This window comes from Choloepus didactylus, chromosome 4 (genome assembly GCF_015220235.1).
Source record: "Choloepus didactylus isolate mChoDid1 chromosome 4, mChoDid1.pri, whole genome shotgun sequence".
Classification (NCBI taxonomy): Eukaryota; Metazoa; Chordata; class Mammalia; order Pilosa; family Megalonychidae; genus Choloepus; species Choloepus didactylus.
In genome coordinates, this window is record NC_051310.1 from 86,712,421 (window position 1) to 86,784,509 (window position 72,089).

At 40.8% G+C, this 72,089-nt stretch overlaps 2 protein-coding genes across 2 annotated transcripts; one reads left to right on the forward strand and one right to left on the reverse strand.

The window, feature by feature from the left end:
- Positions 1–21,976: 21,976 nt before the first annotated feature.
- On the forward strand, positions 21,977–22,454 carry LOC119531585 (peptidyl-prolyl cis-trans isomerase A-like). Its single transcript, XM_037832963.1, has one exon. The coding sequence runs from the start codon at positions 22,047–22,049 to the stop codon at positions 22,452–22,454; it is 408 nt and encodes a 135-aa protein (XP_037688891.1). The 5' UTR covers positions 21,977–22,046.
- Positions 22,455–41,889: 19,435 nt separating this feature from the next.
- LOC119532721 (histone H3.3A-like) lies at positions 41,890–47,590 on the reverse strand. Its single transcript, XM_037835064.1, has 3 exons — positions 47,543–47,590; positions 45,185–45,437; positions 41,890–42,337 (listed from the first exon to the last, which is right to left on the reverse strand). The coding sequence occupies exons 1-3, from the start codon at positions 47,588–47,590 to the stop codon at positions 41,913–41,915; spliced, it is 726 nt and encodes a 241-aa protein (XP_037690992.1). The 3' UTR covers positions 41,890–41,912.
- Between the last annotated feature and the right edge of the window lie 24,499 nt (positions 47,591–72,089).

The following is a 72,089-nucleotide window of genomic DNA, read 5'->3' on the forward strand; positions in this document are numbered from 1 at the left end:
CCTGTGCAGGTATGTGTTGTGTGTTTGTGACCCTTATTAGGTGTTTTCGCTATTTCTTGCCAGGGTTGTAGCACCCGTTTCCTCCCGGGTTTCATGCAGGCTCTCCAGGAGCCAGAGCCTTCCCAACAGCCAGGCTAGGTGGTCTAACGTCGTCATCGTCCTTTTTTTTTTTTTAAGTTATTTTTGTGGAACATATATACAGCATAACATTTCCCATTTAACCTATTGTCAGGTATTATTATTGTCAGGTAGTATTAATTGCATTCACAATGATTGGATCTATTCAGGACTCTGGGATTGACCAAAACATACTCCATTCAAATGAGTTTAAGGACAAAAGCCTCAACATTATACACTTTTCTCTTAGCAGCTGCTGAAATGCAGGCATGTGAGTGCTACTTTCTAAGCAAGGAAAACTGTTTTAATAAGATGAGTCTGATAGTCTTGTCCTCATAAATGTTTACATCTGGATCCAAAGGGGCAAATGTCTCCATCTCAGGATTGATGGAGAGGACTTCCTGCTGAATGAATGTTTGATGATTATTAAAATATCTCTTTGAGTTAATCATCATCATTCGTATTATGGCCTCATTGGTGCATGAGCAGCAAAGGACTATCTGCCTGTCAGTCAGCTGGTTTTCACCCTATCAAAAGCTGAGATTATCAAATTACCCTTTCTCCTCTCTCTCAGATGGCTATAAATATGCTGGAACATCTACACCATGACAGATGGGCATGTGAGTCATATGTACCCTGGACATCTGTTATCAATGACAATTTTTCTGTTTCAAATATTCCAATTTAATAAAAAGGTAATATAAAAAGTAAAATTTTTGTTTCTTGAGAAAAGCTGCTTGGAAATTCTACTACATAATTAATTCTACTGCCTAGAATAATCCAGAGCTAGCTTCAAACTCCCACACCTTTCACGGTAACATAGCCAGCTTCCTAAATAACTATTTTTCTGAGCACATTGTAATCTCTCTCTTTTTTTTATCAAAGAAGTTGTAAGTTTTCAGAAAAATCATGTATAAAATAGAGTTCCCATATATCATCCTATTATTAACACCTTGTATTAGTGCGGTACATTTGTTACAATTCATGAAAGAACATTTTTATAATTGTATTATTAACTGTAGTCCATCATTTACAATATGATTCAATGTTTGTATTGTACAGTCCTATGTCTTTTATTTTTATTTAATTTTTATTCTAGTAACATACATGCAACCTAAAATTTCCACTTTTAACCACATTCAAATATATAATTCAGTGCTGTTAATTAAATTCACAATGTTGTGTTGCCATCACTACCATCCATTAGCAAAATTTTCCATCAACCCAAAATAGAATTTCTGTACAATTTAAGCGTTGACTCTCCATTCCCTACCCCCATCCCAGCTCCTGTAACCTATATTCTAGTTTCTGCCTGTATGAATTTGCTTATTCTAATTATTTCATATCAGTGAGATCATGCAAATTTGTCCTTTTGTGTCTGGTTTATTTCATTCAACTTGATGTCTTTAAGGTTCATCCATGTTGTCACATGTATTGGGAATTCATTCTTTTTGTGGCTGAATAATATTCCTTCGTAGGTATATATCACATTTTATTTATCCATTCATCAGTTGGAGTGCCTCCATCTTTTGGCAGTTGTGGACAATATTCCTATGAACATCAGTGTGCAAATATCTGTTTGATTCCCTTCTTTCAGTTCTTTTGGGTATACACTTAGTGTTCTGGTTTGCTAATGCTGCCAGAACGCAAAACACCACAAATGGACTGGCTTTTATAAAAGGGGTTTATCTGGTTACAAAGTTACAGTCTTAAGGCCATAAAGTGTCCATCAATAAAGGTTACCTTCACTGGAGAAAGGCCACTGGCATCCAGAAAACCTTTGTTAGCTGGGAAGGCATGTGGCTGGTATCTGCTTGCTTCCGGTTGTGTTTCAAAATGGCGTTCTCCAAAATGTCTGCATCAGCTTCCAATGACTGTCTTCAAAATGTCTCTCAGCTCCAGCTTGCTGTGAGCTCCTTCTGTCTGAGCTTATACAGTGCTCCAGTAAGCTAAACAAGGCCCATGCTGAATGGGTGGGGCCACACCTCCATGGAAATTATCCAGTCAGAGTTATCACCTACTGTTGGGTGGGTCACACCTCCATGGACACTGAACCAATAGGTTCCAACTCAATCCACACTAATACTTCTGCCCCCACAAGAATGCATTAAAGAATATGGCTTTTTCTGGGGGACATAAATATACAAACCAGCACACCTAGTAATGGGATTGCGGGGTCATATGGTAATTCTATACTTAACTTTCTGAGGAACTGCCTGTCTTCCACAGCAGCTGCACCATTTTACAATCCCACCAACAATGAATGAGTGTCCCTATTTCTCCACATCCTCTCCAACACTTGTAGTTTTCTGTTTCTTTAATAGTGGCCATTCTAGTGTGTGTGACTAGATGTCTCGTTGAGGTTTGGATTTGCATTTCCCTAATGGCTAATGATGTTGAGCATCTTTTTTTTTCATGTGCTTTTTTGGTCATTTGTATATCTTCTTTGGAGAAATGTCTATTCAAGTATTTTGCCCATTTTATAATTGGGTTGCCTTTTTGTTGTTGTGTTGTGGGATTTCTTTATAGATTCTGGATTTTAAACCCTTAATGGACATATGGTTTCCAAATATTTTCTCCCATTGAGTAGGTTGTCTTCATGATAAAGTCTTTTGATGCACAAAGGTTTTAAATTTTGATGAAGTCCCATTTATCTATATTTTCTTTTGTTGCTAGTGCTTTGGGTGTAAAGTCTAAGAAACCATTGCTTAACCCAAGTCCTGAAGATGCTACCTTATGTTTTCTTCCAGGAGTTGTTTGGTCCTGGTTGTGATGTTTAGCTCTCTGATCCATTTTGAGTTGATTTTTGTATATGGTATGAAATAGGCTCCACCTTCATTCTTTTGCAAATGGAGGTCCAGTTTCCCAGCACTATTTGTTGAAGACTCTATTCTTTCCCAGTTGTAGATTTGGCTCCCTTGTAAAAAATCATTTGGCCGTGAATGTGAGGGTTGATTTCTGAACTGTCTCTCCAACCTTGTGAAAGTTTCATGCTGTTTTGATTATCTCTTCAATACAAATTTTATGATTGGATTTTCCACTCCTGCAAAGAAGGCTGTTGGAATTTTGATTGGGATTGCATTGAATCTATAAATTGCATTGGGTAGAATTGACATTTTAACTATATTTAGCTTTCTAATTGATAAACACGGTATGTCCTTCCATTTATTTAAGTCTTTGATATCTTTTAGCAATGTTTTGTAGTTTTCTATGTACAAATCCTTTCCATCCTTGGTTAGATTTACTCCTAGATATTTGATTCTTTTAGTTGCTATTGTAAATGAAATTTTTTTCTTGATTTCCCCCTTAGATTGCTCCTTACAAGTGTATAGAGACACTACTGATTTTTGTGTGTTGATCTTTGTATCCTGCCACTGTGTTGAATTTGTTTATTAGTTCCAGAAGCTTTTGTTGTGGATTTTCAGGATTTTCTGAATATAGTATCATGTCATTTAATGATTTACAATATTCCTTTAGGGGACACACTCCCCCTTTAAAAAGGTTTGGAGACCACTGCTTCAGTTCACCGTTCTCCCCCAGCCCTCCTCCATATTCTATTGCTGCCCATGATTTCAGTTCTAAATATCTGTTGAGGTCAAAGATCATAGTGCTTCTTCTGGTGGCTGGATCTGAGTCCTCAAAGAAGATGGCTGTGTAAAATCCCTAGAAAGGTTGGTTGTGCACCCTCTTCTTGCCAACCTACTAGAGAGCCCATGCACAAGTGTGGGATAAAGTGTGGGGGATAGTATGATAGGAGGCCCAGTCATGTCTGAATTTCTGGCCAACCCAAATGGATAGCATTGAGAGACAGATATAAATTCAATAAACAAAAAATAAAGAATTGCTAAATTTCTTACATACCTGAGTTTGTGGTCACAAATTCACATCCACTATGCATGCCACATTTTGCATTCACTTTCATTGGGTTCAGTGATGACTGGAAGTCCACTTGAAGGTAAATGGATTGAGTCCAGATTAAGAACCTTTGCCTGAAGAATGAAGGATGCCTGAGTTGAACATTTTCAGGGCACGTTTTTACCTGCCATGAAGGACTGGTTGTTGCAAATGAAACCATATGAGGTGGAATGTATGTGGGGCTTGCCTGTGGCTTTTCTGGCTCATCCTGTTTCCTTCTGAAGACAAAAAGCTGGTTGCCTGGGACTCACACATGTAGAACAAGCTGTGCCTAACAGCAGTGGGAAGCTATACCCCACACCCCACTGTTCTCCTCACCCATCCCCACTCTTGCTATTGCAGCTGCCCCCACATCCCTGAAAGCTCAAAAGGTGCTGCAAACCTCCTCCTTGGGGCAGGAGTGTGGGCAGGCTGGCAGAGCAGTCAGTGCTTCTTCCAAGCACCAAAGGGTTTCTTCCCTGGGCTTCCTTCCTGTAACTGTATTTTGTTGACAGGTTATCAGAATGGATCACCTTTAAGAGGGTCCATGGCATAGTCATGGAATAATGTGAGACAGGGAGAGCTAATGATGCAGTCTGTGTGGGTGGGCGCCACCTAACCACCCAGGTCAGGGGTTAGGGGTTTGTATGACTCCCCAGGAGCATGTCACCAACAGGGTGGAGACTTGGCTGCTAGGACCAGCCACTTCTTACTGCCCATTGGCTACTAGATGCTATTAGAGGTTGAACTTGTCCCCCCCAAAGACAAGTTCAAGTCTTAACCCTCATTAAGATGAGGCCAAACTGGATTAGGGTGAGTCCTAATCCAGTATGGTTGGTGTCCTTATAAGGAGAGAGAATTGGATGCAGTGAAACAGAGGGGAGAAAGCTATGACTTGCTGGCCAGCCATTGCCGAAAACCAGGAAAGGCATGGCACAGATTCTTCCCTATAGACTAGTGGAAGCACTTCCATGTGGACACCTTGATTTTGGACTTCTAGGCTCCAGTACTGTGAAAAAATAAAGTTCTGTCATTTTCAGCCACTCGGAAACCAAGACAGATGCAGAAGCACTCGTTCTTTTCACTTATGCATGAAGACAACATGAAACTCCATGTCACCTTCCAAACAACACAAAGAACATTTTCATCCCTGGTGCCTGAGGATAGAAGGCAAAATGGAGGAAGTGGAAGAAGCTCTGAGTTATGGTGCCATCACTTTCCAGGGGAGAGACTCTGGGCAGTCTAAACTTGTAAAGTGGGGCTAGTTGTATAGGACTGTGAGTTTTCCAGGGTTCTATCAATTCAGAAAGCTTTGTTTTGTTTACTGGGCCTTCCAGGTCTGTTCCTACTACTTGTAATAGTTGGGGAGGGAAGGAAAGTAAAGAAGGGAACTGTCCATCTCAGGTTGGAAGACGTAGGTCTTTGGCTATCCTGCAGCCTTTGTTGGCAGTAGTACCAGGGAACCCACCCCTCAATTGCACCAGGCACATAATTCACTAGGTTTGCCCTGTCTTGATGGAAGAGTATGTAAATCTGTCTCAATTCACAGCCACTCTTAACAGTTCAATTGAAATTGCATCCAATTTAGGATCATTCATAATCCTCTTTGATGTAAATGACTGCAAATGTGGAGGAGCCCAGCTCAAAGCCACATAATTACCTCACAATGAAAACCCAACTGGAGGAGCATCACTGTTGCTATGACAACCATGAGAGAAGCCCTGTTGCCCGCAGTTACCCACATTACCAGATGTCAGTGGTGCTTGAGTCTTAGTGTTGAAGGAGCCTCAGAAGCATAATGGGGAAAATCAATGGGAACTGTGAATGAGGGTCTGAATGACAGATTCTCCCTGTGCCCACAGGCAGCTCTGATGTCCCTTTTGTTTTGTTTTTTTTAGCCTTAATGATTTCATGAAGAGTCTATTTCATTACAGGACCATTGAGTTTTCACCTTGCACCCACAGAGTCCCAAAGTGCCCCCATCTTCATAAAGAGACTTTCCTTGCCTTTTCTTTTTTTAATCTTTGCTAAAAATTAAAAATAAATATAATACATACACATGGTTCAAACCTCAAAAAATGTGAAAGTTATGGAAAATTCTCCTTTCTCTTTTTGCTCCCATCTGCTTACTTCTTTCCCTGTCCAAAAGGTATTTTTTAAATTCCTGTATGAGTCAATATAAAAATATATTCCTGATACCAATCAAAGACAGTGGGTTCTTTGCCTGAAGCATTCAAATGACCAATTCCTGAGACACCGGCATTTCAGAGAAAGAGTTTATTGCTAGGCGCAAAGGAGGAGATCAGACAGCCTATTGGCCTAAAAGTCTGTTTTCCTGAGTCTAAGGAGCTCAAGCATTTTATGGATTCAAACAAGGGGGAATGGAGTTGTTACCATTACAATAAGAAGTATAAGCAGATACAATTTACAAATGTAAAGGAGTGGAGCTATGCTAGACCTAAGCTAACCGTTACAAGAACAAGTCAGTGGTTAGTTCTGAGCTGACTCAAGTTCCTTCATTAACATTAGGTGGTTGCCTTTATGATTATAAGACTCTAATGTTGAAAAACAGGATAAACGGTATGTCAGTCACAAGGTTTTTACAATCATAAGGTCACAAGATAAAGGCTATAAAGTTATGCAATCATTATCAAAGATCAAGGCAACTGGATTACAGTTCAGCAATTTCAGGTATTTCCTTCTGGCTATTTGAATACACTAGAAAGTAAAAAGAAATATCTATTTAATTATTTAGTAGACATAATGATTTGTCAAATCCAAACTTCTCATTACAACTCCTCCCTCTCCTTTGATCATTCTCTCAATCTTGAGGGATATCTGGGCAACCACCATTCTATCTTCTTCATGCTGAAAAGGGGTGTCAACATTGTGGGGTAGAGGAATGAAACTGGTTGTTGTTCTGAGAGAGACTGGTACCTCTGCTTATCTGGCATAGGAACAATCAGAGGCTTTAAGCTTCTGAAAAATAAACTTACTAAGTAAAACTTTTATGGAGTCTTAGATAGAGCCCATGGTATTATTTAGGGTATTCAGGAATACTGTTGGTTGTGACTTGGCATATTGTGGCTATTTGCAGTATCTGGCTGAAGCTCACATAAGACTAACCCCCAGAATGACCTATTGACTCTATTTGAAATCTGTTAGCCACTGAAACATTTTTTTGTGTTTTATTTCTTTCCCCCCTTTTGGTCAAGAAAGCACTGCCAATTACATGATGACAGGACAAGGCTCATCCCTGGTAATCAAGTCCCATGTTGCCTGGGAGGGTTACACCCCTGGAAGTCATGTCCCACAGAGGAGGGGAAGGTAGTGAGTTTATTAGCAGAGTTTGGTTTAGAAAGAGAGGCCACATCTGAGCAACAAAAGAGGTTCTCTGCGGGTGACTCTTAGGTATAAATTATAAGTAGGCTTAGATTTGCCATTACAGAAATAAGTTTCATAAGGGCAAGGTTCAGGATAGAGGGCTTGGCTTATTAAATTGGGAACCCCTATTGCTTAAGAGAGTAGCAGAAATTCCCCAGGTGGAGAAGTTTAATAGTTCCACATTTTTTCTCCAGTCCCTCAAGGGACTTTGAAAATACTTTTTCATTTTCTGCCTGAAATACTGTGAAGTGCATCAAGTTTTTACATTAACCTCTACAGAATATCAAGATCTTATTCCTACTTCAGGTTCTATGTAATTAGGTTGTTTAAATAAACTGACCAGACAGGTTTAATTAGATAGTGTGCTACAGAAAAATTTTTAAAGTTTGGACAACATAAACATTTTCTCCTTTGGTCTCACACAGAAGTAAAGTTTTAAAATATAGACAATATGATCTTTTACCCTGTATTCTGATTTACTCTAGACCTAAAAAGATCAGCTTTGTTCATATCTCTGACTGAAGTATGATATCTTTTCCTGCTTCTTGAAGAATTGCTGTATGGAGTAATGCTGACTTTCAGAGCTGTAGAACTCTAGCTCTGAGTCTCAGGTGTCACACAGATCCCCAAAGTTACAGGGAACCAATGGGTTATACACAAAGAACAAAGCATCTCAGAATTTAGAAATAACAGTTAAAGCTCAGAAATAAATGTGACCACTGTAAGAGCTTACAGTCTAGGCCCTAATTTTCTTATAAGCATTTTCTAAATGAAGCTGTTTTCAGAAATAAAAACATTGGACAGTTGACTTATATTGGGGTCATCATCCACAACCCATAGCAGAAGTTTTGTCTTGTCTTACCTTTACACATTTACCAGGGTTATGTTAATTAATAGGTAGAGTATAATTTATATTCTTGCCTTGCTTCTCTCTTTTTTTAAAATATGGTTTTATTAAGGTATATTCACATACCCTACAATCATCCATTGTGTACAGTCAGTCACAGTACCATCATATAGTTGTGCATTCATCACCACAATCAATTTTTGAACATTCTCCTTATTCCAAAAGAAATAAAAATAAAAGTAAAAAAGAATACTTAAAACATTCTATCCGCCTCCCCCCCCCGATTCAAGCCTATTTTACATTTAATTTTTGTCCCCATTTTTCTAATCATCTGTCCATACACTGGATAAAGGGAGGGTGAGCCACCAGGTTTTCACAATCACACTGTCACACTATGCAATCTGCATAGTTATACAATCGCCTTCAAAAATCAAGGCTACCGGGTTACAGTTCAACAGTTTCAGGTATTTCTTTCTAGTGATTCCAATACACTAAAAACTAAAGAGGGATATCTATATAGTGCATAAGAATACCCTCCAGAGTGACGTCTCGACTCCGTTTGAAATCTCTCAGCCACTGAAACTTTATTTTGTTTCATTTCTCTTCCTCCTTTTGGTCAACAAGTGTTCTCAATCATGTGATGCCAGGCTTATCCTTTGGAGTCATGTCCCACGTTGCTGGGGAGATTTTCACACCTGGGAGTCATGTCTCACATAGGGAGCCTTGCTTCTCTTTTAAAATCCCTTTTTGTTGAAGATGAAGTTCTGACTTATAACTGACCACATATATTTTTAGAGCAGTATTTTTAGAGCAGCATTAGAGCAAAGCAGTGTAACTGACAAGTAAATTTGGTTGTTTCCATGATCTGTAACCTTTTTGTAAGAATAACTAAAACTATCACTAACAACATCGTACTGTTGTCTAATATGCAGATCAGTATCAGGATATAACATGGACAGTGAGAACATTATCAAGTCTTCAGGAATTTTATAAAATCTCTAAATATATGAATAACATTTCACTCATTCATTTCACAATTTAGCTAACAGAAGGATAGAAAAATCCCTTTTAATTATTGTAATACTTCCCAAACACTTCCTATGTAATATATTAAACCATTTTAACACCTCACTTTTGCAAGTTGAAAGAACAAATCCTTTGCAACAGCTTTCCTTTAACAGTGAGAAGATGTCTTCTGAAATAAAGGATGATAAGGTCAATGTAAGCATTAACAAGGGTGTCATTCTGATATAAAATCATTGTCTTCTGGACAGAGTATTCAGATGGTTAAGAAAAACTTTTCATAAACTCTCATTAAGAGCGGACCAACAGTAAGGAAAAGGTTCAGAAATTGATTGTGGTGATGAATGTGACAACTATAAGATGGAACTGTAAACAAATGATCATACACTGTGGATGATTGTATGGTATGTGAATATATCTCAATAAAATGGAATTAAAAAAAAAAGATTTATGGTCCTCCGAGGTAATGAAATCTAACTAAATATGACAGTGGAGGAAATAAACCCCACTGCTGGGAGGGGGAAAAGAAAAAAAAAAAAAGAACAGACTGACAATCCACATTATTTTAACAGAGAGAAAACTGAACTCCAGTTTTGTATCAACACATGGTATGAAACAAAGGTTCTTAAAAATACTATAAATAGGTCTATGAAATTTTTGGTCAGACAGGATTTGCTTTCACAAACCTGCTACTTTCCACATCCATTCAGGTCATATTAAAACTAGCCATTTTACTTTAGGACAAACCACACCCTCAGGCAAGCTTATCAAATTTTAGTCAGCAATGACTACAACAAATAAATATCACTTTCACAAACCTACTACTTTCCATATTCACTCAGGCTGTGTCCTACACATTCTCAAGGATAAAACTACACACTTTCCTTTAACAAAACACGTCTTGTATATTTTACATACCCACATACTTTGCTTTCAAAAAGATCTTTGATACTGTCTTTAAACATCTTAGAAAGCATAATTATTTTTAAAATAAAGCTTGTCAGAATAACTTCCTTTCATTAAACACACATTTTTTTACCCTAATAAAGATCTAATAGTTATAATGCTAGCTTATGTTATCAGTAAAGTTGAGAACATACTTAAGTAGAATAAAATTGTATTTGTTTGATTCAAAAAGTCATCATAAAAATGGGAAGAGAACCAGCCTCTGTCACTGTATTTTTTCGCAGCTGTATTTGCTTTTTTAAAAAATTCCTTCTATTGGAGGTTAAAAAAAATCTCTTTGTTTTCATAATATCCTAAAATTATGAACAGCCTTAAAATTATATTGACTTACCAAGCTCTGGAAAATATACTATAATTGTTTAATTTGTCCCAAGCATAAATCTAGGAAAACTTTCCCATAGCTCTCAAGGACATTTTCTTTTACTTACTCAAATTTGGCAATTAGATCTTATTCAATTACTCCTATCCCAAGGCTATTTATATTTTAATTATGATTTGTTTACTATGGTTACTGTTGCAAAGGTATTATTGGAAAAAAATAATTTTAAATGGGGAATTCTTTCAAACATGGCCTATTCTGCAGCATTTCTTCTGTACCTACCATTTCCAATCTCCAGGCCCAGAAGAAAGAATCTTAAACCAAGCCTATTCTCCCCATGTTTCTGCATCCAACCTTTCCCCCATAGCTGCCTTAGCCGGTTAGACCCTGAGGGCAGGGATAGGTGAGATAGAAAGATTGAAGTCTGGTCTGTTGAACTTGGTTGTAAAAATTTTAAATGAAGGTTGTGGGATTTATTTACTTATTTTTACAGTGAATAAAGAACTCTTTTATTTACAGTATTGTGAAATGTTTTTCAATTTTAGAATTTTGTACCAATATAATTCCTAACACTTTTTTTTAAATGCAATTTTATTGATATATTCACATACCATCTAACCCATCCAATCAATGACTCATAATAGCATCATATCATTGTGCATTCACCTCCACAATCAATTTTAGAAGATTTTCATTATTCCAAAAAAAAGAAATAAAAATGAAAGAGAAAACCCAAAACATCCCATACCCCTAATCCCCCTCTATTATTATTTTTTTTTGTCTTTATTTTATTGCTCATCTACCCATACTAAAGGGAATGTCAGTCACAAGGTTTTTGCAGTCACACAGTCACATGATAAAAGCTATATAGCTATACAATCATTATCAAAGATCAAGGCTATTGGATTATAGTTCAACAATTTCAAGTATTTCCTTCTGGTCACTCCAAATACACCAGAAACCAAAAAGATATATCTATACAATGAAATAGTAGTCACAATCATTTGTTAAATCCTAATTTCTCAGTTAAACTTCCTCCCTCTCATTTTATCATTCTCTCAATCTTCAGGGATATCTAGGCAATGAACATTTGAACTTCTTCATGCTGTAAAGGGTTTAAACTTATGGGGTAGAGGAATGAAACTGATTTTCTTGGAGAGACTGGAACCTCTGGGTTTTAGGGCTTATCTGGCCTAGGAACAATCTGGAGGTTTTAAGTTTCTGAGAAAATAAACTTACTGAATAAAACTTTTATAGAGTCTTAGATAGAGCCCATGATATTTTTTAGGGTTTTCAGGAATACTGTTGGTTGGGGCTTGGCATACCTTGGCAACTTGCAATATCTGGCTGGAGCTTGCATAAGAGTAACCTCCAGAATGACCTCTTGACTCTATTTGAAATCTCTTAGCCACTGAAACTTTATTTCATTTCATTTCTTTTCCCTCTTTTGGTCAAGAGTGCATTGTCAATCCCATGATGCCAGCCCAGGCTGTGCCGGTTTGAATGTATTATGTCCCCCAAAACGCCATTATCTTTGATGCAATCTTGTGTGGGCAGATGTATTAGTGTTGATTAGATTGTAATTCTTTGATTGAGTGTCTCCATGGAGATGTGACCCACCCAACTGTAGGTGATAACTCTGATTAGATAATGTCCACGGAAGTGTGGTCCTGCCCATTCAGCATGGGCCTTGATTAGTTTACTAGAGCACTAGATAACTCAGACAGAAGGAGTGAACTTGCTACCCACAAGAGGGACACTTTGAAGAACACACGGGAGCTGAGAGAGGAGCTGCAGCTTACAGAGACATTTTGGAGATGGCCTTTGTAAGCAGACTTTTGCTCTGGAGACGCTAAGAGAGGGCGAATGTCCTGAGAGCAACTGAAAGTGACATTTTGAAGAGGAGCTGCAGCCTAGAGAGGAACGTCCTGGGAGAAAGCCATTTTGAAACCAGAACTCTGGAGCAGATGCCAGCCACGTGCCTTCCCAGCTAACAGAGGTTTTCCGGATGCCACTGGCCATCCTTCAGTGAAGGTACCCTTTTATCTTGGACACTTTATGGCCTTAAGACTGTAACTGTGTAACCAAATAAACCCCCTTTATAAAAGTCAATCCATTTCTGTATTTTGCTTAACAGCATCATTAGCAAACTGGAACACAGGCTCATTCCTGTGAGTCATGTCCCATGTTGGGGGGTGGTAATGAATTTATTTGCAGAGTTTAGCTTAGAGAGAGGGGCCACATCTGAGCAACAAAAGAGGTTCTCTGAAGGTGGGATTGTGGGATTTAAGGCCCCTAAGGTGGCTGTAGCATTGATGAGACTTCCTATGTCCTTCTTCTAATTGTTTTCAATTACTAGGTCTCTTTCACCTAAAGCTGTGACCTGGGCAATTGGAAAAGGTCTTTACTATTCCCCAGAGGCAGCCCACTGCTGCCTTTGGGAAATTTCAGAGGGCGGTTTCCTTCCAATGTCCAGGTTTGTTTACAGTAATTACAAAAACTAAGACTTTGAACCCTAGTGCCTAGAGGGATTGTTCCCCCCTCTGGGACTCCAGGATTATAATATATATATGCACTTATTTTTCTATAAGCAATTTAACAGAGCTCTTTAAGAATTTTTTATTAATTTGCTTTACCATCCAGAGGTATGAAAATATACATTTAACAAGCAGACAGACACAAATAGAAAGTCACACACAAGAAAACAAACACAGAAATATGCTTTTGAGAGAGAAAAATGATTGAATGAACAGTATCCCTTCCATATCATGGGGGTTAGGGGTGTTGGTGCCCCCCCCCCCACAGTGATCTGGAAAATTAGAGTAAAATTTTTTGGCTTTCCCAGAGTTTGCTTTGAGGGAAGAGAAGCCACTTTCAGACAGCAGGGACAGTTTGAGAAACAATTAAGCTGAAATACCCTGGGCCAAAAGAGTGGCTGCATCATGTCACTCAAAAGAACAATGGGGGTGGGGGTGGGGGGTCTGTTCCAAAGGGAGTGGAAGAGGCATTCACTCAAATCCCTGAGGACTGTACATGGGGAATCCCTGGTTCCTTTAGGGAGCACAGACCCAGGAGAAGAAGCAGGCTTTCGGGCTGTGCCTAATGCAGGCTCAGCTAAGACAGAGGCTCCTGCTTTTCCCATTTGCCTTGGGCTGCTCTGACTGATAAACTCTGGAGGAGACCACTGGCCAAAGTGGGGCCAATTTGCAAAGAGAGTGAGAGGTACTCTTTGCCTTGGAAAATATTTTGGAAAAATATACATTTTGTGCATTTTTGAGTTACTAAACTTTTTAAAAATACATTTTCTACTGTGAAATCCAACATATATACACAACAATGATAACTTTCAAAGCACAATCCAACAAGTAGTTAGCAAATTTCAAAGAATGCCACAGGTCACAGTTCCACAATTGCAGCCACTTCCACGCTGTGAAACATAACAAACTTTTAAAGATATCTCTACATTTCTACCCTTTGTGTTGCCTGCTGGTTTTTGTGTTCTTTTTGCAAACTTTAACTTCTTGCTTATTTTAACTTTAAAAAAGAAATTATGTACCGTGAACAATTGATTGTACACTGTGGATGATTGTATGGTATGTGAATATATCTCAATAAAACTAAATTTAAAAAGAAATTATGTTTATGTATGATATTAAAAGAAAATATGTTGATCTTATACATTACTATACATATATTTTATACATTTCTGAGTCTCTAAACTTTTTCTGTGTAGCCTGCTGGTCCTTGCATATTGTCTGCAGCTTCTGCAAAATTCCACCAAAATTCCCATTTAATTTCTTATGCTGACCCATGATATATATTGAAATAGTGATGGGAAAGTTTTGATGTGGAAGGGATAACTGTACAGCATCTCAACCCATTTCTGTTCTCTTTTACAGAACAACTCTAACTGTAATATAGTGCCCTTTTCTATAAAACAATTTTCAGGCAATTTCTTTCCTGATTCTAAGTTATACTGCGGCTAGACTGTGTTACAGAAATAAACTATTTTTTGTTTTTCATAAGTTCATAATTAAATCTTTCCAATTTTTCAAAATACAGCCCAACTATATTCAGGAATGCTATTGAAATTAGAATTTCCTATTTTAATGAATTTCATTAATCAGTAACCAGTTAGGAACACTTGAACAGTACAAATGCAATAACATAACAACTAACAATTTAAAGAGACACTTAACATTTACTTATCTAAGTAACACACCAATTAATAACTAGACTGAACACACCAATTAATAATTCAATAGGCATTAAAACACTCTGTCTAAGTAACATACCAGTTAACAGTTAAACAGGCATACTTAGTTTCATTAAATACCCATTAATTGTTGGTTACTTATTTTCTAGGAGTATAATTAACAGACAAACTCAGGGCTGGGCCTCAAACCCGGTACAGAATGGTACCCAGAAAACAGAAAGGTGTAGAGCTCAGAGCAAGGGGGATTGTTCTGGAAGTGGGGCCCAGGGCCTCAAGCCCAGGTCCAGTGGGCTTGAACCGCTGTACAAACTTCCCGATCCACTTCTACTTTGATGACCCACACACCCAGTCAGATGTCCGGACTTGGAACTGGAAACAGTTTCTCTCTTTGAAGATTTTCAAGGTGCCAAAAGGTTCTGGTGCTGGCAGAACAGAGAAAAACCCAGTTGCCAAGCCTCTAGACTAAAAAGAGTCTAGTGGCCGCAAAAGGCTTGATTGTTGCATTTACCCGTTCTTCTGGGGCTCCAGAACTTTGGGCAGTAGGACTCCTTTTTTATTAGGACCTTTTGTTGCTTCATGGTCGCCATATTGATACTGATTAAAGGCAGTGGATTCTCTGCCCAATATACTCAAATGACCAATTCCTGAGACACTGGGGTTTCATTTATTGCTAGGCACAAAGCAGGAGATCAGATGGCCTGTCACCTAAAAATCTGTCTTCCTGAGTCTAAGGAGCTCAAGGTTTTTATGGACTCAAACAAGGGGGATTGGAGTTGTTACCCTTACAATAACAAGTACAAGCAGCTGTGATTTATGAGTGTAAAGGAGTGGAGCTATGCTAGAACTAAGCTAACCGTTACAAGAACAAGTCAGTGGTTAGTTCTGAGCTGACTCAATTTCCTTCTTTAACTTTAGGGGGTTGCCTTTGTGATTATAAGACTCTAAAGTTAAAAAAACAGATAAAGGGGCTATCAGTCACAAAGTTTTATAGTCACAGGGTCACAAGATAAAGGCTATATAGTTATACAATCATTATCAGAGATCAAGGCAACTGGACTACAGTTCAGCAATTTCAGATATTTCCTTCTGGCTATTCTAATTCACTAGAAAATATAAAGAAATATCTATCAACCCCCTGAGAACTTCTTTTGTTGCTCTAATGTGGCCTCTCTGTCTCTAAGCCAACACTGCAGGTGAACTCACTGCCCTCCCCTTTATGTGGGACATAACTCCCGGGGATGAGCCTGGACCCAGCACTGTGGGATTGAGAAAGACTTCCTGACCAAAAGGGGGAAGAGAAATGAAACAATATAAAGTTTCAGTGGCTGAGAGATTTCAATTAGAGCTCAGAGGTCATTCTGGAGGCTATTCTTAGGCATTATATAGATAACCCTTTTTAGTTTTTAGTGTATTAGAATAGCTAGAAGGAAATATCCGAAACTGTTGAACAGTAATCCAGTAGCCTTGATTCTTGAAGATGACTGTATAACTATATAGCTTTTATGGCAGGACTGTGTAATTGTGAAAACTTTGTGACTGACACTCCCTTTATTCAGTGAATGGACAGATGAGTAAGAAAAGAAAGACAATAAATAAATAAATAATAGGGGGGATAAGGGTATGGGATGTTTTAGGTGTTCTTTTTAATTTTTATTCTTATTTTTATTATTATTTTTTAGAGTAATGAAAATGTTCAAAAGTTGTGAATGCACAGCTATTTGACAATACTGTGAACCATTGGTTGTACCTTTTGGATGATTATATGTAAATATATCTCAATAAAATTGCATAAAAAATATCCATATAATGATTCAGTAGTCATAATCATTTGTTAAATCCTAACTTCTTGGTTACATTCCTTTCCTCTTCTTTTTACCTAAATGGTAATATATCATATACACTTTCTGCATCTTGCTCTTTTCTCTTAATTTATCTTGAAGATTGTCTCATATCAATCCATAAGAGCTGCCTCAACTTTTTTACAGGGGCAAAGTCTTCCAATATTTGGGTGTAACCAAATTTATTCAGCCATTCCCTACTGAGGGAATTTATGTTGTTTCCAGCACTTTGCTGTCACAAAGAAGGCTGCAAACACCAGCCTTATATTAAGGCCATTTTGCAGGTGTGACTTATCTGAAGAATAAATTTCTGGATGTAAAATTGCCTTCCGTAGATTTGGTAAACATTTGCATTCCCAACAGCAAGGTATATGAGGCCATTTCCCCATAGCTTCAGGCAAAGAATGTTTTGCCACACTTTTTTTTTTGCCAGTTTGGTAGGTGAGAAATGATATCTCAGTTGGGTCAAAATTTGTATTTTTCTTTTTATGTATTTAACTATAGTGAACTATCTATTCATTTGTTTTGCTTATTTTTCTATTAGGTTGTTGGCCTTTTTCTTAGCGAGAGCTCTTAATTAGATTAGCCCTTTATGATATGAGTTGCAAAAATTTTTTTAAATTCTGATTTGTCATTTACATTTGATTTTGACAATATACCATAATAGATCAGAGTACAGTCTCTGGAGCCAAGCTGTCTGGGTTCAAGTTCCAGCTCTGCCATTTTTGGCTGTGTGACTTAGGAAATTTAATTTACTGGTCTGTGCTTCATTTTCCTCATCTATAAATGAGATGATGGTACCAACCACATAAGTTTTTTGCGAAGATTAAATGCTTAATATATTTAAAGTGTTCAGAACAGTGGCTTATGTATAGAACACAGTAAACCCTGTATTTGATAGTTCTTGCTATTTTAATTCTATTTTTTTATGGCTCCTAGATTTTATGTCAGAGTTAGAAAGGCCTTAAGAAACTTTTCCTGCATGCTCCTTTCCATAGCCTATGAATCTTTTCACGTGTTTCTATCAAGCATGGAGTGTGGTTCAAGTGGTTGAGTGCTAGTTTTCGAGTCAGGTGGACTTGGGTTTTGATGTCAGCTACTTCACCTCCCTAAATGAGGTTTACAATGGCAGTTATTACAAGGTGGCCATAGAGATGGGGACTGTGACAGAAATATGGCGAGTGTGGATGCAAAATAAATGGCTGCCATTGTTTTTATTATCATGGTACCAGCCACATTTTAGTGCATTTCATTTTTACTTCTCTGTCTTTCTAGTAGGCTATGAGTTCCCCCAGAGCAGGGACTGCCTTGTCTTCATCTCAAGATGAGTGAGGTCAAACCCTGGCTGCCATGACCCTGGAGAAGAGCCTGAACCAGGCCCTTTTGGATCTGACTGCTCTGGGTTCTGCAACACGGACCTGCATCTCTGAGACTGCCTGGAGTGCCATTTCCTAGACGAGGAGGTGAAACTCATCAAGAAGATGGACGGCCACCTGACTAACTTCCGCAGCCAGACTGGACCTACAGACTGGGCTGGGCGAGTATCTCTTTGAAAGGCTCACCCTCAAGCACTGCTAGGAGCCTCCAGAACCCAGAGGGCTTTGCTTCCCACCCCCCTCCCATTCATTCCCCTGGCATCCAGGCTTCTGCCTGAGCCTCCAGCCAGGAGGCGTCTTTTTTTTTTTTTTTTCCCAAATTAAATTCAGTTTTATTGAGATATATTCACATACCATAAATCATCTATGGTGTACAATCAGCTGTTCTCAGTGCCATCATATAATTGTGCATTCATCACCCCAATCTATTTTTGAATATTTTCCTTACACCAGAAAGAATAAGAATAAAAAATAAAAGTAAAAAAGAACACCCAAATCACCCCCCACCTTCCACCCTATTTTTCATTTAGTTTTTGTCCCCATTTTTCTACTCATCCATCCATACACTGGATAAAGGGAATGTGATCCACAAGTTTTTCACAATCACATTGTCACCCCTTATAAGCTACATTGTTATACAATCGTCTTCAAGAGTCAAGGCTACTGGGTTGCAGTTTGATAGTTTCAGGTATTTGCTTCTAGCTGTTCCAATACATTAAAACTTAAAAAGGGTTATCTATTTAGTGCATAAGAATGCCCACCAGAGTGACCTCTCGATTCCATTTGAAATCTCTGAGCCACTGAAGCTTTATTTTGTTTCATTTTGCATCCCCCTTTTGGTCAAGAAGGTGTTCTCCATCCATGATGTCAGGTCCAAATTCATCCCTGGGAGTCATATCCTGTGTTGCCAGGGAGATTTACACCCCTGGGAGTCAGGTCCCACATAGCGGGGAGGGCAGTGAGATCATCTGCTGGGTGGCTTAGTGAGAGAGAGAGAGAGAGAGGGCCACATCTGAGCAACAAAGTATTGAGGGGGAGACTCTTAGGCACAATTATAAGTAGGTTTTGCCCAGGAGGCATCTTTTTAACTAACCACCTTGCAGACCTCTAACAAGCTGTGAACCAAGTGTAAACACTAAAGCTTTTCGCAGGGTAGGAAAAGTAAGTGTGGGGCACGTCATAAAAACTAAGGAGCCAACCAGAAAGAGCTCCCAATGGCCAAAGCTGGAACAATTTGAGCAAGAAAAGAAAATAAATAACAATAGTATTAAATTATAACCCAAGGAATACAATAAATATTGATGAGCCCATAAAGATATAAAAAATGATTGAATAAATAAATGGAGAGAAGAGATAAATCTTCCCTACAGAATAATTTCAAATAATATATGCAGATACTGCCCCCTCCAGGAGGTGAAGCTTAATTTCCTTCCCCTAGGGTGTTTGATGTGAGTTGGACTTAGTGGCTCACTATCAAAGAAGAGCATATGGAAAAAAAAATAGTAACTTTCCAGTGAAGAAACTTGGCAGATACCACCTTAACCAAGTGATCAAGTTCACAGCCCAGTAATAAATCCTGTTGATATCATGCACCCCATGACATGATGTGATGAGAAGAGCTCTATATCTATAGTCTTGTCTCCACAAACCCTTAGCCCTAGTCTAATCATGAGAAAACATCAGATAAATTCAAATTGAAGGGCACGCCACAAAATACTTGACCAGTATTCTTCAAAAGGTCAAGGTCATGAAAAGAAAGGAAAGACTGAGAAACTCCCCCAAGTCAGAGGAGACTGAATACTACATGGAATCCTGGGTTGGCTCCTGGAACACAAAGAAGACATTAGTGGAAAAGCTGGTGAAATCCAAATAGAGTCTGTAGTTTGGTTAGTAGTAATTACCAGTGTGTGTTTCTTGTACTACGGTAACGTAATATGCTAACATTAGGAGAAATTGGGACAAGGGTGTATGGGAACTTACTGTTTTATTTTTGCCACTTTTCTGAAATTGAAAATGATTCCAAAGTAAAAAGTAAAACAAACAAACAAAAATTAAGGTGGTTAAATACGTAAGGATTTATTTTCTTTCACGTAAAAGAAGTTCAGAGGTAAACAGTCCAGTACTAGGATGTGGCACCACAGTCACTGGGGATCTGGGCTTCTTTTATATTTCTCTTCTGCCATTGTTAGCCCCTCACCCCATGGTCCAAGATGTGACCAGAACTCTAAACATCCTGCCTACATTCCAGGCAGCAGGAAAGAGGGAGGACAAATTGGGAGGGGAAACCTTTAGTCAAGTCATTTCCCTGTAAAGTGACTTTCCAGAAATCCCAGACAACACTTTCACCTATACCTCATTAGCCCTGGCATATCTAGCTGCAAAGGAACCAGGAAATGCAAACCTTTTCTGGGTGCATTGCTGCACTGACTAAAATTGGGGATCTGTTAGTGAGGAGGAAACACCTACTGGCTGTCAGCTGGTAGTCTCTGACCTTTTTGTTCCCATGCCTGTGGATTTGTCAGCTCAGTGTGGGTTTCTCAACTCAGTATGGGTTTCTCAGCTCAGTAGTACCTCCAAAGAAGAATGCTAGGCTACCTGGAAGGCACCTGCATCTCTATTATGGTTCTCTTGGCCTGAAGAAAAGGGAAAGTCACAATACCTTCCACCAAATTGACAGCTGACTTTACAGCTCTCTCCATAACAAATTTCAGTTTCTTCTTCTATTGGCTGGATGGAGGGATGGAGTTGAGCATTGAGTGACAATTTGCCTACCTTTTAATAAACCCTAAGGGTAACATGGAAGTCCTTTGATTTGGGACTGTAGGTAAAATTCTGAGACAGCAGGAAAGCCTTACTGGATATCGTCTTACATAGGCTTTCACTGAGAAAAGAAGGTTGAAGAGAGAGGCCAGCAGGGCATGTATTTTATATGCTCTGGCAGTAGGACAGATTTTCCCCTCCTCCCCCAGAATGCAATTTGGCAAACCCATCCAAAGACTTCAAAACCTTCAACCTCTGTAATAAAACCTAGAAATTGGTATTGATCTCGAGATGATCTGAATACAACAAACAAACAAAAACTGCTCAAAGACATTTATTTCAATATTATTTATCATGTGAAAAAATAGGAACCAATTTAAGTAAATGATAGACCTTTTACTGGTTGGAATTTTAGGGAGCTGATAAAAATAATACTTTATGATTCAAAAATAACATGGAGAGATGTCTACATTATGAAGTTAGGTGGGAAAAAAACTGGCTTCCTTTTGCCTATGAAGTATGATCAGCTTAAGAAATGTGGAGAGAAGATATAATATGCTGACTATCTCTGGGTGTTTTGGTTTGGCTAAAGCTGCTGAAATGCAAAATACCAGAAATGAATTGGCTTTTATAATTTATTAGTTCACAAATGTTCAGTTCTAAGGCCATGAAAATGTCCCAATTAGGGCATCAATAGGATGATACCTTCTCTGAAGAAAGGCCGATGGCTTCTGGGGTTTCTCTGTCACATGGGAAGGCACTTGGCCAGAGTCTGCAGGTCGTCTCCCATGTTTAGCTTCTGGTTTCTGTGGCTTTCTCCAAAAAGTCTCTGGGCTTCTGCCTTAGCTTCTCTCTCTTAGCTTCTCTCTTAGCTTCTCCAGAGGATAAACTCTGGATTACATATTTTAGCTTCTCTGAGCTCTCTTCAGAATGTCTCTGCCATTTATCCTCTCATAGGGGACTCCAGCAAGGCTATGAAGACCCACTCTGAATGGGCGGGGTCACACCTCCATGGAAATATTCTAATCAAAAGGTCCCACCCACCAATGGGTGGGTCACATCTCCATGGAAACAACCTAATCAAGTGGTTCCACCCCCACAAGACTGGATTAAAAGAACATGGCTTTTCTGGAGTACATAATAGATTCAAACCAGCACACTGAGTAATAGGGATTTTCACTTACTTGAAATTAAAAAAATTCTAGGTAAGTGCAGAAATGTATAAGGAAGAAAAAGCATATGGATGAAATTTCTTCTTAGAATCAATGCAAGTTGCTAACTGAGAGTCAGAAGGTACCAGAGGCAGATGCTGCCGCTCACAGCCATGGTCAACCCCACTGTGTTCTTAGACATCACCGTAGATGGCGAGATTTTGGGCCGCGCCTCCTTCGAGCTGTTTGCAGATGACGTTCCAAAGACTGCAGAAAATGTTCATGCTCTGAGCACTGGGGAGAAAGGATTTGGTTATAATGGTTCCTGCTTTCATAGAATTATTCCTGGGTTTATGTGCCAGGGTGGTGACTTTGCATACTATGGTGGCACTGGTGGCAAATCCATCTACGGGGAGAAGTTTGATGATGAGAACTTCATCCTGAAGCATACGGGTCCTGGCATCTTGTCCATGGCCAATGCTGGACCCAACACAAATGGTTCCCAGTTCTTCATCTGCACTGCTAAAACTCAGAGGTTGGATGGCAAGCAAGTGACAAGGTGAAGAGGGCGTGAATATTGTGGAAGCCATGAAGCTCTTTGGGTCCAGGAATGGCAAGACGAGCAAGAAGATCAGCATTGCCAACTCTGGATAAGTCTAATAAATTTGATTTGTGTTTTGTCTTAACCACCAGACCACTCCTTCTGTGCCCACCTCCCCTGGTCTGCTTGTGGTATCCTATCTTTGTGCTTTTGTTGCAGTTCTTTGGGTTCTAAATTATCCTCCCCTTCCAAGTTTAGCTGGATGGCAAAGTTAAGTTTATGATTATGAACTAAAAACTTCAGCAGCAACAACAAAAGGTACTAGAAGGTACAAATATGAAAAAGATCCACACCTCTCTGCCTTCTAGGGGAACCCTGTTTAAGTCTTTAATTTTTTATCCCTAGGTCAAAATAACATGCTTATGTTACCATTTCTTGACCTATCACTTTTAGGTGTTATATTATATATTGGCTTCCTGGTAAGGAAGATGAGGATTTAGCTCTCTTACCACTCCTCCCCCATCTCTCTCCACCTATTCCCCATGTGCACGTTATGGCATCTTTTATTTATTTATTTTTTTTCAAACTTTCCAAGGATGAGGATGTATTACATTTATAATGGGAGAAAATAAACTTTGTTAATAAAGAGGATGAGAATGTGAAAAGGCAGAGACTGGGGAAGGGCCAGGCCACTCAGAGTCTTCTGTGTATGTGTGAGTGTGATTGTACATTTTGATGGTTGAGAACTCCTGCATTCATGTGGCTTGAAACCAAAACCCCCTGTCAACACAATGACTCTTTATTCCAGAAAATTCTTGCCTGGGATGAGAAAATTGTAAACCATTAAACACTTCACTGTTTGCATTGGAAATTCCTGAAAACCAATGTATTCAAACAAGAGATTGCTTTTTTGGGAAAATGGTCCCCTTTTGAGGACAACAGGCTGCTCACCTGGGCAAAAAGTTCACTTACTAAACAACCATTTACTAATCAAGACTAATCTAAGGCTTTTGTCTTGCTGTGTCCACAAATGCTTAATTATTGCATCATGAACTTTGTGCAATCCTAACCAGAACCTCACATTGAAAGACCCACCTTAAATCACTTGAACCCAGCTGCCCAAATCCAGTAAATGTCTGCCCCTAGCCTCCCTCTTCTGAGATACTATTGAGGCTTGGTCAGGTGGAGTGCTGCCTCTGACTGCAGTTAGGAAAAAAATATAGCTTTGTTTGATGCATAGGCTGTTCTGGTGGTATTTCTGAGTGGCCATTGTTGAGCAGCATGTATGTGTTTGAGTGTGGGTATGTGTGTGCAAGCTTGTGTGAGGGTCTGTGTGCTTGTGTGAGGGAGGTATGTGTGCACGTGCATGAGCAAAGTGGCCTGAGGTCAGGCTGGAGAGTTAGAGGGCAGTGATTTGTGAAAAGCCTTGAATGCCGAGCTGGAGAACTTGAATTCTCTTCTATAGGCAATGGGAACTCTTGAGGGCTTTAACAGAGAGAAGATGATATGTTCAGGAATTTTGGGGTTTTGCAACAGTACCTATGATCTCAGTCTTGAGAGAACTCTTGGGGTCATAGCTAAAGATTTGGAAAACTACCAAATACAAAGTATGGAAGGGCATGAGATTATTTAACGACGGTGTGCTGGATTTAAGATGGCTGCAAATTCTGCCATTCTTCCATGGAGCAATGGAAACTATTTCTCGCACATTGAATCTGAGCTACACTTGACACTTGTTTTGACCAACAGAATGTAATGAAGTGACACCATGTAACTTTTGAGGCCAGGCCTGAAGAGATTGACAGCTTCTGCCTTTGTCTTTTGGAAGGCTTTCTCTTGGAAGCCAGTCACTATGTAATAAGTCTGAGGACCAAGAGACCATCATGCTGTGAGGAAGTCCAGGATGGCTACGTGCAAAGTGAGAGACCACGTGGAGAAGCCCAGAGGTACTGCAAACATGAGTGACAATTCCCTCCAGCCCAGCCACCAACTGAACACAGCTGAGAGAATGACCCAGCTGATGCCACGTGGAGCAGAAAAGCCACCTAGCTGAGCCCTACTTGAATTCCTGATCTACAGGATCATGAGCAAACAAAGTGGTATTTTAAGCCACTAAATCATGGGGTAGCTTGTTGCGAGGCAATAGACAATCCAAACAGCTAACACTTACTGGTTATTCTATGCTTGTCAAGTACAGAGCTAAAACCCCTCCCATTTAATCCATGAGGTAGATGCCATTGTTAGCTCCATTTTACAGAGGAGGAAGCTGAGGATGAGGGAAAGAGCGTGAGGGAACAGAAGGATGGAATTGAAGGAAAAGTGGATTTGGAGAGATGGGATTCTGATAAGGAAACTGAGACAGAACCAGCAGAGGGGAGAGGTGAGTAGCGGGGAGAGAGAGGCTAGTGCTGATCCTTTAAATTGATTAGTTCAAATTATATGCCTCCTTGGATTTTAGCAGTCTGGAGAAATCTACCCCTTAATGAGGATTTTCCCCAGATAGGGATTGATATGCAAATCTATGCAAATAACGTGCAACTCCTCGTGGGTCTCTCGAGCCAGCTTTTTGTTTTAACAGGATTAGTTCACTGGACCAATTCAATCGGGTAGGAAAAGTCCTTTGCAAATGGGATTTTCCTGTTAATAGGCGCTGGATGGAGTATCAGGCACTTGATATATCTATTTATAACCCTCCCAGCACAGAACAGAGCAAGCTCTGGGTGAGCAAACTGCAGACTGGACCTTGTACATAGCTGGAACCCAGTTTTGCCGATAAACTAGAGAAACACAGAAGCTGCGATCTTAATGGTCTCTCTCTACCCTTTGGCCTAGGCATTTCACCCTAAGAGCCAACTTCAAATGCTAAAATAGTAACATCAGTTTCTTAATTTCAACTGTAGGTAACTTACAGGTACATGGTAAGAGTTTTAAAGGAATATTTTCCCCCATGATTATAAGATAATAATTACTGAAAAGAGAGTGGGGAGGCGGGGAGGACTTACAGCTCTTTTATCCAAAGAGAAGCAGGTAAGAATGGAGGTTATGTGTGCACACTCTGGGGTCACCTCTTCCCAGCCCTGAAGACTGGGCCAAGTGGCTTCTAATCTCTCTCTGTATTTCAGTTTCCCCATCTGTAGTATGGATATAATGGTGTGTCAACCGAGAAATAACAAACTAAGCTGCGAGGCAACAAAGATGTTTATTTGGGGTCTTAGAGTTGCACTTTGGGAGCACAGATTCAGGTAGCAAGGGTTTTTTTTTTTTTTTTTTTTTTTTAATCATCATTTTATTGAGATATATTCACATACCACGCAGTCATACAAAACAAATTGTACTTTCGATTGTTTACAGTACCATTACATAGTTGTACATTCATCACCTAAATCAATCCCTGACACCTTCATTAGCACACACACAAAAATAACAAGAATAATAATTAGAGTGAAAAAGAGCAATTGAAGTAAAAAAGAACACTAGGTACCTTTGTCTGTTTGTTTGCTTCCCCTACTTTTCTACACATCAATCCATAAACTAGACAAAGTGGAGTTTGGTCCTTATGGCATTCCCAATCCCACTGTCACCCCTCATAAGCTACATTTTTATACAACTGTCTTCGAGATTCATGGGTTCTGGGTTGTAGTTTAATAGTTTCAGGTATCCACCACCAGCTACCCCAATTCTTTAGAACCTAAAAAGGGTTGTCTAAAGTGTGCGTAAGAGTGCCCACCAGAGTGATCTCTCGGCTCGTTTTGGAATCTCTCTGCCACTGAAGCTTATTTCATTTCCTTTCACATCCCCCTTTTGGTCAAGAAGATGTTCTCCATCCCACGATGCCGGGTCTACATTCCTCCCCGGGAGTCATATTCCACGTTGCCAGGGAGATTCACTTCCCTGGGTGTCTGATCCCACGTAGGGGGGAGGGCAGTGATTTCACCTTTCAAGTTGGCTTAGCTAGAGAGAGAGGGCCACATCTGAGCAACAAAGAGGCATTCAGGAGGAGACTCTTAGGCACAAATACAGGGAGGCCTAGCCTCTCCTTAGTAGCAAGGGTTTTTAAAGAAAAAAAGATTATGTAAGTTGTTTGTGATTGGTAGGTTTCAGGGTACTTCAGATGTCTTCAAGGTTAGATAATTGACTGAGTCCTTTTCTTGTGGTTTGTTTCTGGTGTCTGGGATGCCTTAGGGTTTTGAGGAACACTGGTGGTTGTGGCTGTGCATTTTTGGGCAGTTTGTGCTATCTGGCTGAGCTTTGTCTAAGAGTAACCTCCAGAATGACCTCCCGATGCCATTCTAAATCTCTTAGCCATAGTAACTCTATTTTGTTTTATTTCTTTTTACAGGTGGTACCAACTGTTCTAGTTTGCTAATGCTGCCAGAATGCAAAACACCAGAAATGGATTGGCTTTTACAAAAAGGGGGTTTATTTGGTTACACAGTTACAGTCTTAAGGCCATAAAGTGTCCAAGGTAACACATCAGTAATCGGGTACCTTCACTGGAGGATGGCCAATGGCGTCCAGAAAACCTCTGTTAGCTGGGAAGGCACGTGGCTAGTGTCTGCTCCAAAGTTCTGGTTTCAAAATGGCTTTCTCCCAAGACGTTCCTCTCTAGGCTGCAGTTCCTCAAAAATGTCACTCTTAGTTGCACTTGGAATATTTGTCCTCTCTCAGCTTCTCCTGAGCAAGAGTTTGCTTTCAACGGCCATCTTCAAACTGTCTCTCATTTGCAGCTCCTGTGCTTTCTTCAAAGTGTCCCTCTTAGCTGTAGCTCCTCTTCAAAACATCACTCACAGCTGCACTGAGTTCCCTCTGCCTGTCAGCTCATTTATATAGCTCCACTGATCAAGGCCCATCCTGAATGGGTGGGGCCACGCCTCCATGGAAATATCTGATCAGAGTTATCACCTACAATTGGGTGGGGCACATCTCCATGGAAATGCTCAAAGAATTCCAATCTAATCAGCACTAAAATGTCTGCCCCACAAGATTGCATCAAAGATAGTGGTGTTTGGGGGACATAATACATTCAAACCGGCACACCAACTGATAGGTATTATTGACTTGTTGAAGAAATTGGGCCAATTGTCCTATAGAATGTCCCATTCTCTGGATGTATCTGATTGCTTCTTCATGATTTCATTTAACTTGTTTCCCCTCCTTTCTGTATTTCCTAAAAAATCGATCTAAAACTTGGGTAGATTCTGGTTCAACTTTGTAAAGGAATACTTCATATTGCATCACTTCTGGGAGTTCAGAGTATCTGGTTGTACCACCTTTAGTCCAGCTAAAATTGTGACTTTCCGTTTGTATAGTTACCTGTTAACTTTTTCTAATGACTTTAGTATTGTTTCCCAAAGCAATTGTTTTATGAAGAGTCGCAGAATGGTGATTTTAGAATTCTCTCATTCCTTCTAGATTCATTAGTTGGAATTGGTCTGTAAGAGGAATTTTCCCTCATTAAGTAGAACTGTTTACAGGCATAACAAATTCTTAGAGTGAACAGTTGTTACTTTGGCTACTTCCGTTGGTGAACAAAGAGTTTGTTTTAGTTTTTCCTCTCTTTCTTTTTTTAGTATTAATATGAATGCATGGATTTTTTAATATGTTCCAAGTGTAACCATTTTTTTTTTTTTTTGATGCTCAAATTGTATCACTTTTGATCAATGGGGTCCCTTAAGTTGTCTCCTGTGTTCTTTTAAGATGATTGCATTAGTCTTTAATAGCCTGCTTGCCTTCCACACAAGGTAACCCACACGTTTATTTCCTTAGACATGGACCCAGCTATTCCTGCATGATCTCTGGCTATCGTTGTAGGGAATGGTGAGGACATATACAATCTGAGGGCCAAGAATGCTCTGTGCTATTGTTCAGATCTTTTCATTGTTTCTAGACCTTTCCAATGGCCAGTGCTAGAACTTACAGATCTTTACAAAGAAAAACAAATAGTAGTCCTTACTGATATTTTCAGTTCAAATTTAATATTACAAGGCTATAATGTAACTTCTTAGATTTTATCCATCTCTTTTCTCTTATAAGGAAAATTTTGGTTTCTAATATCACTAACATGACTATTTATTTATTTTTCCTAATTAGTTTCAAAATAACACTTTAAATATTGCATATATTTATTTATTTATAAACTTTTTATTGTAGTAATATATATAAAACTCAACACTTCCCATTTTAACTATTTCAAGTGTACAATTCAGTACTACTAGTTATATCCTCAATACTGTAGTACCATCATCAAAATCCATTACCCACACTTTTTCATCCCCTCAAACAGAAACTATGCACCTATTAAACAGTAACTCCCCATAAATATTCCTTTTTTACTTTCATAATTGAGATTTTGTTGGTTGTGTTGAAGTTCAGCATGCAGACACTATGAAAAATTTGTACACAATTCTTAATGTACCTATCAAAAATATAAAAAGCCATGTATTTGTAATTCTTTTTGAAAGTTATTCTGGTAACTTTCCAGCTTAAAGTTTGGGGGCAAATTTTCCTTAAGTGGCTATCAAGTACCAATATATTCAAGTATCGATTAGCTGTTACATCATAAGTTTCACTAATTCACAGTTTAATATGACACACACTACATACTCACATTTCCAGTCTTTCACAGCACATAACATAGTTATTAGGAAAACTGGACTGCCACTGCCAAAGATGTTCCCCAGTATACACTATTCTGGAAGGGAGAGTCACTATTATTCTCCATTTTTTAAAAAAATAGCAGCCATTCTAATGGGTATGAAATGGTATTTAATTGTGGTTTTGATTTGCCTTTTCTAGTGGCTAATGAGGTTGAGCATCTTTTCATGTGCTTATTGGCCATTTGTATATCTGTCTTCTTTGGAGAAATGTCTACTCAAGTCCTTGATCAATTTTTTAATTGGATTGTTTGTCTTTTTGTTGTCAAGCGGTAGGATTTTTTTTTTTTTAAATATATATTCTGGAGATTTACCCCTTATCAGATATATAGTTTCCAAACATTTCCTTCCGTTCTGTAGATTGTCTTTTCACTTTCTTAGTAATGTCATTTGATGCACAAAAGTTTTTTTTAGTTCATCTTTATTGAGATATATTCACATACCACATACCATGCAGTCATACAAAGCACACAATCAATTGTTCGCAGTACCATTACATAGTTGTGTGTTCATCATCAAAATTAATTTTGGAACATTTTCATTACCACACACACAAAAATAGTAGGAATAAAAATTAAAGTGAAAAAGAACAATTAAAGTAAAAAAGAACACTGGGTGCCCACCCCAATCTATTTTTGAACATTTTCCTTACACCAGAAAGAATCAGGATAAGTATAAAAAATAAAAGTGAAAAAGAACACCCAAATTATCCCCCCCATCCCACCCTATTTTTCATTCATTTTTTGTCCCCGTTTTTCTACTCATCCATCCATATACTAGATAAAGGGAGGATGCACAAAAGTTTTTAATGTTGATGAAGTCCAATTTATTTTTTCTTTTGATGCTCATGCATTTGGTGTCATATCTAAGAATCCATTGCCAAATACTGGGCCCTGAAGATTTCCCTCTCTGTTTTCTTGTAAGAAGTTTATGGTTTTAGCTCTTATATTTAGGTCATTCATCTATTTTGAGTTAATTTTTGCATATGCTGTGAGGTAGGGGTCCAATTCAATTCTTTTCCATGTGGATATCCGGTTTTCCCTATATGAAGATTTTGAGTTTCTTTCCTCGGTGTCTTATTCCGTTCTGTGATTTCTCCTTCACTAACCAGTTGCTCGGCAGCGTTGAACTTGCTTCTGATTCCATAGCAGGCTGTCTGCTGAAATCTACCTGCTGGCCAGGCAGACTGGGGAGTGTTTTGAGGGCAAGAGCCATGTGCATATAGATCTTACTTTGGGTGGTTCCCTACTTTCAGATGCCAAATCCTGTTTTTCTGCCTGCTTTCGGTTGTTCTGCAGTATTTTCAAAGAGCTGCACTTTCTATTTTGCCCAGAGTTTATAATTGTTATTATTATAAGGAATAGTCAGATATAAGCTACGATGCTATTACCAAGCCACTGATATTTCTTGCCTGTATTATTCTAATGTCTTTTTGCACTCTTGTCCCCTCCAGCCTATGATAACCCAAGTAGTAGAGTAATCCTAGTAGAACATAAACTCTCTTTGGAAGTCACCACTAAAAACTCATCTCCCTCTGATTAAAAGCCCAAATCCTTGCAATCAACTACGCTGTCTTCTGATACTCTCTCTCTGACTTCATTTCGTAGTATTTTAATCACTGCTTTTGCCACACTGATCTCCTATTCTTCCTTGCACCTGCCTCAGGGCCTTTTCCTCTTCTATACTCTCTGCCTGGAATAGGTTTTCTCCATCCTATTAAAATTGTAAATCCATATTCCACACACTACTCCTGCAGTCCCTTTCCATCTTTACTTTTTCTGTATAGCCCTTACAAACATCTTGTTAATTCACTCTCTCTCTTCAGAAGGATGGATGTTCCACGAGGGCAGGGATTTTGGTCTGTTTGTTCACATCTGTGTTCTGAGGACCCAGGGCAGGTGAACATTGGATAAATGAGGGCCTCTTTCTCTATAGGATCTTGTGTTGACTCAGCTTGTAAGAACTGAAAAGATTTATCCAGGGCAGTTTCCAGGCTTATTGTGAAATAGGTGAATTTTATCTTGCACTATTTCTCTTTGTTCCTATTGAGTCTTTCCTACAGCTCCTCCCTTGCGATGCTGATCTTGTTACAGAACTCTGTGGAATTTAATAAAATCTCAGTGAAGACGGTATCCGTGGGGTTTGAGTTATTTTTATCAGAAATGACCTCAGGAAAACATGGTCTCTTTTATAATTTGTTACTAGAGTTAATGGATATTTTCTAGAGTTAATAAGATAGAGATAAGAAGCAAAAGAGGATATTGGGTTAATCGTCATTTACGTGATGCATTTATGGGCCCACCTAAATTATACATTGTTGGCCTTTAAATTAATTAAGTCTTAATGAGATGATTTCATTAGGTTTAAAGACAGAATGTAATTATTTTTCTTATGTTCTTTATTATTTTCTAAGCTTATTTATGCTTTGTTCCCTATTGAAGCCCAAGTGTATTGCCTTCTTGTTGAAGTTTTTGAGCTGTTTTCTGGTTTGAGGTTTGCAGAAGTCTAACCTCATTGCAGTGTGGTGTCACTAAATTGTCTAATTTCCCAGGGCACACTACAGTGGCTTTTGCTTTAATGGAGATCTGTATTTCCCAGACAGCTAAACTTTGTGATCTAAAATGGTGTTCTTTTCAGATGTAGTTTGCGATGGGAATCTTTTATCATTCTGGGCATAAATACAATAATGAACCTAGGCTGCAGCTGAGACTCAGTCTTTCGCCCTCTAGTGGTAGATCTTGAAAATGCAGATTAATTTATGAATAAGAAATTGTGTTCTATGGATCCCTGAGTTCCATCCACAGGGATTCCTGGAAGGGAAGAGGAGGCTGACGGCGCTGAACTCTGGCCTCGTCACTTTTGTTTACAGCATATTTTTTTTTTTGAAGGGGGGTGGTGGTGGTGTGCACCTGCTAAGCTCTTACTTGTTAAAAAAAGTTATGGTGTTAAAAACATGTTTAAAAGCTATTGTACCTAAGTGAAACATATGAAATCCAAGAACTGATTGTGCTGTACATTTTTATTTCCATCATTGGGTTTTAGAATTTTGGGCAGTATTCCCTTATATAAAATATATAAATGGTAGAAACCATTCTACTTGCCCATATCTGTTCTCCTCTTTTTCCTAGGAATACCAACAGACTGTTTCCCAGTGCCTTGCTTCTAGATGGGGCCAAAAGACTAGTTTTAGCTAATGGACAGTGAGTGGAAATGCCACATGTCACCTCTGGGCTGAAGTGGGTAAGAGCTGTGGGTTTTCTCACTCTCTCTTCCCTTCCCTGCTTGCTAGATGCAGAGGATCCTGTGGCAGATTCAACCCAGCGGGTAATGGAGTCACTCTATGGAAGGAGCCTGGGTCCCTGAAGGGCTGCTGGAGCGGGTCCTTCATCTCAGGGCCCCTGCCAACCAGGGACGGGGGTGGAGGTGAGCCTTCATTGCATTGAGCTACTGAAGTTTGGGGGTTGTTTCTTATATCAGCTAACCTACACTGATACATTATCCAACTTGTTTCCTTATCTATAGAGTAGGGATATTAGCTCTGTCTACCTCCTCAGGTGCCCTGAGAATTAAGTGAAATAGTCTAATATACAGTGCCTGGCAGATAGCACATGCTCAATAAATGTTAGCTATTATTGTTAAGGGAAGATGATCGTCAGTTGCAAAAGGGCAGGTAAGTGCCTGGGAGGATGGTGATATGGGAGGATGGTGATAGTAGGGCTCTACTCTGCATCACCAGCATCAAGACAGCACCTGCTATTATTGAGCATGTGCTGGGGCCAGGCTTAATCCTGGGGGTGCCTCACATTTAGCCATTTCAATCCCCTTGCAACACCTTTGGACATTGGAGGTGAGGACCGTGAGCTCCAGAGCTGCTGCTGAAGCCTTTGAAAGTCACCCAACCAGGACCTAGGTGGGCTTTAAACTCAGGGCTCTCTGACCTCAAAGCCTGTCTCTTTTCTATGGCAGGGATGACATCATGTGCATTTTTGGGAAATGCAACACTTATTTATAGAAAAAAAAAAGAGGTTTCCATCTGCTTCCTTCCCACCAAGTAAAGTGTTGTGTTTTCCTTCTGAGACTTTCTCTTCTTCAAGTTGTAATGATTTGCTTGTACAGATGAAACTTTTGGTGTACAGCTTGGCCCTAAATGTGGTTGCCCAGCTTCCTTTTCCTTCCCTTCCCTTCCCTTCCCGTCCCATCCCCTCCCATCCTGTTGCTTCTCTGCTCTGCATGAACCCTGCAGGTTTTGTGTGGAGTCAGTCAGTGGAAAACAGGAGTAGAGCTCAAGAACAAAGCTGGTGTCTGTGTCCTGAGTGATTCCTTTCAGCTTAAGGCCTCCGGTGAGTAAAGCAGGTGTTTTAAAGCCCCCTCCCTAACACTGATGACCTGAGGTGAAATTATAACCCCTAACTGGCTTTATATATATTTATTTATTATTTTTCTTTGTGACTTGCCAGAAGCACCTTCTATTTCTTTATTTACTTCTTTGTGAAGCAAAGGAAGATTTGTTTGCAATTCCACAAGAATTAGAAAGACACAGTTAAACTTCTGAGATGTTAATGCTTACAATTCCAATACAGGGAGTTTACTAGGTTAACCAATGATTGATTTCTCTTCACAGTTGTGGGTTGGTTTGCTCCCTCTCCATCCGCTTTGCAATATCATCCCTTAGATCAGCAGATCTGTAGGGTTAGGTTGTTATTAGCACTGTGGGCATCTCCCAGGACCATATTCAGTTAAAAAATTTTCTTAAAAAATTTTTTTTTATTAGAGAAGTTGTGGGTTTTCAGAACCATCATGAATAAAATTCAAGATTCCCATATACCACCCTACCACCAACACCTTGCATAGGTGTGGAACATTTGTTACAATTTATAATAGCACATTTCAATAATTGCACTATTAATTAAAGCCCATGGTTTAACTTAGGGTTTGCTTTTGGTGTAGTGTAGTTTCATGGATTTATAAAAATTTTTTTTATTCTGTTATGATATATGCAATCAAACATTTCCCCTTTTAATCATATTCAGATATATACATTTCAGGGCTGTAAATCGTGTTTACAATGTTGTGCTACCATCACCATCATCCATTACCAAAGCATTTCCATCATTCCAAATAGGAACCCTGTACATTTTAAGCCTTAACTTCCTATTCCCTATTCCTACCCTCTCCCCTGGTAACCCATATTTGAGATTCAGACTATGAATTTGCTTATCATACAATATTGAGTTCATACACTCTTTTCCCTTTTGTGTCTGGCTTATTTCACTCAACATGATGTCTTCAAGGTTCATCCGGTTTTTATCAGGACTTCATTTATCAGGACTTCATTCCTTTTTACAGCTGAATAATATCCCATTGTATGTATATACCACATTTTGTTTATCCACTCATTGGTTGATGGACACTTGGGGGGCTTCCATCTTTTGGCAATTGTGGATAATGCTGCTATGAACGTCAGTGTGCAAATATCTGTTTGAGTCCCTGCTTTCAATTCTTTTGGATATTTTCCTAGTAGTGGGGTTGTCGGGTCATATGGTAGTTTCATACTTAGCTTTCTGAGGAACTGCCAAACTGTCTTCCTCAGAGGCTGCACCTTTTTACAATGAGTGAGTATTCCTGTTTCTCTGCATCCTCTCCAACACTTGTTTTCTGTTGTTGTTTTTTTTTTTTTTTTTTAATAGCAGCCTTTGAAATGGGTGTGAAATGGTATCTCAGTGTAGTTTTGATTTACATTTCCCTGATGGCTAATGATGTTGAGCATCTTTTCATGTGCTTTTTGGCCATCTGTTGTGTATCTTCTTTGAGAGATGTCTGTTTACTGCCTAACATAAGATCTTAAACATACTTCCCTATATTTTCTTCTAGGAGTTTGATAGTTTTAGACTTATATTAAGGTCCTTGATCCATTTTTTAAAACTCAATTTTGTTGAGATATATTCACAAACCGTACAATCATCCACAGTATATAATCAATTGTTCCTAGTACCATTATATAGTTGTGCATTCATCACCATAATCAATTTTTGAACATTTTCATTACCACACACAAAAAAGAATAAGAATAAAAATTAAAATAAAAAGAACACCCAAAGCATCCCATCTCAGCCATCCATCCCTATTATTCATTTACTTTTTGTCCTCATTTTTCTACTCATCTGTCCATACACTGGAAAAAGGGAGTGGGAGCCACAAGGTTTTCACAGTCATGTGGTCACAGTGTAGGCTACCTAGTTACACAATCGTCTTCAAGAATCAAGGCTACTGGGTTGCAGTTCGACTGCTTCAGGCATTTCCTTCTAAGTATTCCAATACACTAAAAATTTAAAAAGGATAACTATATAATGCATAAGGATAACCTCCAGATTGACCTCTTGACTCTGAGATCTCTCAGCTTCTGAAACTATTTTGTTTCACTTCTCTTCCTCCTTTTGGTCCAAGAAGACTTTCTCAATCCCATGATGCTGGGGCCAGGCTCATCACTGCGAGTCATGTCCCACATTGCCAGGGAGATTTACACCCCTGGGAGTCATGTCCCACGTAGCTGGGAGGGCAGAGAAACCACCTGCCAAGTTGGCTTAGAGAGAGAGAGGCTACATCTGAGCAACAAAAGAGGTTCTCTGGAGGTGACTCTTAGGCACAATTATAAGCAGGCTTAGCCTCTCCTTTGCAGTAGCAGGCTTCATAATGGCAAGCTCAAGATCTAGGGCTTGGCCTTCTAAATTGGTAGTCCCCAAGGGAAGTGCATGGGCTTCTTGGCATTGGTGATGTTGTCTGACCTTTTTATTATATTATATTTTATTTTCATTTTATTTTTTCTTTGTTTTATTTAGTCATCATTTTCTTTCTTTCTTTCTTTTCTTTTTTCTTTTTGCTTTCTTCGCCTCTTCCTCTTTCTTTGTGGAAGAAATGGAAATGTCCTCATACAGATAGTAGTGGTAAATGCATAACTATGTGACTATACAGGGAACCATTGATTGTTTACTTAGGAGGGAATATATGGTGTGTGAATAAAACTGTCTAAAAAATAAACAGAGGGATACCAGTGCTGAAGAAAATGTGGAGAGAGGGATGTACCTAATCACTGTTGGTGGGGAATTAGTATGGTGCAGCCCATCTGGAGGGCAGCGTGGTGGTTCAATAGAAAGCTAAGCATGGGGTTGCCATATGGTCCTGAATTCCATACCCCTCCCTTATATCCCCCTCGTATAGACATTTAACTTTGGCATATTGCCTTTGTTATAATTAATGGAAGCATATTACAATGTTACTGTTAACTATAGACTCTAGTTTGCATTGATTGTATTTTTTCCCCAATACCATCCCATTTTCAACACCTTGAAAAGTTGATGTTCATTTGTTCTTCCTCATGTAAAAACATTCTTATAGTTGTACACTTAATCACAATCATTGACCACTCTAGGTTTCACTAAGTTACACAATCCCAGTCTTTATCTTCTATCTTTCCTTCTAGAGTCCTACATGCCCTTAACCTTCTTCTTTCAACCATACTCATGGTCATCTTTGTTCAGTGTACTTACAGTATTATGCTACCATCACCCAGTATTGAGCTGTCCATTTCTGGATCTATACAATCAATGCTGTTCAACATTTTGTACTCCAGCATCAAATGCCCAATATTTACCCTCTTTCTACATCCTGGTATCTTCATTTCTACACTCTTCTCCAAACCTCTCTCTCTTGTCTTTTCCTATTCATCTGTAGTTCTCCTTTTGTATTTCCTACAGAGGAGATCTCTTGTTCATGAACTCTCTCAGTGTCTGTTTATCTGTAAATGTTTTAAACTCTCCCTCCCTCATTTTTGAAGGACAGTTTTGCTGGATATAGGATTCTTGGTTGGCAGTTTTTCTCTTTCAATATCTTGAATATATCATACCACTGCCTTCTCGCCTCCATGGTTTCTGCTGAGAGATCTGCACATAGTCTTACAGAGATTCCCTTGTATGTGATAGATTGCTTTTCTCTTGTCGCTTTCAGAATTCACTTTGTCTTTGACATTTGACAATCTGATTAGTAAGTGTCTTGGAGTAGCTCTTTTTGTATCAATTCTGTTTGGAGTATGTTGTGATTCTTGGGTCTATAATTTTATGTCTTTCATAAGAGTTGGGGAATTTTCATTGATGATTTCCTCTATTATTCCTTCTGCCACTTTTCCCTTCTCTTCTCCTCCTTGGACACCTATAACATCTATATTCTTGCACTTCATGTTGTTATTCAGTTCCCTGAGCCTCTGCTCATATTTTTCCATTTGTTTCCCTATCTGTTCCTTTGTGTGCAGGATTACAGATGTCCTGTTCTCCATCTCACTGATCCTTTCTTCTCATCTCCAAGTCTGCTGTTGTATGTCTCCACTGTGTTTTTCATCTCTTCCATTGTGCTTTTCATTCTCATAAGTTCTGCCATATGTTTTCTCAAGCTTATGAATTCTTCCTTATGATCACTCAGTGTCTTCTTTATATCCTTCACTCTTTTGTCACATTCTCTCTCAACTCATTGATTTGATTTAAAAGATTTGCTTGAACATCTATAATTAGTTGTTTCAACTCCTGAATCTCAGTTGAGGTGTTAGTTTCTTCCTTTGACGGGGCTATATCTTCCAATTTCCTGATGTGGCTCATGATTTTCTGCTGTCTAGGCATCTGATTTATTTTATTGGTTTATTCTGGAGGTTGCTTTCTCTCTTTTGCCTAAAGTTTTCTTGGTGGTTGACTTTGATCTCTATCTTTTTTTTGTTTCTCTCATTGGCCAGTTGTCAGATTGACACCCAGTCTTTCCCCCCAAAATCAGGCACCCACTGTGGCCTGCCACAGGGTTGGGAGGTAGGTACTGGGCTCCCCAGTAAGTTCATTGTGTGTGGTAATACAAATCTGCTGGCTTCCAGTAGTGCTCTGTTTCCCACTGCTAGCAAGACCTGGGTTTGTTTTGGAGCTCTGCTTTAATAGTTGGGTCTTCCCTATTTCTAAGCCAAAACAGGACTGGGTTTCCATGCAGGGAGTATAGACCAGCTCCTGTGCTCCTAAGAAAGGGTCTGAAGCATCTTTTAAAAGTATTTTCTTCCCTTGCAACTTATGGACTGTCTAGCAGATGATGCTGTTCTGTAACTTAATCATCCTCAGAGGCTGCTTTGCCTCTGAGCATAGACTTTGTATGACCCAGTGAGGCTGAAACTGCAGGATTCCTATGCCCTCACTTTGCCAACCACAATCTGGCTCCATGTGGGGCTACATCTGTGGCAAAGTACTCCCTCATCTGACTCAGCACTCCAGCTGTCCCCAAGGCAAGGAAATGGCCACCAGCTGCTGCTTCCCTCAAGGGTGGGGGAAGGGCTTTCAGACTCAGTTCTGGAAATGCAGTCTCTGTCCATGTTTTCTCAGTCTCTTTGTCCTTCACTGATCTGGGCCTTGAAATGTCCTCCCCTGTCCCCAGGTCTTCAAACAGTGGGAGTATGTCTCACTGCTGTGAGAGATTTTAAAATCTATGTCCCTGGTGGGAGGGTCCCTGTCTGCCATTTCTGTGCCTTTCCTACATGGAGACTGAGTGAGGGGGAGGGGATATGACTGGTGGGTCTGGACGGAAAATTCTACCTGATATTTCTTCTCTTTCTTTAATTCTGCATCTGCAGGGTCCTTCTCCAGTATATATCCTTCTCCAGAGTTTCAAACAATTCAGAATTGTCCCTTTTTTTTTGTTGTTGAATCTCTGGAGAGGAGTTTTCAGTAGCTTTTTTACATCGCCTTGTTGATGACATCACCCTTACTGATGACATTTTAAATGCAAAAATGTATTTTTATTTTAATTCCACAGGTAGTTTTTCTGTCCAAGGCAAGGCAAAGGCAAGATGAATAAAACCAACCTTGACACTTAAGATTATCTTTGAAATATTTATGAATATGTTCAGGGAAAAATAAGCTTGACCAACTGTGTGCTACAACAATAGGTAACTTTTATTTTCTTTGAAAGAAGAAGATATTTTCTACAATGAACTTTTTTTTAAACTTTGATGAACTTTTTTTTCTTTATTGGAGAAGTTGTGGGTTTACAGAACAATCATGCAGAAAATATGGGATTCCCATATACAACCCTAAATTGTTAACAACTTGCATTGGTGTGGAACGTTTGTTACAATTTATGATAGCACATATTTATAATGTACTAGTAACTATAGTCCATAGTTTAACTCAGGGTTCGCTTTTTGTGCAGTGTAGTTCCATGGACTTTAAAAAATTTTTATTCTGTTACCATATGTACAATCTAACATTTCCTCTTTGAATCACATTCAGATATATATTTCAGTGCTGCTAATTATGTTTACAGTGTTGTGCTACCATCATATACCACAATTTTTTTTTCTTTAAAAATAATACTATTAGAGAAAAGATATTGGTATCTTTGTGGTTGTTTAAAAAAGTAACACAAGATGGTGCCAGAGAGCCAAAGTGGAGACGGATTTGTTTCTTGAGAAGAGGAAAAGTTCTGCTTTTCTTAGGAGCTGCTTGCTGGGAATATTTCTGACAAATGGCAATCGGGAGTGTGGTGAAGCCAGGGGAGCTATTAGCCATTCTCTGCCCATCCCCAAAGCCTCATCTCTTTCCACAAAGTCTTTTCACAAATTTTTCAGCCCTGGGCACCATCTCTCAGGGCTGCAAAGTCTAAGGAGTGGCAGGTTGGAGTTAAGTAGTAGACGGAGAAAGAAAGGGAAAAGGGCAGAGAAGAAGGAGCTGCTTCCTCAGAGAGCCCCTGAAGGGTATCTGCCCTGCACTTTCTCTCACAAATGCACACAAGTCTGTGGTGACCAAGTCTTTGGTTCTAGGTGGTCAGAGCCAAAGAAGGGGAAGGAAAAGGGGGCAGGAACATGGAAAGGTAGAGAGGAAGAGAAGGGAAACACACCTCAGCCATCTTCTAGCAGGTTATTTCTCTTCTCTGGGCCCCATTTTTTTTCAGGTCGGCAAGCCACAACCATTCTGGACCTCAAGTCCTCCCTCCCCCCAGTTGCTGATGTCCTGTCCCCCGTGAGACATCTTTAGCAAAGAGAAGCTTGCTTTGAGTCCTAGGCTAAGTGGCTTTAGGGTCCATTTCAGCACAGGAGTCACTGAGCCTGATTCCTGAGAGTCTGGGTGGGAACACGTTAGGGTCACACTCAGCATCTCGTAGGCCCTCGGGAACCGTTCGAGGCTCTTGGACACACTCATTGTCCCAGATGATAACACCTGCTTCTGGGCTCCTGTCCCAAGGCTCAGTCAGGAACAGACTGGGGAGGACACCCGGGCTGACGTCTTTGATCTGTCCGGCCCAAATTCCTCTGTGAAAAACCCTCTCTTGGAGCAGGAAGAGAACGGGAACTTGAGAAGGTGGGTTTCACTAAGAGGCAAAGTGCTTGCAGGAAACCGTCATCACAGACGTCATTAGAGGTGTTAGGCCTTTGCAATTTGAACAGAGCAAGAAGTGTTTTGAAGTAGATTGCAGCAAGTTCACCAAGAGGTCAGGAAGCTCAGGAGGAGAGGGAAGCTGGGGTGGGGCAGGACACAGTTCCTTCTTCCTCCAAGGAGCTGGAGCTAACTTTGCAGGATGATTGGTTTTTGGATGTCTGCCGAGTGGTTTCGGTTCGTTGTGCAGGAAAAATCCTTAAAGGAAGAGATGGTATCTGCACTGGACAATTAGAGAGCAGCAGGAACTGGCCTGTTTGGGGTGGAGGCTTGACCTGTGGAGGGCCAGGCTGATGGGGCAGGAGGTAGAGGGGCGAAGGGAAGAGCTGGCCCAGGAGGATGGACACAGGCCCACAATGGAGCTGGTGAGATTTCATATGGCACTGGGTGTTGATGTGTCAACGAAATTCTTCCAGGAGGAAGAGAGTTACAGCAGAAAGTCCCTCAACCATTCAGAGGGGAGAAGGAATGGGGCCTAGGAGACACTTTCTGGCATGCATCAATTATTTATTGAGTGAATGAATCAGACCTGCTCTTTGTTCTTAAAGGCCAGAGGTGAAGCAGTCAGCCTAGACTCAAGTGCGGGGAAAGAGCATGCAGGCCAGGCTGGTAAGAGAGTGCAGCCTGGAGGAGGTCTGCACTGGGTTCTGAGGGATGCATAGGAGGTTAGCCAGGTGAACCATGAAGCAAGGGGCAGAGGTGACTAGTACAATGACTAGTGGCGTGCGAGATTCTGAGAACCTCCACATGTTCAGTACAGCTGGAACATGTTTCCTGTGATGGTTGTGCAGGCATAAGCTGAGACTGAAGAGGGAAGCAGGGGCCAGGTCATGCTGGGCCTTGTAAGTCTTATAAGGGACTTACAAACTTCCCTGCTAGGGAGTTTGATTTTTCCCTGAAGGCAATGGGAGCCAGGGAAGGGTCTGAAGCAGGGTGGGGTGGGGGTGGGGTGACATGATCCGACATGCCTTTTTGCTAGATGGCTTTTTGGAGACTGGTTGGGTGGGACAAGATTTGAGGTAGGTAACAAGTTGCCCTTCTCCAGACCAGGCTCTTTCTTCTTCCCTCCCTCCTTCCTTCCTCCCTCCCTCCCTCCCTCCTTCCTTTTTCTGTGTATCATCATCTCTGTTTTATGACCCTTTGAGATCAGGTTGCACACATAATAATCCTTGAACACAATACCACCATGTACATTTCCTAAGCTCAAGGGTATTCACTTATGTAATCACCTTAAGTGCAGTTATCAAGTTCAAGAAATTTAACATTGATATAAAGCTTACAGTCTATATTCCATTTCTTTCTTGTGTCCCAATAATGTTCTTCTTCTTCTTTTTTTTTTTTTTTTTTTAAGAATGAAATGTTTCCCATCAAAGAGGATTCTTAAGCACATTCTCCATGTATGCGGCGTGCTAGCTGGATGTCTTTTGGCATAATTGTTACACGTTTGGCATGGATAGCACACAGGTTGGTGTCTTCAAAAAGGCCAACCAGATAGGCCTCACTTGCCTCCTGCAAAGCACCAATTGCTGCACTCTGGAAGCACAGATCTGTTTTGAAGTCCTGAGCAATTTCTCGCACCAGACGCTGGAAGGGAAGTTTGCGAATCAGAAGTTCAGTGGACTTCTGATAACATCTAATTTCACGGAGTGCCACAGTACCAGGCCTGTAACGATGGGGTTTCTTCACCCCTCCAGTAGAGGGCGTACTCTTGAGAGCGGCTTTTGTAGCCAGTTGTTTCCTGGCTGCTTTACCGCCGGTCGATTTGCAGGCAGTCTGCTTTGTACGAGCCACGGTATATAGACCTCCTTACTTACCCCCCTTCTCCTTCGGCTGGAGCTCGGCGAGCTAGAGGCGCCGCTGGCGTTAGAGAGCGACGGCGGCGCGGCGGCGGCTGCGAACACAATTGAAAGATCCCAATAATGTTCTTTTGAGCCTTTTCTCCTCCATTCTTAGATCATGTATTGCATTCAATAGTCATTATCTCTTTAGTTTTTCTTTCTTTTTTTTTTTAATTGTGAAAACATATATACAACATAAATATTCCCATCCCAACCCCTCCCAAGCATACCATTCAGTGGGATTAATCACAATCACAATGTTGCAGTACTGTCACCACCATCCATTACTAGAACTTTCCCTTCACCCCAAGTGGAGACCCTGTAGTTATCTTACATTAACTCCCCATTGCCAATGCCCCACCCCTGGCAACCTTTACTCTGATTTCTGTCTCTATGAGTTTGCATATTCTCTGATATTTTCTTTGTGGTTACTATGGAGCTTATATTTAACATCCTAAATCTACAACAATTTCATTTGCTTTGGTACCAACTTAACTTCAGTAGCATACATAAACTATGTTCCTATATCCCTGTCACCCCATCTTTGATGAAGTTCTTGTCACAAATTATGAATTTATACATTAAGAGCCCAAAACTATTGATTTGTCATTACAGTTTATACATTTGCCTATTATATTTTATAGGAAGGAAAAAGTGGAGTCACAAATAAAAATACAATAGCACTGGTATTTATATTAACTCATGTCATCCTCTTTACTGGAGATATTTACTTCTTCATGTTGCTTCAGTCAGTTGTCTTGTGTCCTTTCCTTTCAACCTGCAGGGCTCCCTTTAACATTTCTTCTAGGGCTAGTCTAGTGGTGACAAACTTCAGCATTTGTTTATCTGGGAATGTCTTAATCCCGCCCTCTTTTTTTTTTTTTTTTTTTTTTTAAATTCAGTTTTATTGAAATACATTCACACATCATACAATCATCCATGATATGCAATCCACTGTCCACAGTATGATAACATAGTTATGCGTTCATCACCACAATCTATCTCTGAACATTTTCCTTACATCAGAAAGAACCAGAACAAGAATAAAAAATAAAAGTGAAAAAAAAAACACCCAAATCATCCCCCCATCCCACCCCATTTGTCCTTTAGTTTTTATCCCCATTCCTCCACTCATCCATACACTAGATAAAGGGGGTGTGATCCACAAGGTCTTCAAAATCACACTGTCACCCCTTGTAATCTACATTATTATATAATTGTCTTCAGGAGTCCAGGCTGCTGGGTTGGAGTTTGGTAGTGTCAGGTATTTACTTCTAGCTATTCCAATACATTAAAGCCTAAGAGGTGTTATCTATATAGTGCATAAGAATGTCCACCAGAGTGACCTCTCGACTCCATTTGGAATCTCTCAGCCACTGAAACCATTTCGTCTCATTTTGCATCCCCCTTTTGGTCAAGAAGATACTCTCAGTCCCACGATGCCGGGTCTACATTCATCCCCGGGAGTCATACTCTGCGTTGCCAGGGAGATTTACACCCCTGGGAGTTGGGTCCCACGTAGGGGGGAGGGCAGCGAGTTCACCTGTCGAGATCCGCCCTCATTTTTGAAAGATAGTTTTGCCAGATGTAGAATTCTTAGCTGGAAAATTTTTGCTTTCAGTACTTTAAATATTTCTTCCCATTGCCTTCTTGCCTCCATGGCTTGCGATGAGAAATTGGCACTCAATCTTGTTGAGGCTCCCTTGTATGTGACACATTACTTCTCTCCTGTGGCTTTCAGAATTCTCTCTTTACCTTTGGCATTTGACAGTTTGTTTATAACATGGCGTGGTGTAGGTCTACTTGGGTTTATCCTGTTTGGAGTTTGTTGGGTACCTTGGATGTATATATTCATGTCTTTTATTAAATTTGGGAGGTTTTCAGCCATTATTTCTTTGGATATTTTCTCTGTCCATTTCTCTCTTTCTTCTTGTTCTGGTACTCCCTACTGCATATAGTGGTACAAGTGATGGTGTTCTACAAGTTTCTCAGGCTCTGTTCACTTTTCTTCATTCTTTCCTCTTTCTGCTCCTCAGACTGGATGATTTCAATTATCTTAACCTCGTGTTCATTGATTCTTTCTTCTGTCACCTCCAATCTGCTGTTAAACCTCTCCAAGGAATTCTTAATATCTGTTACTGTGGTTTTCAGCTCTGTTTGGTTCCTTTCATAATTTCCATCTCTCTGTTGATATTCTTTTTGCATTCGTCTATCATTTTCTTGATTTTCTTTAGTTCTTTGTCATCTTTTCCTTTAGCTATTTAAGCATATTTAAGGCCATTTTTAAGAAGTCTTTGTCTAGAATGTCCCAAGTCTGTTCCTACTCATTGATTGTTTTTAATGCTTTAATCTTTTCCTTTGCCTGGGCCATCACTTCCTGTTTCTTTGTATGTTTTGTAATCTTTTGTTGAAACCCAGACATTTGATATTGTAATGTGTTATCACTGGAATTTAGACTCCGACATGTTCTATTCCTTAACCTTGCATCCAGCTAGTGTTATGACAAAGCTTTCCTTGAATGCCAGGAGCTAACAACAACAACAACAAAAACAAAACAAAACAAAACAAAACAAGTAAATAAAAGAAGGAAAAAATAAAACATCTTTCCCCGTCTTTGCAGATTGACCTGAGCTAGTGCTGTTCTTCAGGGCTTATCCATACAATGGGTTTGGAGAGTAGCTTCAGGTCAAAGCTTAGGGGCTGCCTGATCCTTTCAGAGCATGCACATGTGGCTCCAGGAATTCTCCCACTTACATGGATATGAATGTCCCTTGTTTCTTAGGAAACAATTTCCTTATGATCTGGGGACTTTACTGTTTGCTGTACAGCCAGCAATCCTTTGCCCCAGGCAGCCACTTGACTGTTTGCCCACAGTGTTCTGAGGAAGAGCTTGGTGATTCGCTTTCAACACGCAGGTCAAGTTCTGAGATGGCAAGTCCCTCAGGCCACCACAAGATGGACTAGGCCAGACATCAATGCTCCCAGTATGCGCACAAGGATTACTCTGCTCTCTCTGAATCGGGTACCAGGGAGCCACACTGGGAGCATAGGCTGGCTCCGCACTGAGCTGGTGAGGGGTAGGGGAGGGGCCAGCCAGGGTGCCACGAGATGTTACTGCTCTTAAGTGGTCTCTTTTTTCTTTTTCTTTTAAACAATTTTACTCACATACCACACAATGCATCCAAAGTGTGCAATTACTGGCTCTTTGTATAATCACAGAATTATACATTCATAACCACCTCTTCTTGATTCAGTGCTCAGCCTGTTACTACTGTCCTTTAACTATTTTCTATAGTTTTGAGAAGCTGTTTCTTCCAGCTCTTGCTGGTTGTTCAGAGCTTCTGAGGGGGGAGGAGCCCTGAAGTGTCTCACTCTGCCATCTCAATCAGGGCAGGCCACTTTTTTAAAAAAAAAAAACCAAATGCAATCAACCTCATTGTAGGTGTAGCCAGGGGGTCTTGGAAAAACTCCAGGATGAGTACCCCAGCGGATCCTGGGGTGACCAGGTCTACCAGCCTGGGCAGGACCCCTCCCTGATTTTTTTCCATTCAGGAAGATACTCAATCCCGCACTTTCCCCAGGGTCAACCACTTACCACTCTGCAGAGGACATTAAAAACATCCATCAAAGAGACATCTCAGATTTTGTTGGCTGTAAACCTCAAAGATGAATTTTCTATCATATTTTATGGGTCTGGGTTCTAAAGCTTTCGCAATGTGGAGCCGTCCCTCAACCATACCCAGGCACTTCCTCCTAAGGATATGATTTATGCTGTTAACTCAGCCAGGAGAAGGCCTCGGAGGACACGTGATGACTTAGCATATGGAACTGACAGGGCTGATTATCTGTTTTTCTTTCCCCTAAGGATGGCAGAGGGAAATCTTAGCCTGTAGATGGGCTCCTCTGTGTGAAAACTGCATAGGGATCCAGAGCAGACAGGAGATGCTGTGGTTCCCAGTAGTATCTAAAGACTCTAAGGTTTAGAAAGAAGAGATAAAAGTAAGACATGGATTTCAAAGGCTCAGTTTCCCCAAAAGATCCCTCTAGGGAAAAGGGGGTGATATGATCAAAACCATAGATTGTTAGGGCTGGACAAAGTCTTTGGGATCCTTTGCCCTAATTTGTTAAATTTGCAGTCTGGCACCCAAGACCTGATCCAGTTTGAAGCTTTACCCAAGGTTATCTTGAGGCCTCTTAGGACTTAACAATAATTATTTAATTTATAAAAGCAAAGTTTCTTTTGCTAAAGTGGGCCAGTTAAATGAAACATGTACTTTCATTTGTGACCTAATAAGAGCCCAAAAGTTTCCTCCTGTCCTAAATTAGGAAACCTCATTAATGAATGGCACTTTTGTCTGCAAGAAACAGCCAAACACAACCTGTTTTCCCCCTGCTTAGAAGGAGAGCAGCAATTACAGCTTGTGACTCGGGCAGTGATTTCCCGTACTTTTTCTGTGCTTGCAAGAGATTAGGGTCCTTAATGAGATTCGGATGATCCAGCTCCCAATATCCTTAACTAGAGTTCACTTCTGCCTTTCCTGGAACAAGTGAAGAGGCCTCTTTTTTTTCCTAACCTGTCGTGGTGAACTTAGACCAACACTAGAGCAAGGGTGAAATTTGAAAAAGCTGGGACAACTACCCCCCAACCACCTTGGTGAAACTGTTTCTTGAAGGAATATGTACAAAACAAGAGAATACAATCCCAGACGGTGAACATGCATTCAATATGCTTTGGAAACCTGGTTCTCTTTCACTTAGAAGGTTTGCCTTATTTTCTTTTGTTGCAAGAATAAATGACCTGGAAAAGATCTGTTTCTGTTCACCTGATTTGGCCTCGGAGTTGGAACACTCCTTCCTTTGTCGTCCTGGACATTTGTTTTGCAACAGAGGACTGACCTTTCCTTTCTGCATGAGCAGTGTCATTTTTGTTTCTTGATAGAAGCTGTGCCAACATATATAGAGCCTTTAGCTCAGTGCTTGGCACACAGCAGTTGTTGCTCGATTGCCTTTGTTTGGGTTCCCCCAGAAGAAAACCTTGGGATATGCTGTGGGGAGTTGGGGGAGGGAGATAGGCTGGCAGCCAATAAAGGGTTTTATGAAGCCAACTCCCACTGTGGGCACCTGAAACTTGATCCTGTGGGGAACTTGGGAAGTGGTATAGAATTATCCCACCTGAGGGGTGAGGGAGCTGGAGTATTTATCCTCCAGCTTGTCAGCCATTGCTTGAGAGATGGGGGTTGTTGGTTCTTTGCCTGCCTGCCCGTCTTCTGCAGCTCTGAGAGAACACTCAAGCAAAGAGATGAAGATGCTGGCACTTGGCAGTCTGCCAGCCCACCAGTTCTAGGCAGGAGCCCTCGTGTTACTGTCATTAATCTTTCCTTCCCACTTCTCTCTTATTTTCAGTCTTGGTGTTAAAATATGGCGTTCAGATGTCAAACCCATTCCTAGCCACCAGCCATCAAGTTTTGTGTCTTCCCTTAATTTTTCTGGGGTACCCCCCCCCCCCCCGTACCTCCACATCCTGGCTGTGACATTTGGTTTTCTTAAAAATTCTGGCAGGAATGAGCTAGAAAATCAAATGACCATCTGGTGAGACTGCTAAAGCAAGTGTGGGACATCCATGCCACAAAACACCTTGCAGCCAGTACACACGCTGGGTGTGTATGTATTAAGTGAAAAAAGGCCAGGGGCTGAACAGTGTGTGTAGTGGACTATCGTTTATGTAAAGAAAGGAATTGTATACATATCAGATTGTTTATGTGTGTCTCTGGTAGGATATGCCAAAATGGGCAACACTGACTCTCTCCAGAAGGGGAACTCAGGTGCAAGATAAGTGGAAATTTTTTGTATACGTTTTTAGTATCTTTTGAATTTCCCATCATATGGATATACTTATCACCTATTCAAAAATAAATAAAACTAAAAAACTTTAAACACAGCATGATCTTTATATTGTATTACATTTCATTCTGAAACCTTGTTTCCTCCTTACTTGTAAAATGAGGAAAATAATAATGTCTGTCTTAAAGAATGATTCTGAGGCAAAATGAGATGACTGCTCTGAACCATTCCTTTATAGCATGTACCTTGTCTTATATGTTTAATTTTAGGAGTGGTTGACTAGCTCTGTCTCTGTGCTTGATGAGAAGCAGAGTGAGGGCTAATTCTGGGCATGTTTACCACTCTCTCTGGGGCTTGCACTTGTGAGGCATGAAAAAAAATATTTTTTGTATAAACAAGTAAAGAAAGCCCTTTGTTAATGAGAACATGCTCTGCATGACTTTGTTATTTTTATTTATAACATCAAACTGCCAGAGACGGGTGCATAGAGGCTGGGAGTCACTTCTTTAGTCAGAAAGTCTAAGTTCAAATCCTGGCTCTGCCGTTTAATAGCTGTGTGACTGGGGGCAAGTTAGTTGACCTCTCTGTGCTCCAGTTTCTTCATTAGTAAATAGTATTTCATGAAAATACCAACCACATAGGACTGTTATGAGGATAAAAAGAATGAATACATATAAAGCTCTTAAAACAGTACCTGGCACTCAGTAACTGTGATGCATTATTATTTGCTTGATTTTGATAGTCTTCCTGTATAATTACTCATCTGCATGAGTCTGGCCAAACTTCTTTCAGAATTTGGGAAAACCCTTGGGTGAGTAGGAGTGATTCTTTGCTGGTTTCCCTTTTAATTCTTCCTTTCCTTGTACTTGAAGATGGCTCATTCTCTTCTTTTTCTGGAGAACAGCCTCTTGGGAACAAGGAAACTTTGTCTTCTAATTTTGAGGACACTTGACTTGCAGGGGCGGGGGCGGGGGATGACTGTAAGTCAGCTCAGGCGCCTCATTCACATTTCCTTTCTCACTCCCTCAGAGCCTTCCCAAAGGAACTGCTCAGCTCCCTGCCCTCCTGTCTTCTCCTCCAGATTCAGCTGGATCAGGGTTTCTTACAGTCCAGCCCAGGCTCTGCCTCGGCCTCCGTGGATCTGGGAGAGCTGCAGAGCAGTGAGGCTGTAGAAATCCTCTGCTTCCTGCTGGAGCTGGTGTGCCAAGGCACACTTTTTGCTGCTAACTTACTGATTATTGTTGCTGAAAATCAGGGCTTAAGTGACCTTGATGGAAACGCACAGGGAGAGTGACAATTGGGGCCTGAACTGCTCAGGGCATCTCTTTGGGTAGTCGGGCCTGGAGTCATGGGGAGCTCAGAAGGGCCGATCAAAGTGCATTTGGAGTGTGGCTTTGAGGGAATTTTCTCAGCATGCTTTTGCATTCTGATGGGCTCAACCCGGTGCTATTAGTTTCTCTAGCTCCTTGAGTTTCTGAGCATTCAGTTCCCTCTCTGATATATCAGGAGATAAGGCGACTGCCTGCTGTCCTCTTTCTCCTGAGCTCCACAGATCCCCTTTTCATCTCCTGGGCTTGCATTGCAGTCAGTATGTTTCAGGGTGATGCAGGAAAGTTCTCTTGATGCTGGGAGGCCGAGCGTTGGTGGGAGATGGTTCATTATTGCTGGGCGTTCTTCATTCAAATCATTTCCTTCAGAAATCGGCACCTACCTTGGCTTGGCTCATCAGAGGTTGAGCAGGTGGCCATGACAGCCAAACTCAGAAGACAACAGGAGTTCAGTACACCCGGGTCTAGGCTTGGAGGCTGAAATTAATCTGCTTTCTTTACAGAGTCTCTAGGCATATGCTTTCCATCTTGTTTCCTGACATAGGATAACATCTTATCACAGTAAAATGAAACCCCAATGTCCACTCCCCCTTTCTAAACCCTCACCCCGCCAATGCTCAGCCATATGGAAACAGCAGTAAACAGGCATCGCTATTGTGATCTGAAAAGTGAAGGCCAGACAATGAGTTGGCAGGAGCCTGAAGGGGAGAGAAGAAACCCAACCTCTTCAGTCTTAGTATGTAGCTCCTTATCTGCTGGATCCTGGGGGCGGGATGGAGAGAGAGCCGGAATGGAATGGAATGGCTGACGGTGGCTGCTTTCTTTTACTTTGAAGTCCCTGTACCCCAGGGGTCATGAAAAATGAAGAGAACAAATTCCTGAATTTGATCTTTTGTTTCTTCAGAAAAGAAAAAAACCCTAAACAAACAAATAAAAATCCACCCCCCCACCCCAGTCGCCTTCTTCTACACCCCAACTCTTCAAAGCAAAACACGAAATAAAGGCTGCAAACCAGTAGTGTGAAGGCTGTATCTGGCATGTTGAGGTGTTTTGTTTGGCTCACACAGTATTGTTTTCTTTTTTTGTTTTTTTTTTTTTAAGCCAACATTTAAACATTGGGCAATTTCAAATAACAATTCAGAAAATCACCTGGAGTCTTGATCACACTTGGAGTGGCAAAACCCAGCTGGAGATGACATCTGCACTTTTAGGTTGAGCATGGAATATTGTCCAACTTCTCACCAGCCCAATTTCTCTTGTCTTAACTGGTCCATCTGGGCCCTGTGGAGATCTGAGTTTGCCATCTCTGATGTGCTTTCATATCAGGTCATTCTTTCTGGATTATGCTTTCTTAAGCAGTGAGGTAAAATTCTAGAATTTTTGGATTCTTTTCAAGATTTGTTTGACCCACTCAGTTCCCTTTGTTAGTTATTATTAACTCTGTGTCCATGTTAAGTCTGGCAGGTAAACTTCCATTTGAGTCTGTATAGAAATCTTGGGTTAAAGGACTTTATTATTTGATTTTATGTTGCATGGTTTTGTAAATTTGTGAATGTTCTTATTTGAATGATTTTGAAAAAGTGGGAAAGTGTGGGTGTATAAATGTAAACGACAGCTTTTTCCTTTAGCTTGTAATTGAAGTTTTAGACTTGTTCTACAGCCTCAGGCCATGTCAACTCAGTAGTTTTTTAATCCAAGGAATTTGTCTATTTCATCTAAATTGTTGTGTTTATTGGTGTTTTAGTTCCTAGGCTGCTCTAGCAAATACCATCAAATGGATTGGCTTAAACAATGGGAATTTATTAGCTTAGTTTTGAGGCCACAAAAATTGTCCAAATCAAGGTATCTTCAAAGTAATGCTTTCTTCCTAAAGACCAGCTGCTAGCGATCCTCAGCAGTTCTGCCACATGGCAAGGCACATGGTGGCATCTCCTTGTCTCTCCCTTCTCTTCTGGGTTTTGTTGATTTCAGCTTCTTCCTTCTGTGGCTTTCTCTTTCTGTTTATTCACTCTGTTTGCAAAGGACTCCAGTAATAGGATTAAAACCCATCCTGAATGAGGTGGGTCACACCTTCACTGAAGTAGTGTCATCAAAAGTACTACTTACAATGGATTAACTTTAAAAACCTGTTTTCTGGGGTATAGACAGTTTCAAACCACCACAATTGGCATAAAGTTGTTCATGATATTCCCTTATTATCTTTCTTCTGTCTGCAGGATCTGTGGTGATTTTCCCTTTTTCATTTCTGTTATTGGAATTTGTGTCTTCCCTCTTTTTATTACTGGTTAATCTAATGTAATAGTTTTTAACCGACCATTCTTTGGCTATGTCCAAGTATTGACACAGATCATCTGCACCATCTCAGAGTCCCTCAATTGCCTCCTTTTTTTTTTTTTTTTTTTTTTTTCCTGAAGGCACCAACCACCTCCTGGGCCTTACTGCAGACACCATTGGGGGCCAAGCAGTCACCTTTCCTGGGAGTCCTGGGCCCTCCCCTTCCCTGTTGCCATGCAACTGGGCCAACTAGCCACATACCTGGAGTTTTGGTTCTTCCTGACATTTCCAGACTTATAAACAGAAGAACAACTGTAAATATGGGATTTCACATCTGGAAATTCAGGGGAGGTAACTCCCTGTGGGATGAACACTGATCACTGGGAAACAGTACACAGGAGAGAGTTGGCCAGGGTTGGAACCAGGGTGAGACAAGGAAGACTCTGGGGGCACAAAGATAAGGCAGTGCTCACTCTCAGAGTCATGCTTGTGCCCCAGGTTCCTTCCTCACCCCACTGGAGACCCTCTCCTGATACTGGAAGAGGAATTCCACCTTCTTCCATTCCCCCACAGAGAGAGCCACTTTCTCCTTGTAGCCCATCTGAATGCCCAGGTGTTCTGGTTTGTTAATGCTGCTGTTATGTAAAATACCAGAAATGGATTGGCTTTTATAAAGAAGGTTTATTTGGTTACACAGTTATAGTCTTAAGGCCATAAAGTGTCCAAGGTAAGGCATCAACAATCAGGTACCTTCACTGGAGGATAGCCAATGGTATCCGGAAAACCTCTGTTAGCTGGGAAGGCATGTTTCAAAATGGCATTCTCCAAAATGTCAGCGTTAACTGCCAATGGCCGTCTTCAAAATGTGTCTCTCAGCTGCAGCTAGCAGTGAGCTCCTTCTGTCTGAGCTTTTATAGGGCTCCAGTGACCTAATCAAGACCCACACTGAATGGGCAGGGCCACACCTCCATGGAAATTATCTAATCAGAGTCATCACCCACAATTGGGTGGGTCACATCTCCATGGAAACAACCTAATCCAAAGGTTCCAACCTAATCAACACTAATACATCTGCCCCCACAAAATCGCATCAAAGATAATGGCATTTTGGGGGATATAATGCATCCAAACCAGCACACCAGGTGTAGGTTCAGGGGTGAATTCATCTCTTTGTAGATTCTTATGAAGCAGAGGCAACACTCTGTACTGCTTCCCTTCTGTGTTCACATCATTTCCCTTTTTCCTCACCCTTGTAAATGGGGGAGAGTATCTCCCAACTAATCCTTGCTTCAGGGTGTGTATTCTAGAGGACCTTGGCAAAGACAGTATAAAAGTCTCAAGACAGAATACTATATGAATTTTATCATGATCTTTTAATGAGAAACTGTAATAGAAAATAAGTCACTTAATTCTGCTTTTTTGAGGGAGAAGCAGAGGCTCCTAATTGGACACTCACAGGCTGAATTCAATGTGTTTTGTTGATCCATATGTCCTCCTTTTGTTTTTTAATTGAGTGACCATTTAAAAACCAGGCATTTTATGTAAAAATCCAGATTTTTGACTTCTTCTGGAGAACTGGAAGACCTGGCAAAATTATTACGGCATCCATCGACTGGAGTTGAGTATTGGCTGTCCCAGCTCTCTGCAGTGTGTATATATGCTGCACAGGGTTCCTCGTTTATTCAACCTGCTGGCCTCTTGTAGGCATTTGAGACGGAAACCTCCAAGATAAAGCCAAATTCAGCTAGAAGTCTTTTTGGGATTGGGATTGCTTCTCAGTGGTTATATATAAACTATGGTTAGTGGTTTATAGATGGCTGAATAATCTGGCCTAGATAGAAGTGTTTTTAATCAATGTGGGAGTCAGTTTAAATGATCTGAAATGCATGCAGAGATCCCTCCTGCTAGCTGGGAAGACTCTCCCCAACCAAGTGCCAATATTCTTGCGAGCTCCTGAAATCTTGGGAGAGAGGGAACTATCAGCTTAGCACCAATAGCACTACAAAGAAATTTGGCAATGGAGCCTGTTCCAGTTTACTAATGCTGCTTTTATGCAAAATACCAGAAATGGATTGGCTTTTATAAAGGGGGTTTATTTGGCTACAAATTTACAGTTCTAAGTATCCAAAGTAAGGCGTCAACAAGGGGATACCTTCACTGAAGAACAGCTGATGGCATCCAGAACACTTCTTTCAGCTGGGAAAGCACATGGTTGGCAACTTCTGGTCCTTTGTTCCTGGGTTGCATTTCAAAATGGCTTTCTCCAAAATGTCTCTGGGCTTTTGCCTTGGCTCCTCTCTCTTGGTTCCTATGTGTTCTTACTTCTTTCTCCCAGGGCGTTTCTTAGCATCTGAGATTCTCTTAGCTTCTGCAGGACAAACTTTGGACTTCATCTCTTAGCTTAGCCTCTCCAAACATCCTTCTGTTCACATCTCCAAGCATCAGCAAGCGTCTCTCCAAAAGTCCCTCTCAGCTGCTCTGAGCTCCTTCTATTTGTGAGCTCTTTTATAGGATTCCAGTGATTAAATCAAGACCCACCCTGAATGGGCAGGGTCCATATCTCCATGGAAATTATCCAATCAAACATTTCACTCACAGTTGATTGAGTCACATCTCCATGGAAACACTCAATCAAAGGATTCCAGCCTAATCACTAATACTTCTGCCCTCACAAGATTGCATTAAAGAATATGGCTTTTGGGGGGACATAGTGTATCCAAACTGGCACAGAGCCTCTGAGGATACACATAAATGTGGAGAGTATTGTACTGAGTTCTGGTGCTACCTCCTGGAGTGTAAGGCATTGAGTGGCCCTGAGGTGGGGCCGGTTCCTGACTGCTGTGGGCAGAATAGCAAATTGCAGGTCAATATCTTGATGTTTATTCCAGGATGTGCTATATTCCATCTCTTTCTCAGTCTCCCCTTGTTTTCTTCATCTTCTTGGTTTTTCTGGCTGGGTCCTGGGCTTAGAAGCCAGAAGTCAGGAGGCTGCCTGTCTTCCCCTTCCACCTGAAATAGAAGCAACAGAGCTGATATCACAGAAAAATAGCATGGAAGAACCAGCAGATTATTCTGCACCTTCTTTCTTTTCAATGACTCACACCACCCTCTTACAGTTGAATGGTACTTGAATATTTTCAAAGTGTTCTCACATCTTTCATCTCATTAGATCCCTCTAATAGACCTGCGAGTTAATAGGGCAGGCAGGACCTCCATTTAAGATGGAAAGTGACTCACAATGAGGTCAAGCCATGTGCCCTCTGCTATTCAGCAAGGCAGGGGTAGAGCAGAGGCCAGGCCCCCAGTCTCCAGGGTTTCCCCACTAGACCCCCAACCTGTCAACTGGGGACATTAACTAGCTCTAATTCTTCAGGCAGGACTGATTGAAGCAATTTTTTTTTTTTTTACATAACTGTGGGTCATAATCCAATTGTGAAATTAATTTAATGGGTTGCAACCAGTTTTTTTTTTAAATGAAATAAAAGAGAATAAAATATAACAAAATAAGGTCAAAGTACATTGCTCATGTAAGCATAAGTATTATTTAGTAAATCTTTTGTTCTAAGGGCTGCTTTTACAGCTTTGCAAACTCTGGCTGTTGCTTGTTGTAGAACATATTCACATCCTGTTTGATTTGGATTGCTGGATTCTGTGATGCTTTATCAGTTGTTTCCACCTGAGTTTCAGGGAGGTTAGAGTTTAATCACAGATACTGGGCAGTGTTGCTTTTGCACATCTGATAATCCAGTGCAGGACTCTGCCTTACAGATAATAGAACTGCCAATTGCCTACCTACAATAAATATAGGGCTGGGGACAAAAAAAGACCCAACCCCCCAAAAAACAAAAACAAAAAAGACCAAGTAGCCCTGCCTAGAAAGGCTAGAACCAAAAAGAGCATAAGTAGCTACTAGCACTTTAAAGAAAGAGTAATATCTTTAGACTCTGCTCTGAGCATTGGGCAAATAAATACATGGATTCGATTGTTGCTCTTGAGAGTCTCGGCAAACATGGAGGAAAGGCATGTGTTGGGCAGACTCGTAGAAGCTGGAACAGGGCAGAAGCAGAGATAATTCATGGAATGAATAAGACTTACTGATGAGAAGGAGGGCGATCTTAAAACCAGGGGTGTTGTTAAGGGATGGGGGAGGGGAGTGCGAGTCAGGACGCAATGACCCACGCCACGAAGAAGGAGAGGGTGCTGAGGAGCTATTCCTAATGGCTGCTGCCACTGGGCTATTGGCAATTTCTATTTTGTGTGGCGGGGACAGTCCTGGCACAGCCTGCCACCTTTCCTGGGGACCCACAAATACATCCTGTGCCCAGGACAGATGTGTCAGCCTGGTGGGATAAAACCCAGTCCCTTAGGACATAAGGAAACTGCCAGTATATTCCTTCCCCATTGCCATGAGCATATGTAAATACCCACTGGAGATAGCTTGACTCTGGTGGGTATGTTTCATGGCATCTGGCTCACACCCTGGGTTACATCTGTCTCTGGCAGGGAGGGAGCTGTGTTCCTCCACTATGGGACACACACACTAGAGAGGGGTGCTGTATGTGTAGACCATCTCCCTGCCTCAGCCACTGATTGAGACTTGCTGGCTTTGGGGGACTGATACCCAACAGTGAAGGTGACCTTTACTCAGTGTGAGTAAAATGTTCCATCCATGCTGTGTGAATCCTGCTTCTGCTGGCAACCCACACACCTGCAAACCAAGGACTGCTTTTGGTTCCCCTAGTACTGAGTTCTTGGAGGGAGGCAATGTTATGCCCTTGCCACCCTCCATGTGGAAGGACTCCACCTGGAGGTGGTATCTGGACAAATTGCTACAAGTGTGGATGATTAAGTAGTCCATTTACATTGGATCATTGAGAGAAAGCAATAAAATGGAAGCAATCAATCAAGAAAGTTCGTTAATAAATAATAAATATACTTGTGATATGTAGGGCTCCTATGAACTGATTGCTTGTTTGACTAATTTTTCTTGTAGTTATCCAGTGGGAGAATCATGTACACAAACCGTACTCACTTAAAGGGCAAGTAGGGTTCATCAGTGATTTTTTACTACCTATTGTCATCAAAAGTTTCTCCCCTGTTGGACCATACCTCTGAAATGGTAATGAAAGTCAATGAGAAAATGTAATGATTTACAAATATTTGTTTTACATATAACATTTTCAACTGGTATACTAAAAAAACAGTGGCAATGAAGTCAATAATAAAGCTAAAATGATGATATCCTGCTTGTCTATATAAAGGAAAGAGAAGATACAGGAAAAGACACGAAATGACTTGGAACTATAAAGAAGTAAGGGCTGGGGGTGGGGAGATATGAGCAAGGAAATGAGAGAGAGTGACACTGATCCAATTGAATTTATTGAATGGGATTTTTTTAAACTAATATATAATCTTTTAGCTTCCTACAGCTGCTGTAACAAATTATTAAAACTGAGTGGCTTACAACAACAGAAATCTATTCTCTCACAGGTTTAGAGGCTGAAAGTATGAAATCAAGGTGTTGGCAGGGCCACATTCTCTCTGAAGCTCTAGGGAGGATCTTTCCTTGCCTCTTCCAGCTTCTGGCAATTGCTGACAACCCTTGGCATTCCTTGTTTTGCTGGTTTGAATGTATTATGTCCCCCAGAAAAAGCCATATTCTTTGATGCAATCTTGTGGGGCAGACATATTAGTGGGGATTAAGTTGGAACGTTTGGATTAGGTTGTTTGCATGAAATGTGCCCCACCCAACTGTAGGTGATAACTCTGATGAGATAATTTCCATGGAGGCATGGCCCCATGCATTCAGGGTGGGCCTTGATCAGTGGAGCCATATAAATAAGCTGACAAACAGAAGGAACTCAGTGCAGCTGTGAGTGACATTTTGAAGATGCACTACAGCCAAGAGGGACACTTTGAAGAAAGCATAGGAGCTGCAGATGAGAGACAGTTTGAAGACAGCCGTTGAAAGCAGACTCTTGCTCCAGGGAAGCTGAGAGAGGACAGATATCCCAAGTGTAACTAAGAGTGACATTTTTGAGGAACTGCAGCCTAGAGAGGAACGTCCTGGGAGAAAGCCATTTTGAAACCAGAACTTTGGAGCAGACGCCTGCCACGTGCCTTCCCAGCCAACAGAGGTTTTCTGGACACCATTGGCCATCCTCCAGTGAAGGTACCCGATTGCTGATGTGTTACCTTGGACACTTTATGGCCTTAAGACTGTAACTGTGTAACCAAATAAACCCCCTTTATAAAAGCCAATCCATCTCTGGTGTTTTGCATTCCGGCAGCACTAGCAAACTAGAACACTTGGCTTGTAGACTCATCACTCGGATCTTTGCCTCTGACTTCACATAGTAATCCTCTATGTGTCTTCATATGGCTGTCTTATAAAGACACCAGTCATATTGGATTTAGGGCCCATCTTAATCCAGGATGACCCCATCTTAACAAATGATATCTGCAAAGATCCTATTTCCAAATAAGGTCACATTCTGAGGTTCTGTGTGGACATGAGTTTTTTTGGGATGTCATTCAACCCCATACAGATACCAAACCAGTGAGAGCTCTTACTAAAAATGCAGTGGTGTTGCTGACCACATCTGCACACAAGCCAATGAAACCACCTTCTTTTGCTCCAAACTGTTTTTTCCTCCTTATGTTGACCCTCTGGCTGCCTCCCATTCCAGTTGCTACACTGAGATCTTGAGCTGTTGATGTTGGAGCTGGACCAGGAGAAGACCATGGTCATGGTTGGACTGGGGAGAGGTTTGGGGATACTGGGAATGAGAGCGTCCAGTCAAAAGCAATGACAGACAAAACACAAAAGTTGTTATGTAATGGAAAATTCCAGAGAGGAGGAAAACACCAGTCCAGAAGCTGTACTGGCTCATAGACACATTAGCTCCAAGAACTCGACACTCATACTCTCTCACTCTTTCTTTGATCTTAGAGTTACAGTAGATGGACATTGAAGGATGGGAACCTCTTGAAGATGTTCCAGGTGACAGCTGGTGATTGCCTCTCAGAGGATGTGCTAAGGAGAGATATACTTCATGGAGATTTGCCTGCCTCTGCTTCCACATTGTCCCAATGGCCACAAGGCCTTTACTGATAAACTACAGTGTGTTGGTTTGATGTATTATGTCCCCCAAAATGCCATGTTCTTTGATGCAATCTTGTGGAGGCAGACATGTTAGTGTTGATTATGTTGGGAACAGTTGATTGAGTGTTCCATGGAGATGTGACTCAATAAACTGTGGGTGAGAACTTTGATTGGATGATTTCCATGGAGGTGTTACCCCACCCATTCAGGATGGGTCTTAATTGTATCACTGGAGTCATATAAAAGAGCTGACAAACAGAAGGAACTCAGAGCAGCTGTGAGTGACATTTTGGAGGGCACCTTAGAGAGACATTTGGAAGACGGCCATTGAAAGCTGATGCTAATGCTTAGACATGCTTGGAGTTGCGGACCTCTGATATTAGCTGCAGCCAACAGAGACACTTTGAAGAATGCACAGGAGCTGAGAGTGGAGCTAGAACACAACTTGGGATCAGCAGATGCCAACCAAGTGCCTTCCCAGCTAACAGAGGTTTTCTGGATGCCATTGGCTTTCTTTCGTGAAGGTATACTTGTGTTTATGCCTTCATTTGGACATTTTCATGGCCTTCAAACTATAACTTCGTAACCAGATAAATCCCCTTTATAAAAGCCAATCCATTTCTGGTATTTTGCATAGCAGCATTAGCAAACCAGAACATACAGGAAAGGGAGTTAGAAGGTAACTATTACTATCATTTGGATCAAACATTCAATAAAAAACTCCCTCCCCCATCCCAACCTTTGTCTGGTCAGCAACTTAGAAGGGAGATAGCATATCCTAAAAGACAAGGCAGCCCATGAGTCTGTTATACCAACATTGTAAAACCAGAGGTCCAAAGGAGCCTAGCCTCCTCCCAGCCTTGTGACTGGGTGGGACTGGGGCTAGTGACTTCTGGAACTTATGATAGTTAAATAGTGCATCTGATTATAACCACTGGGCACATCTCAGTGGTCTGTGACTGGACTTCAGCAGCACTGGCTTCTGGGATGTAAATGCATTGTGGTTTGGCCAGAAGTGTCCAAATTCATCAGATCTTCCTAGGGGGACATCCAGTGATGACTTCAAAAATTCCATATGGGGGGTTGCTTTGGGGAAGCATCAGATTGGAAGGGTTTCATTTTAATGCTATATCCAGATAGGTCTTACTAAGACTGAGAAAGCCTCAGTGTCTCATATCCAAGAGATACAGTGGTGGGAGTGGTTGAGGGAGACTAGGCCTGTGTGTGACTAGTACCCCACTCCCAACCACCCTTCCCTTGCTGTTACCAGTAGAGGAAGCCATCCTGCGATTTTTGGGAGAGCCCTAATATCTAGATTAGGGATGGGCACATCCTCTGGTTATTTTGAGGAGAGGATTAGGACCACTGCAGGGCCTTATATTAAAAAAAGTTCTGCCCCAAACTTTTCTCTCTCTGCTCTCTTCTTTGTCACTACATTCTTTGGGAATTGCACACTCATATCACCAGGGTTGTCCATCCTCCTGAGTTTTCACCATCACCTGGCCATTGGCATTTTTTCTGACTCGTTCTCTTCATGCAAGAAGAGAATGGACAGAGCAGGCTCTTCAGCCAGAGCAGGCTCTTCAGCCAGCTTTTGTCACCCTCCTAGTATCCTCAGCCCCCACTCAGGTACTCACACTCAGAATCCTTTGTGATGAAGCCCTCTGACTAATTACACTGGGTTTGCAATTAATACTCATGCCAACAGAGTTTATTCTTGCCTGAAGCATTTATTGAAGATTCTCATCAGGCTCAACTTTCTCATTTATAGTTGAGGAAGCTGATTCTCAGGGAGGTTACGTGACTTTCTCTCTGAAACACAGCCATTTGGGGGGACATCCTTTTATATTAACTCCATGGTTCATGAAAATGCCCTCAGGAACCTCATTATTCTCCACCACATGGAATTTAGTCAGAGGAGGTGAAGTGGGTTTGGGTTTGCCTGCCCAACTTCTTTCCCTTTCTTTCGGTAATAGTGCCCAGATTTCCTTTGAGGGGGATTTTCCTTTTCCCCGGTGTATGCTGGCTTCTTGGGCCTCTCAATCAAAATGCCCACCCAATCCTGGACAAAGGGTGGCCAGAGGCCCAGGCTGGACAGTCTGAATCTCTGGAGACCTTGAGTCCCGAGTGGGAATGACATACGATATTCATTGCAATGATGGGGCTCTGATAAGGCTGTCAGTTAGCCGCAGCTGCCTAAAGAGATTCTGGTCCTGATCTTTCTGGAAATGACTGCTCAGCTCTACCTTTCATTCTGTGAGCCATCCCATGTCTTTCCAACAGATTTCCATCTTGCTTTAGAGAGGAAGTTTTGGTTGCTTCCACCCCAATACTCTAAATTGTAGGGTGACTGCACTAAGCAGTGAACTTTTCCATGAAAGAGTTTTCCCTAGGTTGTGCTTCATCCTGGATGATAGCAAGGTCCACGGTCTGTGTCATGCACCCCTGCCACATTGTGCTGATTTCTGTCAGCATTCGCCGTCTCCAAAGACAATGCCTCATCCAAGATCCTCAGCCTCTTTTAGCTAACATGGAGTCCCCAATGCACGAGAAACATCTACGTTAATATTCTTAACGCCTGCCCTCTGCTTTCTCAGATTGATAAGTCGTTCCCTGCTGTACCATTCCTTTTGCTAAATTCAGGTTTTAGTTTTCATTCTGTTTGCTTCCAACCTTTTCTGGTCGGTTTGTAGAGTTAACTCAATCACTTATGGCTGAAAGCCTTCATTTGCTTGCTCAGAGGGCTTGGAATGAGGATGGAGAAGAATGAGTCCAGGAAAGGCTTGTGACAGGTATTAGACCTCTGAGCTGCACAATTCTGACATTGTTCCCGACGATACGAACCTGACTGAGTGGTCCCGATGCAATGGGATCTAATCCTGACCTGCCACGGGGAGGATTAATAACTCTGAATGTAGTCTGGGTTTCACTGGGATGAGGAAAAGCTTCTTGCCTGTCTTCCTGGATAACTTTTTAGCTGCTTGCTCCTGTCAGTGCTCCTGAAGTCTGAGGGGGCATCTGCTCAAAATAACACTGGATTAAAGAAGCAAAGTCACCCAGCCACCCACCTACAACATAAGACCCCTCCTAAGCGACCTGGACTCCTCTCTCATCTTCCTCTCTGACATGTGATGGATTGACTGAGGGTAGGACTGGCTCCTCCTCCTGAATCATGGTGGGCTGAGCCAGAGGGCAGGAGGCCATGCTGAGTCCTGGGGGTTCCAGGTTGCTACCCTGGAGGGGCAGACAAAAGTGAGTGCCAAAACCCATCATCAGAGAAGAGTTCTGCATATCCAGTGGCATTTAGGTGGGGTCTGAATGATGTGTAGAATTCAGGCTTGCTGATAAAGGTGGGGAACGGTTATTCCCGACAGAGGTGGATGCTAGTGTTACATTGTTACTCAATTATACTGTCTTACATTTTTCTGTTGAATTTTATTTCTATCCTTCACAGGATTATTAAAATTTTGAAACCAGGGTTCTTAGAGTGACTCTTTCACAGTGCCTTCTAGCATGGTGATGGATACTTAGGATGTGCTAGAAAGGATCTCTCCATGGCTTGGCTGGGTTTTATTCAGATGGTTTAATAGTCTTCCCTCTGCTTATAGCTGACCTTAACTTTGACCTACTGGGGCCAAGCTGCAGGCAGGAACACTGCTAACTGATTGCTGTTCTCTCCAATAGCTCCTATGAGATGGACTAGGAGCATCTATCTATTATAAACCAGTGTGCAATCCTGCTCCTGTTCCCCTTTTGCCACCAAGCAGCTGTCAGGCACCATAGACTCTGAATTAGTGGATGGGCCTCCAATTTACTGGGTGAGTCACTGGCAACCTCTGAAAGATTCCCAGTGAGCCAGTCACCTGGAACGCAATTTTGAATTAAAAGTTGGTATATTGCTCGGAAGGAACATGGCAGTCATGGCTAAAGAGGCAGATGGGAGGAAATGGTAGATGATCCTTTGTGTGTATGTGGCATGAAATGGAAATTTTTTTCAGCTGGGAGGAAGACTAACGCTCAGGACATAAATATTTCACTTTAATGCTCTTCTAGGGTTGAACTGCAGCCTGGAGTTCTCTGATTCCTGGGACGAGCTAGCAGGTGGTGTGTTTTTTAGTGTTGATATGTTTCATTTAAAAGAAGGGAGATGGAAACAAGCCCACACTGCCATCCTGAAGTGTTGTGGGCTGTTGGGCAGGACTGAGCCCTCCTGAAATCTCCCCGGCAATGGACACCGTTGGCTCCGTTGTTTTAGGGCTCAGCATTAAGGAGAAGGAAATTTCTATTGGAGTGCTGCGATTTCACTTATTAGAGGTTCATTTCTTCACTTTAAACATTGCCCTCTCTGGTAAGTCTCTCCCGAGGAGGCAGGACAGAAAAGTTATCAATGCTTAATACTTTAAAGTGAATTAACTTATCAGGTCACTTTTATTCCTTAGCAGGACAGTGAGATAATGGGAAGTGGAGGGAATGGAGGAAAGCTAACTTTCATTCAGGGCTTAAGATATACCAGGCACTCTGCTAGGAACTGCACTCACATAGCTCATTTAATAGTCTCAGCTCAGTAAAACAACTTTTTTGACCTCATATGCAGAGAAATGAGTTAATGATACCCCATTATTGATAAGTGCAAGGCCTTTCTGTTGTTTCATTTATTTTTGTACCTTTTAATCTCATTTCCCATGTCCATTCTCCAGTCTTCTTAAAGGCAACCATTCTAATTTGTTTGAAACATTTTCTTTTTTTTTCCATTACTCCAACTCTCTTACATTTATTTCAGACATATGTTCTTTTATTTGTATTGTTTTATATGCTTATATTTTAAATATACATAAATGGTGTGGTTCTATAGGTCTCATCCTGTTTCATTCTTATTTTCACTCAATCACAATTTTTAAAACTTTCACTATGAAGAATCTCAAACATTTTCAAAAGTAGAGAGAATAGTGTCATGAACTCCAGTGTACCTATCACCCAATGTGAAATGTAAACTTGTGGCCGATCTTATTTCATCTATAACCCCACCCATGCACTCTCCAAACAGATTGCATTGGAGTAAATTCCAGACATTGTACTATTTCACTAATGAATATTTTAGTATTTACCTCTGAGATATATGTACTCTTTACTTAAAATACATAACCATTATGTCATATTATCACAACTAAAAATTAGCAATGGTCACTTACCATCATCAACTTTTCAGTGTTTTCCAATTGTCCCATAGCTTTTAGTTGTTTAAATCAAGATGCCAAGAATATATATACTTTGTGATTGGTTGATTATCTCTTAAGTTTCATTTACTCTAAGGATTTGTCCTGCATTCCTTTTATCTTTTTTTTTTTTATCATCATTTTATTGAGATATATTCACATACCACGCAGTCATACAAAACAAATTGTACTTTCGATTGTTTACAGTACCATTACATAGTTGTACATTCATCACCTAAATCAATCCCTGACACCTTCATTAGCACACACACAAAAATAACAAGAATAATAATTAGAGTGAAAAAGAGCAATTGAAGTAAAAAAGAACACTGGGTACCTTTGTCTGTTTGTTTGCTTCCCCTACTTTTCTACACATCCATCCATAAACTAGACAAAGTGGAGTTTGGTCCTTATGGCATTCCCAATCCCACTGTCACCCCTCATAAGCTACATTTTTATACAACTGTCTTCGAGATTCATGGGTTCTGGGTTGTAGTTTAATAGTTTCAGGTATCCACCACCAGCTACCCCAATTCTTTAGAACCTAAAAAAGGTTGTCTAAAGTGTGCGTAAGAGTGCCCACCAGAGTGATCTCTCGGCTCGTTTTGGAATCTCTCTGCCACTGAAGCTTATTTCATTTCCTTTCACATCCCCCTTTTGGTCAAGAAGATGTTCTCCATCCCACGATGCCGGGTCTACATTCCTCCCCGGGAGTCATATTCCACGTTGCCAGGGAGATTCACTTCCCTGGGTGTCTGATCCCACGTAGGGGGGAGGGCAGTGATTTCACCTTTCAAGTTGGCTTAGCCAGAGAGAGAGGGCCACATCTGAGCAACAAAGAGGCATTCAGGAGGAGACTCTTAGGCACAAATACAGGGAGGCCTAGCCTCTCCTTTGCAGCAACCGTCTTCCCAAGGGTAAAACTTATGGTAGAGGGCTCAACCCATCAAACCACCAGTCCCCTATGTCTGTGGTCATGTTAGCAACCATGGAGGTGGGGTAGGCGAATACCCCTGCATTCTCCACAGGCTCCTCAAGGGGGCACTAAATCTTTTTTTTTTTTTTTCCTTGTTTGTCTTTTTTCTTTTTTTTTTTTTTTTAACTTTCCCTTCTTTTTTAAATCAACTGTATGAAAAAAAAAGTTAAAAAGAAAACAAACATACAATAAAAGAACATTTCAAAGAGACCATAACAAGGGAGTAAGAAAAAGACAACTAACCTAAGATAACTGCTTAACTTCCAACATGTTCCTACTTTACCCCAAGAAAGTTACATAATATAGCAACATTTCAGTGAACTTGTTCCTACTACATCCATCAGAAATTAACAGACCATAGTCATTTCTGGGCATCCCCAGAACGTTAAATAGCTTATCTGTTCTTCTTGGATTATTGTTCCCCCTTCCTTAATTGCTCTCTACTGCTAGTTCCCCTACATTCTACATTATAAACCATTTGTTTTACATTTTTCAAAGTTCACGTTAGTGGTAGCATATAATATTTCTCTTTTTGTGCCTGGCTTATTTCGCTCAGCATTATGTCTTCAAGGTTCATCCATGTTGTCATATGTTTCACCAGATCGTTCCTTCTTACTGCCGCGTAGTATTCTATCGTGTGTATATACCACATTTTATTTATCCACTCATCTGTTGAAGGACATTTGGGTTGTTTCCATCTCTTGGCAATTGTGAATAATGCTGCTATGAACATTGGCGTGCAGATATCTGTTCGTGTCACTGCTTTCCGATCTTCCGGGTATATACCGAGAAGTGCAATCGCTGGATCGAATGGTAGCTCTGTATCTAGTTTTCTAAGGAACTGCCAGACTGATTTCCAGAGTGGCTGAACCATTATACAGTCCCACCAACAATGAATAAGAGTTCCAATTTCTCCACATCCCCTCCAGCATTTGTAGTTTCCTGTTTGTTTAATGGCAGCCATTCTAACCGGTGTTAGATGGTATCTCATTGTGGTCTTAATTTGCATCTCTCTAATAGCTAGTGAAGCTGAACATTTTTTCATGTGTTTCTTGGCCATTTGTATTTCCTCTTCAGAGAACTGTCTTTTCATATCTTTTGCCCATTTTATAATTGGGCTGTCTGTACTATTGTCATTGAGTTGTAGGATTTCTTTGTATATGCAAGATATCAGTCTTTTGTCAGATACATGGTTTCCAAAAATTTTTTCCCATTGAGTTGGCTGCCTCTTTACCTTTTTGAGAAATTCCTTTGAGGTGCAGAAACTTCTAAGCTTGAGGAGTTCCCATTTATCTATTTTCTCTTTTGTTGCTTGTGCTTTGGGTGTAAAGTCTAGGAAGTGGCCTCCTAATACAAGGTCTTGAAGATGTTTTCCTACATTATCTTCTAGGAGTTTTATGGTACTTTCTTTTATATTGAGATCTTTGGTCCATTTTGAGTTAATTTTTGTGTAGGGGGTGAGGTAGGGGTCCTCTTTCATTCTTTTGGATATGGATATCCAACTCTCCCAGCCCCATTTGTTGAAAAGACCATTATGGCTCAGTTCGGTGACTTTGGGGGCCTTATCAAAGATCAGTCGGCCATAGATCTGAGGGTCTATCTCTGAATTCTCAATTCGATTCCATTGATCTATATGTCTATCTTTGTGCCAGTACCATGCTGTTTTGGCAACTGTGGCTTTATAATAAGCTTCAAAGTCAGGGAGTGTAAGTCCTCCCACTTCGTTTTTCTTTTTTAGAGTGTCTTTAGCACTTCGAGGCATCTTCCCTTTCCAAATAAATTTGATAACTAGCTTTTCCAAGTCTGCAAAGTAGGTTGTTGGAATTTTGATTGGGATTGCATTGAATCTGTAGATGAGTTTGGGTAGAATTGACATCTTAATGACATTTAGCCTTCCTATCCATGAACATGGAATATTTTTCCATCTTTTAAGGTCCCCTTCTATTTCTTTTAGTAGAGTTATGTAGTTTTCTTTGTATAGGTCTTTTACATCTTTGGTTAAGTTTATTCCTAGGTACTTGATTTTTTTAGTTGCTATTGAAAATGGTATCTTTTTCTTGAGTGTCTCTTCAGTTTGTTCATTTCTAGCATATAGAAACATTACTGACTTATGTGCATTAATGTTGTATCCCGCTACTTTGCTAAATTTGTTTATTAGCTCTAGTAGGTGTATCGTTGATTTCTCAGGGTTTTCTAGATATAAGATCATATCATCTGCAAACAATGACAGTTTTACTTCTTCTTTTCCAATTTGGATGCCTTTTATTTCTTTGTCTTGCCGGATTGCCCTGGCTAGCACTTCCAGCACAATGTTGAATAACAGTGGTGACAGCGGGCATCCTTGTCTTGTTCCTGATCTTAGAGGGAAGGCTTTCAGTCTCTCACCATTGAGTACTATGCTGGCTGTGGGTTTTTCATATATGCTCTTTATCATGTTGAGGAAGTTTCCTTCAATTCCTACCTTTTGAAGTGTTTTTATCAAAAAGGGATGTTGGATTTTGTCAAATGCTTTTTCAGCATCTATTGAGATGATCAATTGATTTTTCCCTTTCGAGTTTTTAATGTGTTGTAATACATAGATTGTTTTTCTTATGTTGAACCATCCTTGCATGCCTGGAATGAACCCCACTTGGTCATGGTGTATGATTTTTTTAATGTGTCTTTGGATTCGATTTGCAAGTATTTTGTTGAGGATTTTTGCATCTATATTCATTAGGGAGATTGGCCGGTAGTTTTCCTTTTTTGTAGCATCTTTGCCTGGTTTTGGTATTAGATTGATGTTAGCTTCATAAAATGAGTTAGGTAGTGTTCCATTTTTTTCAATGTTTTGAAAGAGTTTGAGTAAGATTGGTGTCAGTTCTTTCTGGAAAGTTTGGTAGAATTCCCCTGTGAAGCCATCTGGCCCTGGGCATTTATTTGTGGGAAGATTTTTGATGACTGATTGGATCTCTTTGCTTGTGATGGGTTGGTTGAGGTCTTCTATTTCTTCTCTGGTCAGTCTAGGTTGTTCATATGTTTCCAGGAAATTGTCCATTTCTTCTACATTATCCAGTTTGTTGCCATACAGTTGCTCATAATATCCTCTTATAATTTTGTTAATTTCTTCAGGATCTGCAGTTATGTCACCTTTTTCATTCATTATTTTGTTTATATGGGTCTTCTCTCTTTTTGATTTTGTCAGTCTAGCTAGGGGCTTGTCAATCTTGTTGATCTTCTCAAAGAACCAACTTTTGGTGATATTTATCCTTTCTATTGTTTTTTTTGTTCTCTATGTCATTTATTTCTGCTTTAATCCTTGTTATTTCTTTTCTTGTACTTGGTTTAGGATTGGTTTGCTGTTCATTTTCTAGCTTCTTCAGTTGATCCATTAGTTCTTTGATTTTGGCTCTTTCTTCCTTTTTAATATATGCGTTTAGTGCTATAAATTTCCCCCTTAGCACTGCTTTTGCTGCATCCCATAGGTTTTGGTATGTTGTGTTCTCATTTTCATTCGTCTCTATATATTTAGCAATTTCTCTTGCTATTTCTTCTTTAACCCACTGATTGTTTAGGAGTGTGTTGTTTAACCTCCAGGTATTTGTGAATTTTCTAAGTCTCTGATGGTTATTGACTTCTAATTGTATTCCATTGTGGTCAGAGAATGTGCTTTGAATAATTTCAATCTTTTTAAATTTATTGAGGCTTGTTTTATGTCCCAGCATATGATCTATTCTGGAGAAAGTTCCGTGAGCACTAGAAAAGTATGTGTATCCTGGTGATTTGGGATGTAATGTCCTGTAGATGTCTGTTAAATCTAATTCATTTATCAGATTGTTTAGGTTTTCAATTTCCTTATTGGTCTTCTGTCTGGTTGATCTATCTATAGGAGAGAGTGATGTGTTGAAGTCTCCCACAATTATTGTGGAAACATCAATTGCTTCCTTTAGTTTTGCCAATGTTTCTCTCATGTATTTTGTGGCACCTTGATTGGGTGCATAGACATTTACGATTGTTATTTCTTCTTGCTGAATTGCCCCTTTTATTAGTATGTAGTGGCCTTCTTTGTCTCTCAAAACATCCCTGCATTTGAAGTCTATTTTATCTGAGATTAATATTGCTACACCTGCTTTCTTTTGGCTGTAGCTTGCATGAAATATTTTTTTCCATCCTTTCACTTTCAGTTTCTTTGTGTCCCTGTGTCTAAGATGAGTCTCTTGTATGCAACATATTGATGGTTCATTTTTTTTGATCCATTCTGCGAATCTATATCTTTTAATTGGGGAGTTTAATCCATTTACATTCAACGTTAAAACCGTGAAGGCATTTCTTGAATCGGCCATCTTATCCTTTGGTTTATGTTTGCCATATTTTTCCCTCTCTCTATTAATATCCTTTATTGTACCCATACCGAATCTCTTTAGTACTGAACCTTTCTCCAAGTCTCTCTGTCCTGTCTTTGTTTCTCTGTCTGTAGGGCTCCCTTTAGTATCTCCAGTAGGGCAGGTCTCTTGTTAGCAAATTCTCTCAGCATTTCTTTGTCTGTGAAAAATTTAAGCTCTCCCTCAAATTTGAAGGAGAGCTTTGCTGGATAAAGTATTCTTGGCTGGAAATTCCTCTCACTCAGAATTTTAAATATATCGTGCCACTGCCTTCTTGCCTCCATGGTGGCTGCTGAGTAGTCACTACTTAGTCTTATGCTGTTTCCTTTGTATGTGGTGAATTGCTTTTCTCTTGCTGCTTTCAGAACTTGCTCCTTCTCTTCTATGTTTGACAGTGTGATCAGTATATGTCTCGGAGTGGGTTTTTTTGGATTTATTCTATTTGGAGTTCGCTGAGCATTTATGATTTGTGTATTTATGTTGTTTAGAAGATTTGGGAAGTTTTCCCCAACAATTTCTTTGAATACTCTTCCTAGACCTTTACCCTTTTCTTCCCCTTCTGGGACACCAATGAGTCTTATATTCGGACGTTTCATATTATCTATCATATCCCTGAGGTCCATTTCGAGTTTTTCAATTTTTTTCCCCATTCTTTCTTTTATGCTTTCATTTTCCATTCTGTCATCTTCCAGGTCACTGATTCGTTGTTCAACTTCCTCTAGTCTTGTACTATGAGTGTCCAGAATCTTTTTAATATGGTCAACAGTTTCTTTAATTTCCATAAGATCATCCATTTTTTTATTTAGTCTTGCAATGTCTTCTTTATGCTCTTCTAGGGTCTTCTTGATTTCCTTCATATCCCGTACTATGGTCTCATTGTTCATCTTTAGTTCTTTGAGTAGCTGCTCTAGGTGCTGTGTCTCTTCTGGTCTTTTGATTTGGGTGCTTGGGCTTGGGTTATCCATATCGTCTGGTTTTTTCATATGCTTTATAATTTTCTGTTGTTTTTGGCCTCGTGGCATTTGCTGAACTTGATAGGGTTCTTTTAGGGTTTGTAGACCAGTTGAAGTCCTTATCTCTAATTTATCAGATCTACAGCTTCGTGGAGTACACTTTCTCTAACTAACCAGCAGGTGGCGTCCACGAGCCACCTGTTCTCCACAAGCCAGATCTCCCCTGCTTAGCCTTTTTGGTGAGTGGGGGAGTGAGTCTTGTGGGGCCCAATTGGTGTCCCAAGCTTGCGTGTGTAGTTGGTGTTGCCTGCCCTGTATGTGGGGCGTGTTTCTGGGCAGTCGGGGAGAGGGGGTGGCCCTAACAATCAAATCTCCCTGATGATCCTAGAGTTTTAAAGCTGCTGCAATAGTCTAATCCTTCAGTTCAGTCCTGCCACAGTTTGTCTCTGCCACTGACCCACAAGTCTTTGGTATTGGCGTATGGCTCCTGAGACTTGCAAGTGGGCCCCTCTTCCAGGCTGTGCACCCCAGGTCCTCTGTTGAGGGATGACTGTGCTATGTCACAGGTGAGTGCCGTCCCCCCAGGGCAGTTCTGGGCTGCTGGGCTGTGTTGGGAGGCTCCCAGTCTGCTCAAATGATGGCTGAATGGGGCTCTGTTAATTCACACTGCTCCCCCTTCCCAGCTCTGGGACATTCAGCTGAGGTTGCAGGGAAGGCTAATGTCCACGCCCAGTTTTGTGGTGTGTGCCTGTTATTTGAAGCACTTCCGTCACACTGGGTTGTCTGGAGCAGCTCTGGGCTATGGGGCTGGCGATGGGCAGGAGTGTTTCCTGTCCACCAGGATGGTGGCTGTGAGCGGACACCCCCCTTTTCTTGGGAAGTTGTGTTGTTTAGTGAATTTTCTCAGCCACTGGATTATTGCCTTTTGTCTCAGAGCTCTCTTAGTTCTGCTCTTGACTTGACGTGCCCAAATTTCAATTCTTTGAAGCTTTCTGTATTGAGCTTCTTAGAGTAATTGTTTTAGAAAAAGCAAAAAGGATTTAAAAAAAAAAAAAAAAAAAAAAAAAAAAAAAGGCCCTCCTCAGAGATCTAATGGGTTATTGAAATGCTAATAGACAAAGCAACCAGGGCCATTAAGGAAAGGTGCACAGGGCAGAGAGATCAGCTTTGCTTCGGGATTTGAATATGCGCCTCAAGGCCTGATCTCCGCCCTTCCCCTTTCTGTGTTCACCAGAACTCCAAAAATCCTCTGCTTTTATTTTGGAGTTTTTCGTGTTGTTTTTTTTCTATGCCTGTCTCCTCTCTGCTGGGCTGGCTGCTCTCAGAGTCTCTGGTGTCTGGTCTCAGTCTATCTATGGTTGGAGTTTGAATCAGTAGAATGAGTTTCCAATAAGAGCAGCCACTGCAATTCTCCCTTCTCCTTCCCGGAGCTGACAGCCCCTCCTCCCCCGGGACTGAGCCTGGCAGGGAGGGGCGCGGGTCCCCTGGCCGCAAAAACTTACAGATTTCGCTGATCTCAGCTGTTCCACGTTTTCATGAGTGTTGTATGAAGTATGCCCAAAGACAGATTGCTCTGTGGTGTCCAGTCCACGCAGTTCCTGGCTTTTTACCTACTTTCCTGGAGGAGTAACTAAAACATACAGCTCACCAGTCTGCCATCTTGCCCCGCCT

What these genes read in the sequence shown, in the direction of transcription:
- LOC119531585 (XM_037832963.1), top strand. Translation starts at nt 22,047, where the DNA reads ATGCTGCCGCTCACAGCCATGGTCAACCCCACTGTGTTCTTAGACATC.
- LOC119532721 (XM_037835064.1), bottom strand. Translation starts at nt 47,590, where the DNA reads ATGGCTGACAAGCTGGAGGATAAATACTCCAGCTCCCTCACCCCTCAG. An exon ending in CCAGCTCCCTCACCCCTCAG is followed by an intron (nt 45,438 to 47,542) that starts GTGGGATAATTC and finishes ACCCCTCACCAG; the next exon opens with CTCAGTGCGGAGCCAGCCTA. An exon ending in TGCTGGCTGTACAGCAAACA is followed by an intron (nt 42,338 to 45,184) that starts GTAAAGTCCCCA and finishes GGGGTAAGTAAG; the next exon opens with GAGGTCTATATACCGTGGCT.